This window comes from Mauremys reevesii, unplaced genomic scaffold, assembly GCF_016161935.1.
Source record: "Mauremys reevesii isolate NIE-2019 unplaced genomic scaffold, ASM1616193v1 Contig3, whole genome shotgun sequence".
In the NCBI taxonomy this organism is placed as follows: Eukaryota; Metazoa; Chordata; order Testudines; family Geoemydidae; genus Mauremys; species Mauremys reevesii.
Genome location: NW_024100840.1, coordinates 2,114,237 through 2,186,037, shown reverse-complemented (window position 1 = coordinate 2,186,037; position 71,801 = coordinate 2,114,237). Strand labels below are relative to the sequence as shown.

The 71,801-nt window shown below is 47.7% G+C and overlaps 2 protein-coding genes across 2 annotated transcripts in view; both read left to right on the top strand.

Moving 5' to 3' along the window:
- The window catches only part of LOC120393772 (GTPase IMAP family member 8-like), a 7,395-nt gene extending 7,079 nt beyond the window's left edge, over positions 1–316 (top strand). Inside the window, exon 4 of the mRNA XM_039518267.1 lies at positions 219–316. Within this exon, the coding sequence (XP_039374201.1) occupies positions 219–316 (98 nt within the window). The remainder of the gene's footprint in view (positions 1–218) is intronic.
- Positions 317–21,230: 20,914 nt separating this feature from the next.
- On the top strand, positions 21,231–53,181 carry LOC120393770 (GTPase IMAP family member 1-like). The gene is made up of 3 exons (XM_039518266.1): positions 21,231–21,258; positions 23,065–23,835; positions 52,976–53,181. The coding sequence occupies exons 1-3, from the start codon at positions 21,231–21,233 to the stop codon at positions 53,179–53,181; spliced, it is 1,005 nt and encodes a 334-aa protein (XP_039374200.1).
- The last annotated feature ends 18,620 nt before the right edge of the window (positions 53,182–71,801 follow it).

The following is a 71,801-nucleotide window of genomic DNA, read 5'->3' as shown; positions in this document are numbered from 1 at the left end:
CTACGCTACCACACGGGGTCGATCTAAGATATGCAACTCCAGTGACGTGAATAGCGTAGCTGAAGTCGACATACTCAGATCTCCTTACCACGGTGTCTTCACTGCGGTCATTCGACAGCTGACACTCTCCCATCAACTCCTATTGCACTTTTCGTTCTGGTGGATTACTGGAGTAGACGGGAGAGCACTCAATGGTCATTTTATCGTGTCTATACTAGACGCGATAAATCAACCCCTGGAGGATCTATCACTGCTCACCGACCCCAGCAGGTCGTCCACCAACCCACTGTTCCAGGTGCTTGATGATCAGGATTGAGTTACGTCCATTTTGTAGTTCTTCTGTGTGTTTTCTCCAGATTTCATGTCAATGAAATTAGAGGTGGATGGAAGAGACCTACTAATTGACGTTGAATATATTGGAAAATCATAGAATTATAGAATATCAGGGTTTGAAGGGACCTCAGCAGGTCATCTAGTCCAACCCCCTGCTGAAAGCAGGACCAACCCCCAACTAAATCATCCCAGCCAGGGCTTTGTCAAGCCTGACCTTAACAACCTCCTAGGAAAGAGATTCTATCACCTCCCTAGGTAACCCATTCCAGTGCTTCACCACCCTCCTAGTGAAATAATGTTTCCTAATATCCAACCTAAACCTCCCCCACTTCAACTTGAGACCATTGCTCCTTGTTCTGTCATCAGGTACCACTGAGAACAGCCGAGCTCCATCCTCTTTGGAACCCCCTTTCAGGTAGTTGAAAGCAGCTATCAAATCCCCCCTCATTCTTCTCTTCTGCAGACTAAACAATTCCAGTTCCCTCAGCCTCTCCTCATAAGTCATGTGCTACAGCCCCCTAATCACTTTTGTTGCCCTCCGCTAGACTCTTTCCAATTTTTCCTCATTCTTCTTGAATTGTGTGGCTCAAAACTGGATGCAGTACTCCAGATGAGGCCTCACCAATGTCGAATAGAGGGGAATGATCACGTCCCTCGATCTGCTGGCAATTCCCCTACTTATACAGCCCAAAATGCTGTTAGCCTTCTTGGCAACAAGGGTACACTGTCAAGTCATATCCAGCTTCTAGTCCACTGTAACCCCTAGGTCCTTTTCTGCAGAACTGCTGCCTAGCCATTTGGTCCCTAGTCTGTAACAGTGCATGGGATTCTTCCATCATAAGTGCAGGACCCTTACGCTTATCCTTGTTGAACCTCATCAGGTTTCTTTTGGCCCAATCCTCTAATTTGTCTAGGTCCCTCTGTATCCTATCCTGACTTTCCAGCGTATCTACCACTCCTCCCATTTCAGTGTCATCGGGGTTGTTGGAGGGTTGTTCTCTGTTCTGCATTCTCCATTTTTTTTTCAAATTAGTTTTATGCAAGTTTTTGATGGGGCTTGTATCACTTAAGAGATGGTTCCCTGTGTTAGGAAGGTTTCCTGTTACCTTACATTTTCTTTTGGGTCAGTATTATAGCATTATTCTTAGTTATAAATCCATGAGCCACCCAACAAGTCCATCCTTCCAAAACACCAATCAGTTTTATTGCTGTTCTCTAGAACCCCTATAACTTACCCTGCCTGGTGATGACGTGTTGAAATTTGAATGCAATATTCCAATTGTAATCACTCTCTGAGCTCTAGGGGCTCTCTCACCCATCTGCTCTTGGACGTTATGCCTCTGCTGCCCAAAGCCATACTGGCTTTTTCTGCTGACATGTCAGATTGCAAACATACTCCTAAATTGTTTCCCTAACATGCCCACAGACTAAAAAGTCATGAAAAGAATTGTGCTGCTCTGTCACCCTACAGACTCATAAGCATTTGTTTTCCTGTAGCACCCGGAGACTAAGAGTAAAATTTTTAAAATTCTTTGTCTTAAATCCTGTATCTGAGCCACTTGGCAATCTGCACCTATCTGCCTGTGTCTACACTAGAAATGCTACAGTGGCACAACTAGTAATAATTGGAGATATACCAATCTCCGAGAACTGGAAGGACTTTGAAAGGTCATTTAGTCCAGCCGTCTGCCTTCACTAGCAGGACCAATTTTTGCCCCAGATTCCTAAGTGACCCCCTCAAGGGCTGAATTCACAACCCTGGGTTTAGCAGGCCAATGCTCAAACCACTGAGCTATCCCTGCCTCCCTCCCAACTAGAGCAGTTCAGTGTAGGCATTTACTACACTGACAGGCGAGGTTGTTCCATCACGGTGATAAATCCACCTCTCCAAGTGGTGGTCACTAGGTCAGTGGAGGAATTCTTCTTTCAACTTAGCGCTGTCTACACAGGGGATCAGTCAGCTTAACTACCTCTCTCCAGAGTGTGAATTTTTCATGCCCCTGAACAACGTAGCTGGGTCAACCTAACTTTCTAGTGTAGACCTGCTCTTAGTGCAAAAAATATTATAACGGTCAGTAAATGAAATTAGCAATTGCTCTTTACTGACATCACATACTGACATCAGTTCTTGGTCCTGCTAGTGAAGGCAGGGGGCTGGACTCAATGACCTTTCAGGGTATCTTCCAGTTCTATCAGATAGATATATCTCCGTATATTATATTATACAGGGAAACCTTTACAAGAGAACAACCTAGCAGGAAAAAGGTCTTGAAATTACCTGCAATGTATTCCCAAATGTACTGAATCCAATTCAACTCCACCAGTATTAAATAACTATTTCCATTAAGCAACCAGTTTATCACACTCTTGAGAGGCTTTTAATTGAAGTGTCCCTCACTTTGATGTCACTTATTTGAAGATTTCTGCTTTCAGGCTGCTTTCACTGACTTGCAGAGGTAATTTCATTTCTATTTGGTGGGGAGGAGACAAGAATCTGCACCAATGAAATATTATTGTGAGATGCTGAAGAAAGAACTAGACTGGATGGTCCTACCATTTCCCTGACTCTGTACTCCATTATGTGAAAGCCAGTGTTTAAGGATTGTGATATGTCCTCCTAAACTCATGTAGCTTTTTTATGACCTCCCACCACTTATCTCCAATATTGCAGCAATCATCATTCACAATCCACTGATTTCTCCCCTCATTGAGTCTGCATCATCCTTCTCAGAAACCCCGCCTGAGATCTCCTCTCTTTCACCAGCTACTGCCCACTTTCCACCTTTATTAGTAACATCTCATATGAGTTTAACTCTTCTCACCTACCTAACAAGCTCTGGTCACTCTCAGTGTGGCTTTTCTCCCTCTCTAAACACCCATCAGTAAATTCTTTAAGCACACACTTAAAGTTCAATTCTTTCTATGAACTGAAGCCCTTGTACAGAAATTGTTTTAGAGCACATTTGGCGAGTTGTCATACCCAGGCTCACCCTCCTCGCTTGTTCTTTCCTTCCCCCATTTCACCTTCAAGCCCAATCATAAAAATGAAAAAAACTAGGTCTCTCAAGCGATTATAAAAATTAATCGTGATTAAGCGCGTTGTAAATAATAGAATATTTATTTGAATAGTTTGGATGTTTTCCACATTTTTCAAATATATCAATTGCAATGACAACACAGAATACAAAGTGTACAGTGCTCGCTTTATATTTATTTTTATTACAAATATTTGCACTGTAAAAAAGAAACAAAAAATAATGTTTCAATTCAACAATCCTACAATCACTGTAGTGCAATCTCTTCATTATGAAAGTTGAACTTACACATGTGGAATTATGCACCCAAAACTAAAACAATGCAAAACCTTAGAGTCTACAAGTCCACTTAGTCCTACTTCTTTTTCATACAATTGCTCAGACAAGCAAGTTTGTTTGCATTTGCTGGAGATAATGCTGCCCGCTTCTTGATTACATCATCATCTGAAAGTGAGAACAGATGTTTGCGTGGCACTGTTGTAGCTGGCATCACAAGATCTTTACATGCCAGAGGCGCTATAGATTAATATGTCCCTTCATGCTTCAATCACCATTATAGGGGACATGCATTCATGCTGATGAGGGTTTCTGCTTGATAACAACCCACGCAGTGTGGACTGACACACATTCATTTTCATCTGGGATCTGATTTGGAAATGGTTAGAGACCTCTTTAATGCTTTTAATGAAGTAAATACTAATGGGAATTGTGTGACCACGGGAGACTTTAACTTCCCAGATATAGACTGGAGGACAAGTGCTAGTAATAATAATTGGGCTCAGATTTTCCTGGATGCGATAGCTGATGGATTCCTTCACCAAGTAGTTGCTGAACGAACAAGAGGGGATCCCATTTTAGATTTGGTTTTGGTGAGTAGTGAGGACCTCATAGAAGATATGGTTGTAGGGGAAAACCTTGGTTCGAGGGATCATTAGCTAATTCAATTCAAATTGAATGGAAAGATAAACAAATATAGATCAGCAAAGAGTCCTGTGGCACCTTATAGACTAACAGACATATTGGAGCATGAGCTTTCGTGGGTGAATACCCACTTTTTTGGATGCATGCGCCAATACGTCTGTTAATCTAAAGTACCACAGGACTCTTTGCTGCTTTTACAGATCCAGACTAACACGGCTACCCCTCTGATACTTGACAAATATAGGTCTGCGATTACAGTTTCTGATTTCAAAAGGGCTAACTTAAAATAATTAAGGCAATTAGTTAGAGAAGTGGATTGGACTGAAAAAAACTTGTCGATCTAATGGCAGAGAAGGCCTGGAAGTGAAATTGCAGAAACTATATGAAGCCTGCATCCCAAGAAAGGGGAAAGAATTCATAGGCAGCTGTTGTAGACCAAGCTGGATGAGTAAGCATCTCAGAGAGGTGATTAAGAAAAAGCAGAAAGCCTACAACGAGTGGAAGATGGGAGGGATCAGCGAGAAAAGCTACCTTATTGAGGTCAGAACATGCAGGGATAAAGTGAGAAAGCTAAAAGTTATGTAGAGATGGACCTTGCAAAGGGAATTAAAACCAAATTTAAAAGGTCCTATAGCCATATAAATAAGAAGAAAACAATGAAAGGAAATGCAACCACTAAACACTGAGGATGGAGTGGAGATTAACAATAATCTAGGTATGGCTCAATATCTAAACAATTACTTTGCTGCAGTCTTTAATGAGGCTAATGAGGAGTTTAGAGATAATGACAGGATGACAAATTGGAATTAGGATATGGAGGTAGATATTATCACATCCGAGGGAGAAGCCAAACTCAATAGGTTAATGGGACTAAATTGGGGGGCCCAGATAATCTTCCTCCAAGAATACTAAAGGAAATGGCACATGAAATTGTCAGCCAATTAGCAAGAATTTTTAATGAATCAGTAAACTCAGGAGTTGTACCGTATGACTGGAGAATTGCTAACATAGTTCCTATTTTTAAGAAAAGGAAAAAAGTGACCTGGGTAACTACTGGCCTCTTAGTTTGACATCTGTACTATGCAAGGTCTTTCAAAAAATTTTGAAGGAGAAAGTAGTTAAGGACATTGAGGTCAATGGTAATTGGGACAAAATGATTTTACAAAAGGTAGATCGTGAGCGGTTTGGGGACCTATCATATTTAATAAAATAAAATATAGTATATTCAGATATACCTTTCTGAGAGAGCTGGAAGGGACCCTGAAAGGTCATCAAGTCCAGCCCCCTGCCTTCACTAGCAGGACCAAGTACTGATTTTGCCCCAGATCCCTAAGTCACCCCCTCAAGGATTGAACTCATAACTCCAATACTCAAACCACTGAGCTACCCCTCACTGACCTCAGCACAAAAAGCAGGAATGTGCTAATAAAGTTTGTGGATGACACAAAGCTGGGAGGTATTGCCAATACAGAGAAGGACCGGGATTTCATAGAGGAAGATCTGGATGACCTTGTAAACTGGAGTAAAAGTAATAGTGTAACCCTTCTGCCCCTCTGAGTTGGCAGCAACAAGGGCCGGGTTCAGTATCCAGGGGTTCCGTTTCAATAACACAATGCAAAACCGGCTCGAGCCCCCACCCAGTGACCTGGGACAATTACCTACCACCCCCCCGGGCGCCTCTAGGAGGCAATACTTCCCCACTCGCAAGCACGAAGTCTGAGTGTAGCAAAATCCTTTTAATAAAGGAGGGAAACAATGTGGCATCACGTTGGAGAGACACCACAAACAGGACTATACACAAACCATAAGCAAAAACCCACCTCCAAGTACATTTGGCACTGTCCTTAGGGTCTTAAGTCCAATCACCCCAAAGTCCAACAACCCAAAAGTCTCAGTCTCCGGTCAGTGCCACCCCAGAGTTCAAAAGTTTGTCTGCAGAGTTTTACCCCCCCCCCCAGCCTGGGTGGAAATGGGGGGGGTCACACACACAGGGTGCTAGGGACACCTTACGTGGGCCAGGGCCGACTGCCCCGCTTCTCCGTGAAGTTCTGCTGCAGCCTTCACCACGACTGGCTCCACTCCACCAGCTGTGCCGCTCCTCCAGCAGACCCGTGAACCACGTCAGCCGTCCCCCACAAACCGCTCCACACTGCTCACTGTTCCATGGGCTGCTCCAACATGCTGCAGACTGCTCCGCTCTGCCAGCTGCTTGGTGATAGATCTTCAGGCTCTCCCACTACTTAACACAGCACTCAGTGATCTTAGCTTAGTAAGCTTAGCTCTTTTAGTGATTTCAGCTCCTAGTGATTTCCACTTGTAGTAGGAGAGCCCCACTGCCACATGGCCCAACGTGAATTCAGGTCAGCAGCCTCTAGATGGACTCCTAAAGGATTCAAAATTAGCTCTGTTCTTTAACAGTGGAGAGAGGAGGAAGTGCAATTGGTGTGCCAGGCCCTCAAAAGGGGCCCATACCATCAGGTACACACACCAGTCCCCAGCCTCTCTCCCTTCAGTGGGTTTTGGAACCCCTGTCCCTTGTCTGGCAAGTACTATTTAATGTAGGTTGAGTCATTTCTGTCATAAAGCAGTCTCATAGTTCCTCATTCACATAATTAAGGTAACAGCCCCTTTTTTTCCTTCCTGCCCCAATAACAAAGAAATTGGGGATTCCACAGTGTGAAAATAACCTTCCCATGCTGCTGTGTGTTATGCTAAGTGGAGTGGGTTTACCAATGCAAATGCACATTCCTAAAATTCCTTTGCCCACTCCTCATAATGTACCACCAGATGTCAGGGTAGGGCTCATCCTGACTCTGCTTACATCCTCCTCCCAGCCGAGAATTTGTCGTCCCGACAAATCACATTCCCTACTATACCAACTTACTGGTCCCCTCCAAAGGGCCTCAGATAGCCCACTTTAGCTTTCACAAACCTGTGTGCTAAAGGTATTGCTCCTCACTAATCACCCAGGTGCATCGTAAGTTAGCCGTTTCACTGGTCTTATTACTCTGTCTCGCCTATGAAGAAACTCTGTTGCTGTGGTAGGGGGGACATCCTCTTGAGTGACGGATGGGGAGGTTTCCTGTGAGTTCCCCTCGGATACTGGCATAGGCCCCTGCATTTCTAGTTCTAACCGTGGAGGATCGAAGGTGCTTGGGACATCTTCCATCTGTATGTCGCCACTGTCCAATAATCTGTGTAAGTCATTACATGGGGGTTCCACCAGTGGCTCAGGAGTGTCAGGAATGGGCCTAAATACTTCTGCCATAGGGTTTAGGGCGGAAGAGGAGGTAGTCTCTTTTGATTCAGCTGATCGAGACTGCAATCTTGTCTTCATCCTAGGATACACCATGGTTGTATCTTCCTCCTCAGACTCACTCTCAGATGTGCTGAGTAGGGGTAGGTTAGCTGCAGGAGGCTGGCTGTCCACGTTGGGAAGTGGCTTTGGTACAGCACCTTCGTTCTGCCCAATTGCCCTGTTGTGGCCCATCTCATAAGGGCTGCCTACCAATTCCCCCACCGGGAGCAAAAGGTTTCTATGCACGGTCTTTGTCTGCCCTGGACCCTCTTCAGGTATGATCTTGTAGACCGGCAGGTCTCCTAGCTTTTCCATCACCAAGTAAGGTATTGCCTTCCATCTGTCAGCTATCTTGTGTTTGCCAGCAATACCCAAATTTCGCAGCAGGACTCTGTCCCCTGGCTGGAGCTCTTGCGGACGTACTCTAGCATCATATCGATGTTTGTTACGATCTGCATTCTTCTGAGCTGCAGATGCAGCTAAGTGGTAAGCATCCCGCAGCTTTTCTCGTAGTCGGGATACATATTGCTGATGGGTTTCATAGCTATCGCCATCCTCTGATACACCAAAGCACAGGTCTATGGGTAATCTTGGTTCTCGCCCAAACATCAAGAGATATGGGGTGACTCCCGTAGCATCATTCTTGGTGGCGTTGTAGGCGTGCACCAGAAATGCAACATGTTGGCTCCAGGTTGCCTTCTGCTCTGGCCGCAAAGTCCCTAACATATCTAACAGGGTTCGGTTGAACCTCTCTGGCTGAGGGTCACCCTGCGGATGATAAGGCGTTGTCCTCGACTTTTTAATTCCTGCTATCCTCAGCACCTCCTTCAGAAGGTGACTCTCAAAGTCTCGTCCCTGATCCGAGTGTATCCGTGCTGGGAATCCATAAACTGAGAAATATTTTTCCCAAAGTACCCGAGCGACAGTGGTGGCCCTCTGATCACATGTGGGATATGCCTGCGCATATTGCGTATAATGGTCGGTCACGACCAGAATGTTCCCAATATTCCTCTTGTCCACTTCTAAAGACAAGAAATCAATGCAAACCAGCTCCAGAGGTTTGTTGCTGGTAATGTTCTTCAGATATGCAGCCCTCGTGGGCAGAGTTTTCCTTTGAACACATCGAGCGCAGGTCTCACATTTCCTGCGAACATCTTCAGCCATCCGGGGCCAATAGAACCTACTTCGGATAAGTTCCAGGGTCCTCTCCATCCCTAAATGTCCAAAGTCATCATGCAGGGCCCTCATGGCCAGGCCTCTGTAGTCTTTTGGCAGCACTAGTTGGTTCCGTTGCCTTTGTAGAGGGTCTGTGGTCACACGGTGTAGCACTCCCTGAATCAGTTTTAGCTTGGTCCATTCTCTCAATAGTAGTTTGCCCTCTGGGGTAGGTGGGACAACTGCAGCTGGGCCTCGCCCCTCCCTTTTGGCAAGTAGCGTATCACGAATGTCAATATCTTGCAGCTGGGCTTCCTGCCAGTCAGCCGCATTGAGCACGGGCAAGGGAGATTGGTCCAAAGCAATATAGTTCACTGAAGCAGAAGGCACGCATTCAGGGGGCAGTCCCAAAGCTTCAGCAACGCATCCATGAAGGCTCTCATGGGCCTCTGGCTCTCGGCGACTCACACTGCAAATAGCTCTCACTCCATCCGTGAGTATCACAGCAACTCCTGGTGCTTGTGGATGCCTGGACAATGCATCTGCATCTACATTGCTTCTCCCTGATCGGTATTGAATGCTGAAGTCATAGCTAGCCAAAGCGGCCACCCATCTTTGCCCTGTAGCATCCAGTTTAGCACTTGTTAACACATAAGTCAGTGGGTTGTTGTCTGTCCACACCTGGAACTGAGCACCATACAAGTAGTCTCGAAATTTCTCAGTGATGGCCCATTTCAAGGCCAAGAACTCCAGCTTGTGGGTGGGATAGCGTGTTTCACTATCAGACAGTCCTCGGCTGGCAAAGGCTACAGGTTTACGCGTGCCTTCCGCCTCCTGGTACAGTACTGCTCCCAGACCCTCCAAACTGGCATCTGTATGCAGGATAAATGGTTTGCTTGGGTCAGCAAAGACTAGGACAGGGGCATGAGTTAGGCAAGTAATGATTTCTCGAAAAGCCTTTCAACATCTCTCATTCCACCGTGGCCCAAAGGGTTCGAAGGGGCCATAGTGTCTCTGCACGGAAGGCCTTTTATTCCTGGTCTTAGATTTGTTCTTGCTGGACTGATATCCCCTGGTAAGATCATTGAGGGGTTTTACAATTGTAGCATAGTTTTTTACAAATCTGCGGTAGTAGCCACTAAACCCAAGGAAAGTCTTGAGTTCTCTGTAGTTGCTTGGACGTGGCCATGTAGTGAGTGCTTCTATTTTATCAGGATCAGTACTCACACCCTCTTGGGACACGATGTGGCCCACATACTTCACTGAGGTCCTGCAGAACTGGCATTTGTCAATTGAAAGCTTCAAACCATAATCCTCCAACCTATCAAGCACTTTAAGAAGTCTTTCTTCATGCTCTTCCAAAGTTCTTCCAAACACAATCAGGTCATCCAAATAAACTAACACTTGCAGTAAATTCATGTCTCCCACAACTTTCTCCATAAGACGTTGAAATGTGGCAGGTGCTCCAGAAATCCCTTGGGGCATGCGTTCGAACTGATAAAACCCTAATGGGCAGATGAAGGCTGTCTTCTCCTTATCTTCTTCACCCAGAGGGATCTGGTAGTATCCACTCCGAAGATCCAACACAGAGAACCACTGGCTTCCCAGTAAACAGTCTAAAGCATCTTGGACTCGAGGCATTGTGTACTGATCAACCACTGTACGGCGGTTCAGGGTGCGGTAGTCAATACACATCCGGATTTTCCCATTCTTTTTACGGACCACCACAATGGGCGAGGCGTATGAGCTGCGGGACTCTGTAATGATGCCATTTGCAGCCAGCTCTTGAAGATGTTGTCGCACATCTTCCATCTCGGAGAGCAAGCCTCCTAGATCTCTCTCGAAAGGTCGGGAGTCATGTAGTCTGATGTTGTGCTCTACTCCTTTGCACATCCCACATCCCACTCATGCAGTGAGAACACCTTGGGTCTTTCACAAAGTTTCCTCCTCAGACGATCTTTCCACTCCTCCGACAATGGTGAATCTCCAAAGTCAAACTTTGCTGGGTCTATTGTCGGAACTTGAGTCTCGCACTGGGGTTTCACAATTGATTCAGGCTCGAAGAGGTCTGCTATCTTTTGTCCTTGCTTCACAACAACATCTCGACTTGTTTCATTAGCAATCAGTATAGTCACCTTTTCCTGGGCTTCAGCAGGTAGGGTTATGACTCCACTGGGGACCAGCACTCCTTCCGGGAGCTCTCCTTCAACTGGCTGCTCTATCATTGCTAATGTCCCTTTACTGCCTTTCAGCCTGGTACTCATGACAAGCACCTCTTGCTCTGTCCTTGCGGGCACTACTAAGGGGGTTGTGCCCATGTACTTCAGTGCCCCAATCGGTAGCTCAGATGTCTCCGTTTTAGCACTCTCAATCTTCCTATAGGCTTCAGCACAAAGCGTATGGATCATCAGGGTACTCAGGTACTGGTCCCCAGCCCGTCGTCTGCAGTAATCCGCGAGCACCTTGAAGAGACTGGAGTTGGTCCCTATCAGCACAGACACATCAGAGGTCCCTTTAGGGTCAGGGCATATTAAGGCAGCTGTGTCTACCTCTTCCGTTACCCCAGCAACCTCCTCTGGGAATTCCAGGTGCACTATGACATACCCTTGGTAGGGGTATTCATCCATGCTGAGGCCACACAGACCAATGCCAGTCAGTGGCTGTATAGGCAGGTGCCTAAGCATCTGTTGGTAGAATGACTGAAATATAATAGTCACTTGAGATCCAGTGTCAAGCACGGCTTTACACTCCACCCCTTCAATCCTCACCATGACCTCTGCTCGCGGCCCTATCAGTCCTGCAGGGATCCCAGCTGGATGGTCTCATTTGGGGGAATCTTCAAATCCTGTAGGTCTAGGTGGTCTCTGTCCCCAGACCTTCTGGCCGCTACTGGGTCTCTCCCAACTGCTCCTCAGCTTTTCGTACACTAAGGAGGGGTTCTCTTCCTTATGGCAGTTAGTAGCACTGTGCCCATCCTGACCACACCGATAGCAAAAGAATTGCCCTTTCCCCCTTCGCCGGGGTGGGACAGTGGCTCTAGATACTGACTTCTCCATTGTCACAGTCTGAGGCTCCTTATTCCTGGAAATTTTAGCTCGGTCAACGGTGCTTTGCAGCTCAGCTATCCGTTCTGTCAGGATCTGCATTTGTTGGGCAAGTTCCTCTGTAGTGCTCACCATCAGTACACTGGCCATTTGCAGTGGCGTTGTGCTGGCTGGTTCCAATGTTTGGGCTTCCCAACACTCGCTGGCAGCCTGCCTTTCTTCCTCTTCCCTGACCTCCTTTATCAGCTGGGAGTAACTTGGGGGATGATCCTGCCGTTCTCTTAGTCGGAGATGAAGTAGGATCGGGTTCTGATACCGAGTCCCTCTTACAACTTGAGCCAGTCTGGTCTGATCCATCTGCTCAGCAGTCACTGCTCCCCTCATAACAGCTCTCTGAAGCAGTCTCTCCAGCCTCTGTATATAGGCTGAAATTTTCTCACCCCTTTCCTGTCGGGAATCAAGGAATTTACAGTAACTGTCTTCAGGGCTCTCTACGCTCCCAAAGGTATTATCAAGGGCCTCTAGGCAGTCCTTCACACTGACCTTAGGGTCAATGAGCTTCAGGGTGCGAAGTACCTCTAATGCTGGGCCACTAAGGCTCTCTATTAGACATCTTCGCTTTTCTACATCAGGTATGGCCCACTCCCGCAGCATTTCAGTGGTATGCTCCAACCAGGGTTCAAACTCCTCTTCCCCAGCAAATAACCTTAACTTACTACAAGAGTTTGACGTAGCATAGGCCAACACAATCTTTTCCAATATATGCCCCAGTGCTTGTGCCCAATCATTGGCTGAGGCTGCCGCCCCTGAGCTAGGGGCTGCAGGACTGGGGCCCAACAAATCCGACATATTAGCCATTATACAAACAGTAATTCCCTCAAAATATAAAGACAATTGTTTCCCAATACAGTGGAACACTCAACAGGTGCTTGCGAGGGGTACTGACCCAGGGATCCCAGACGAGCCCCCAAAAATGTAACCCTTCTGCCCCTCTGAGTTGGCAGCAACAAGGGCCGGGTTCAGTATCCAGGGGTTCCGTTTCAATAACACAATGCAAAACCGGCTCGAGCCCCCACCCAGTGACCTGGGACAATTACCTACCACCCCCCCGGGCGCCTCTAGGAGGCAATACTTCCCCACTTGCAAGCACGAAGTCTGAGTGTAGCAAAATCCTTTTAATAAAGGAGGGAAACAATGTGGCATCACGTTGGAGAGACACCACAAACAGGACTATACACAAACCATAAGCAAAAACCCACCTCCAAGTACATTTGGCACTGTCCTTAGAGTCTTAAGTCCAATCACCCCAAAGTCCAACAACCCAAAAGTCTCAGTCTCCGGTCAGTGCCACCCCAGAGTTCAAAAGTTTATCTGCAGAGTTTTACCCCCCCCCCCAGCCTGGGTGGAAATGGGGGGGGGTCACACACACAGGGTGCTAGGGACACCTTACGTGGGCCAGGGCACCTTACGTGCCCCGCTTCTCCGTGGAGTTCTGCTGCAGCCTTCACCACGACTGGCTCCACTCCACCAGCCGTGCCGCTCCTCCAGCAGACCCGTGAACCACGTCAGCCGTCCCCCATACACCGCTCCACACTGCTCACTGTTCCATGGGCTGCTCCAACGTGCTGCAGACTGCTCCGCTCTGCCAGCTGCTTGGTGATAGATCTTCAGGCTCTCCCACTACTTAACACAGCACTCAGTGATCTTAGCTTAGTAAGCTTAGCTCTTTTAGTGATTTCAGCTCCTAGTGATTTCAACTTGTAGTAGGAGAGCCCCACTGCCACATGGCCCAACGTGAATTCAGGTCAGCAGCCTCTAGATGGACTCCTAAAGAATTCAAAATTAGCTCTGCTCTTTAACAGTGGAGAGAGGAGGAAGTGCAATTGGTGTTCCAGGCCCTCAAAAGGGGCCCATACCATCAGGTACACACACCAGTCCCCAGCCTCTCTCCCTTCAGTGGGTTTTGGAACCCCTGTCCCTTGTCTGGCAAGTACTATTTAATGTAGGTTGAGTCATTTCTGTCATAAAGCAGTCTCATAGTTCCTCATTCACATAATTAAGGTAACAGCCCCTTTTTTTCCTTCCTGCCCCAATAACAAAGAAATTGGGGATTCCACAGTGTGAAAATAACCTTCCCATGCTGCTGTGTGTTATGCTAAGTGGAGTGGGTTTACCAATGCAAATGCACATTCCTAAAATTCCTTTGCCCACTCCTCATAATGTACCACCAGATGTCAGGGTAGGGCTCAAAAAGCAGGAATGTGCTAATAAAGTTTGTGGATGACACAAAGCTGGGAGGTATTGCCAATACAGAGAAGGACCGGGATTTCATAGAGGAAGATCTGGATGACCTTGTAAACTGGAGTAAAAGTAATAGGATGAAATTTAATAGTGAAAAGTGAAAGGTCACACATTTGGGGATTAATAACAAGAATTTTTGTTATAAGCTGGGGACGCATCAATTGGAAGTAACAGGAGGAGAAAGACCTCGGAGTATTGGTTGATCACAGGATGACTATGGGCCGCCAATGTGATATGGCCATTAAAAAAGCTAATCCGGTTTTAGGATGCATCAGCCGAGGCATTTCCAGTAGAGAAAAAGAGGAGTCTGTACCGTCATACAAGGCACTGGTGAGACCTCATCTGTAATACTGTGTGCAGTTCTGGTCTCCCATGTTTAAGGAGGATGAATTCAAACTAGAACAGGTTCAGAGAAGGGCTACTAGGATGATCCGAGGAATGGAAAACCTGTCTTATGTAAGGAGACTGAAAGAGCTTGGCTTGTTTAGCCTAACCAAAAGAAGGTTGAGGGGGGATATGATTGCTCTATGTAAATATATCAGAGGGATAAATACCAGGGAGGGAGAGGAATTATTAAAGCTCAGTAGCAATGTGGACACAAGAACAAATGGATATAAACTGGCCATCAGAAAGTTTAGACTTGAAATTAGATGAAGGTTTCTAACCATCAGAGGAGTGAGGTTTTGGAATTGCCTTGCAAGGGGAGCAGTGGAGGGAAAAAGACATATCTGGCTTCAAGATTAAGCTCAATAAGTTTATGGAGGGGATGGTATGATGCGATAGCCTAATTTGGTCTATTAATTGATCTTTGACTATAAGTGGTAAATATACCCACTGGCTGTTATAGGATGTTAGATGGGGTGGGATCTGAGTTACTACAGAGAATTCTTTCCTGGGTGCTGGCGGGTGAGTCTTGCCCACATGCTCAGGGTTTAGTTGATCGCTATATTTGGGGTCGGGCCCTGGGGGTTTTTCACCTTCCTCTGCAGCGTGGGGCACGGGTCACTCGCTGGAGGAGTCTCTGCACCTTGAAGTCTTTAAACCACGATTTGAGGACTTCAATAGCTCAGACATAGGTTAGGGGTGAATTACAGGAGTTGGTCAGGGGCGGCAGCTTATACAGGCTTGAGGTGCTTAAGCACCAGGAATATTCATGGCTGAGGGCTCTGCTCCACCAATATCTGGAGCTGGGTTTCTCCCCTGCCCCCGCCTCGGAGCTTCCCTGCCTGAAAGAAAACAGCCAGTGACTCTCTCTTTTGTTTGTGCTGCAGGGCCGCCCAGAGAATTCAGGGGGCCTGGGGCAAAGAAATTTTGGGGGCCCCTTCTATAAAAAAAATTGCAATGCTGTATTCTCCTGGGGGCCCTTGCGGGGCCCATGGCAAATTGCCCCACTTACTCCCCCTCACGGGCGGCCCTGGGAAAAATAAACCTTCCGCATTTTGGCACAAACCCAGTTTTGAGAAAACTTCTTTACAAGGTGTCACTGGTTCTCAGAATCAGATAGTGCTAAAAGGCACTAAAGTTCATTAAAAGGGATGGACAAATATTTTCCATCAAAACTTTTTCTGGATCAAAAACTAGGGGTTTTTAAAAAGCAGAAAAAAATCACGGACAATGTCTGCTTTCCTTCAAAATTTGTTGTGGTTTTTTTGATTGAAAAGCTGAAATTAGTCTGCCAAAACCTGAACATGGTTTGAGGTTTCAGAAGTGTGTGGCCAAATATTTGCTGCTTACTGTGTTTGATTGTTTAAAGAAACAATAAAAAAATTCTGCTTAAAAAAAATCCAAAACTTTTGAATCACCTCAGCTTGTAACCAAACACCTGAGCCCATCCAGGCAGAGATTTTTCCAGGTTTCTGATACTCTGCTGGCTTCCTTGACTCATATCTATCTCCATAACTTTGGGTTCATTTAGGTTAGAACATAAGAACAGCCATACTGGGTCAAACCAAAGGTCCATCCAGCCCAGTATCCTGTCTACCGACAATGGCCAATGCCAAGTGCCCCAGAGGGAGTAAACCTAACAGGTAATGATCAAGTGATCTCTCTCCTGCCATCCATCTCCACCCTCTGACAAACAGGGGCTAGGGACACCATTCCTTACCCATCCTGGCTAATAGCCAGTAATGGATTTAACCTCCATGCATTTATCTGTTTCCTAGAGACTGGCTCCATGGGGTCCCTCACAAACTGGAGACGGTTACTGTGGGTTTGTCTTTAGTATAGTTTATGTACATACTCCACGAACTGAGCATTTGAGCTTGTTCCAGAATCTGAGATGAGCCTATGTTGTCAAAACTGAAATGCTCAAAATAGCACATGCATGTGAATGGACACAGGGTGCTAAAATTAAATTAACCCAGGGGTTCTCAAACTGGGGGTCGGGACCCCTCAGGGGGTCACAAGGTTATTACTGGGGGTCGTGAGCTGTCAGCCTCCACCTCAAACCCCACTTTGCCTCCAGCATTTATAATAGTGTTAAATATATAAAAAAGTGTTTTCAATTTATAAGGTGGGGGGGGCGGGTCGCACTCACAGGTGAAAGGGTCACCAGGACAAAAGTTTGAGAACCACTGAATTAACCCCTCTGAAGCCTCAGGGAATGTAGCAGGGGAGGTCTTCCTTGGTAGGGTTGGGAAGGATATTGCTCTTCTCATGTGATCCCTCCCCCAGTGGCTAATTTTAAATGAAGCTCCCCTCCCCTGACATGAATCTCCCTATGGCACTGAAATTAAATGTAGACTATAATTTGGCATTTGAGAAGTGAAAGGGGTGGGAGCCCTAATGGAAAAGCTCACAGCTTGGCTCTTCTGCAAGCCCCAAACCGCTGAATGAGCTTCAGGGTGGGGAAGGCTGTGCCTCCCAAACAGCCTGGCCCTGCCCCCTATCCGACCCCCACCCACTTCCTGCCCCCCAACTGCCCACCCCCCTCAGAATCCCCAACCCATCCTGCTCCTTCTACCCTCACCGTTCCCCAGAGACCCCCCCCCACCCTGGGACCCCACCCCTGCTCTCTGTCTGCCCCAACCCCTATCCACCCCACGCTGAGTCCTGAGAGACCCCGAACACCCACAAACCAACCCCATTCCCTGCTCCCTGACCACCTCCTGTGCCCTGACTGTCCCCAGGACTCCCTGCCCCTTAGCCAACCCCCCTGGCACCAACCTCTTACCCCCGGCTCCCCCCTCACCCGGAGCCTCAGCGCCTCGCCCGACAGCTGCAGCGTGTCTCCAGTGGGGCCTGAGCCCCGCCCCGCTCAGAGCCGCGTGGGGAGGGGGTGGGGCTGTGAGCTCCACGCCGAGCGGAGGGAGCTGAGCTCAGCCCGGAGCCCGGAGCTCGCAGCCCCGCCCCCTCCCCACATGGCTCTGAGCGGGCGGGCCTCAGGGGCCCCGCCGGAGACACGCTGCGGCGCTGTCTGAGGTCGCTGCTTGATGCACTAAGGCTCCAGGAGAGGGGCGGAGGCGGGAGCCTCAGCTGTTCTCTTGGGGGCCCCTGCGGAGCCCGGGGCAAATTGCCCCACTTGCCCCCCCCCCTCTGGGCGGCCTTGTTGTGCTGTTCCTGCCTAAGGCTATAGAGATCAGTGGCCAGCAGCCTCTTGGAGCACCGAGGGAGGGGAAGAGGGAGAGAGGAGGAGGAAGGAGGCACACAGGTGCTTGGGAGCTCTCTCCCGCACCTTCCCCGGCACCCAGGGGCAGCAGCAGGGGTGGGGAGGCCACACATGATGGCAACCCCCCGCCCCAGTGTGACAAACTGGGAATGTTCTTAATGTTTTCTCTGAATACGGTGTTGGTGCCTCAGTGTCCCCTATGCAGTTCTTAAGTATCTAGGTGGTGGATCAGGGTGTGTGATTGCTACAGAGCAAGGGGCCAGTGCACCTAAATGCCTGGCACTCTGTCTCCTGGCAACTGATGGCCTGGGCCCTTCCTCTGCAAAGGTGCCAGCTGAAGGTGTTGGAGACAAAGAGATCAGGTGACCTCCTGGCCCGGGAAAGGAACTGAGCAGAGAGGAGGGGCTGGAGGGGGTTTGGGAGTCTGGAGTTGGCTGGGGACGAGGAGTGAAGTGCAGATGGCGGGGGGGTCTGGCTCACTGCGCCCAGAATGGACCCAGCTGAGGGGTCTGGTTCGCTGTTTCTACAAGCTCTGTTTTAGACTCTGTTCCTGTCATCGAATAAACCTCTGTGTTGCCGGCTGGCTGAGAGTCACGTCTGACTGTGAAGTGGGGGTGCAGGACCCTGTGGCTTCCCCAGGACCCCGCCGGGGCAGACTCGCTGTGGGAACCGCATGGAAGGGCAGAGGATGCTGAATGCTCCAAGGAGAGACCCAGGAGGTGAAGCCGTGTGAGCTTCTTGCCCTGAACAAGTCTGCTCCAAGGGAAAGGAGGCTCCCCAGAGTCCTGACTGGCTTTGTGAGGAGCAGTTCCAGAGCAGTGCCCGCGGACTCTGTGACACCCTGTACCCACCATAGGGGAGGCGAGTGGGCTTTCTGGACCTGAGAGAGTCCCTAGGAGCATGTGCAGTGACTGTGGTGCAGAGTGAGTGTGCTGCGGGGAGCGGAGAGGAGGGGTCCCTCCCCTGGATTTTGCTGCTGCCGGTAACGGGGTGGGGGGGGAGTCCTCTCTGGGCCTAGCCCTGGGGCAGACTGTCTGCATCCCAAGTTCCTTATCCCCAGCCCTGCCCCATCCCAGAGCCTGCGCCCCCAGCACCCCAACCCTGAGCACCCTCCTGCACTGTGAACCCCTCATCCCCAGCCCCACCCCAGAGCCCTCACCTGAGGGGAAAAACGTGCAACTTAAATTTGGTGGTCAGTTTGGAGTATCATTGTGTTTAGCACAATACTTGATGATTTTACACCCCTTTAAAGTATATAACTAGTCGTATACAGGTGTTACAAAGTGGGAATGTTCTTCTCTGAATACTGTGTGGGTGCCTCAGTTTCCCCTATCCATTTCTCAAGGATCTAGATGGTGGGATAAGGGGGTGTGATTGTTGTAGAGCCCTAGAGGGCCAGTGTGATGCCATCTGCACAGAGAATGGCCAAAACCCTGTCTCCGGGCAACTGATGGCCTGGGCCGCTCTCCTGCAAGCTGCCAACTGAAGGTGTTGGAGAACAAAGAGATCAGGTGGCCTCCTAATTCCTGGAAAAGAGACAAAGGACAGAGGAGAGAGTGTCAGTGCTTGTGCAGACCCCCGGGAAGCGCATGGTGTGGAAGGGGATGCTGGGATGCTTTGGAACTACTCCATACTAAGCCAGTCAGGACTCTGGGGGAGCCTCCTCTCTCTGAGCATACTGTCTCCAGGGCAAGACGCTTACACCTTCCTGCGTCTGACCTCGGAGCATTCAGCCCTTCCACACCGTGCGCTTTCCACAGCGAGTCTGCCCAGGCAGGTCCTGGGGCAACCAGAGGTCCCTGCACCCCAACTCTGCAGTCAGACGTGACTCTCAGCCAGCCGGTAAAACAGAAGGTTTATTAGACAACAGTATCACAGTCTAAAACAGAGCTTGTAGGTACAGAAAACAGAACCCCTCAGTCAGGTCCATCTTGGAGGGTGGGGAGCCTAGACCCAAGTGCTGGGCCTCTCCCCATTTCCCCAGCCAGCTCCAAACTGACACTCCCTCCTCTAGCCTTTGTGTCTCTTCCCGACAAGGAGGCCACCTGATCTCTTTGTCCCCAACACCTTCAGCTGGCACCTTGCAGGGGAAACTGAGGCACCCACACAATATTCAGAGAAAACATTAAGAACATTCTCACTTTGTCACAACAGGTGCAACAAAATTTAATACCGTATATTGAAGCAGGCAAGTGCTGCTTCTGACTTTCCACTTTCAATTGACCCTTGTAATCTTGTGGAGCCAACGCGTTGTAGCTTCATTTTATATCAGCTTACAGGGCAAGAGTGGGGGGGGGAACCACCATTTTAGGCACCACCAAAAATTATACAAACCTGCCGCCTATGGAGTTGGTGGGTGAGATTCTGTGGCCTGCGTTGTGCTGGAGGTCAGACTAGACGATCATAATGGTCCCTTCTGACATTAAAGTCTATGAGTCCATGAATCATCACCTGAATCAGATGCCACCAGCAGAAGGTAGATTTTCTATTTTGGTGGTTTGAGTTCTGTAGTTTCTGCTTTAGAGTGTTGCTCTTTTAAGACTTACGAAAGCATGTTGCTCACCTCATCCCTCTCATATTTTGGAAGGCATTTCAGATTCTTAAACCATGGGTCAAGTGCTGTAGCTAGCTATAGAAATCTCACATTGGTACCTTCTTTGTGTGTTGTCAAATCTGTAGGGAAAGTGTTCTTAAAATGAACATGTGCTGGATCATCATCTGACATAGCATTAACATGAAATATATGGCAGAATGCAGGCAAACACAGAGCAGGAGACATACAATTCTCCCCCAAGGACTTCAGTCACAAATTTACTGAATGAATTATTTTTTTAATGAGTATCATCAACATGGAAGTTTGTTCTCTGGAATGGTGGCTGAAGCATGAAGAGGCAGACACATTTTTAGCATTCTGGCATGTAATTATCTTGCAATGCCAGCTACAAAAGTCCCATGCGAACGCCTGTTCTAACTTTCAGGTGACATTATAAATAAGAAGTGGGCAGCATTATCTCCCGTAAGTGTAAACAAATTTGTTTGTGTGAGGGATCAGCTGAACAAGAAGTAGGACTGAGTGGACTTGTAGATGCTAAAGTTTTACATTGTTTTATATTTGAGTGCAGTTATATAACAAAAAATAAGTTTAAATTTGTATGTTGCACTTTCACAATTAAGAGGTTGCACTACAGTACTTGTATGAGGAGAACTGAAAAATATTATTGCTTTTCTTTATAATTTTTACAGTGCAAATCTTTGCAAATATTTTAATACATAAAATGAACATTGTACTTTTTGTATTCTATGTTGTATTATCTGAAGACAATATATTTGAAAATGTAGAAAACATGTAAAAATGTTCAATACATTTCAATTGCTATTCTGTTATTATTTAAGAGCGTGATTAAAACTGTGATTAATCGTGATTATTTTTCTGAGTTAATCAGATGAGTTAACTGCAATAAATTGACAACCTTAGGAAAAAAACTCTCCATCTTGGACTCCTGGCGCAGAGTGCTGAAAGCTGGAGTGCACCGTGCATGGCAGACACCCTCTTCTCTCACTACAGTAGGCAAACATCGCCTAGTAAAATCCTGCACTAAAACATAGCCCTGAGTTTTGCTCCTAATTATGCAAGTGCCTCTTCTCTGTGACTGCACTGGCTTTTCTCCACCATTAGAGAGAAATGCAGTTTCCCCTGTCTTGTTTTAATGTTTGTCTTCCTCTTCTGTTCGTCACCCCTTTGGTCATCTCTTTTCTGGATAATACTGGGTGTTATTCCCACAGCATCTTCAGCATTCATCCCCCCCAACCACTGTGTTTTCCACAAAAAATGAAACTTTAACCCACTTTTAATTTGTAGTCACCCCTAGAATGCCAGCACCCTCAGGCACAGTACCTACTGTGCCTCATAGGAAATCTGCTCCTATCACCACCCCGGCCCAGGACCCTGTGTGCAGGGTCTCACCACCTTCCTCATAGGTGTGGCAGCAGATCACACCCCACTGATGTGGGGTGGCAGCAGATCACACTCACAGAACATGCCCCCACCCGACATACAGAGATGGTGTCAGCAGGGACCTCCAGGCCGGAACCCGTGCTCCAGGGGAGTGGGAGCAGCACCCAGCGGTCTCTGTTTTAGTCTGTGTGCAGAATGAGTGTGTGAGCTCAAATCTCAGACCAACAGCCTCCCCTTTGGCTTCCTACTCCTCTTACTGTGTCCCCACTTCCTTCCAATGACCCCTGAAGTCACTGCGACCCCCTCCTCCCTCTCTCCTCGCTCATTCCAGCCCCATGCTCACTGCCACCTCCTCTCCCCCCCCAACCTCTCATTCTCTCTCTTCTACCTGCTCGTTGCTCTCATCAGCTGGAGCTCTGCTTCATGTGCTCCACACCCTCAAGAGGGGAGCTCCTCACAGGGCCCCATTTCCTCCTCCAGCTTCCCCTTCACCCTTTGCTACCGGCGGGAGCTCAGACCACACCCCAGCCCTTCCCATGAGCAATGGCAGCAGGGCTCAGTCTGCCCTGGTGGTGGGACTGGGACCCGGCAGCTCCTCTCAGTCCCGTTCTTCCCACACCCCCTATTTCCTCTGCTCTCCATTCCTGTGAGTCCCCAACCTTCACACCGGTTACCAGCCCAGCTGCCTACCCCTCTGCTTTTCTGCTCAGGCCCCTCCTTCATATCCATCACCCTCCCCTCTGCCTTCTCCCTGCCCTGCCCCACCTCTGGGAGCCAGGCAGCGGGTGCCTGGTAAGGGTGATGCTGAGGAGCAGCAGCTCAGCACACTCCCCATTGGCACACGGAGCTACCAGCATTGAGCCTGGAGACAGCCTGTGCTGTGGTCAGTGACCTCCAACCCCACAGACAAACCCATGTGTCCCCCATTCTGTGCGTGGGAGGAGATCACTGACACTAGCTGTCTCTACTCCATGGCCAGGCCTGATCTCTGGTTGGGAGGAGTCCAGTACACTGGGTGTACACAGCTGTGTCTTGGCTTAGGGATGTTGAAGCTTCACTCTGGGACCGAACACAACTCTATTAACAGGCCTCAGTCCTGAATGCAGCACTCCCCAGTCCTAGGTCTGTCCTCACTAGATGGTGCAAAGTGCTGTGCTGTGAGATGTTTTCCCAGTGTATAAAGGTTCACTGGGATGAGACGTGAGCTCACTTCACTTTCAGCAGGAGTCGTTTGGATCCAAGACCTCTAGGATTTACTGACTTGATCCGTAGCCCCCTTGACTGCCCATTTACCCTCCCATAGAGGTTAAAGCATTAAGCCAAATGTGAGCACAGGGCCACAAACCTTAATTCTCTGCCACCTGTCTGGCACCTGCGCAGTGATGTTCTGAATCTGTCACACTTGTTCCCAACAGGGCCGGGGAGCAGCAACCGACTCACTGAGGAATCAGAATTGAGGCTCATCCTCGTCGGTAAGAGTGGAGGTGGGAAAAGTGCAACAGGAAACACCATCCTTGGGCAGGAGAAGTTTGAGTCGGTACTGAAGGCAACACCCGTTACTCAGACATGTAGTGAAGGCAGCAGGACCTGGAATGGAAGGCAGGTTGTGGTTATCGACACACCTGCTATTTTTGACACCAAGGACGCTGATGAACAAACCACCCATGAGATCAGTCACTGTATGGAGCTCTCCTTCCCAGGCCCCCACGCTCTGGTGCTGGTGACCCAGCTGGGCCGTTTCACTGAGGAAGACCAGCGCGCCGTGAAGAGAGTGCAAAAGATTTTTGGTCCCAAGGCACTGAAGTACACAATCGTCTTATTCACCCGCAGAGAAGACTTGCAGAGTGGAACTCTGGAGGAGTATATCTCCCACCCGGAGAACAAACAGCTTCTGCAGCTGATCAAACAATGTCAGGGCCGATACTGCGCTTTCTACAATAAAGCTACATGGGCGGAACGCGCTGCCCAGGCTGACGAGCTGATGACTAAGATTGCTCGTATGGTGGAGGAGGAGAATAAAGACCAACCTTTCTACACTAATGAGGTGTATGAAAAGGCTGAGAAGCTTCAAAAGGTAAATGATACATTTTGTGAGAAAGATGAAAGACCATGTCAGTCTGAAAAAGGACAGGCTGAGCTGAGAGAATTGATAGAAACGCAGAAATCCTATGAGAAAAAACAAGAATGTAAGCACTGTTCCTGTTGTTGTGTTTCCTAGTGCAATGTGTCTCAAAGCCAAAATGTCCAAAGTGGAGAAGTGATGGTAACTGAGCTATGTCTTTTGTGTGGTTCTCCTGTGGTTTTACCAGGCTTTGTAGAGGCTCAGGAATTAGAGATGGAGGGAAATGAACTTTTAACTCTTCTTAAGTAATATTTTCAAAGCTCCTCAGGGTGTGTCTACATGGCATTTTGGAGTGCGCGAGAGCACGTCTCTCAGCCCAGGTTGATAAAAGCCCAACCAAACCCTCAGGCTCCAGAACCTGAGCTTCAGCTCGAGCTGAAACTTCCCAGAGCTGTCTCTGAAGCTATTTTTAGAGCACTAGTGCAAGACCTGCTAGCCCAGGCTGGGATGCTTGCTCCAAAATGCTGTGCAGACGTACTCCACGTGACTTCAGAGCCTATGTCCCATTTTCTCCAGGTCTTGGGGGATTGAGACTTTGGAGGATTGTTCCCAACAGAATCTACTCCACTGTTCTGTTCCATTCAGTCTTAAACAAATCACTGATGGAAACCAGCTGTTTGTTGATGAAAGCCCCACTATCTGCTAGGAAAATGTCCTGTTACCCTAATTGTTCTTTTCTTCAATGTCACCCAGTTATACCTATGTACAAATCTTTGGTCCATCCTAAACAATTCAGGTCTTCCAAATGCCCAACCCATTTTACTGCTCTTCTCCAGCACCCCTATAATTCACCTTTTCTGGAAGTGAAATGCCAAGATCTGAAAGCAACATTCCAGTTCTAGCCAGTCCTGTCACCTCCCTGCTCTGGGACACGATGGCTCTGCAGCCCAAAGGCAGATTGGCTTTGTCTGCTAACACCTCACATGGCAAACTCACATCTAATATGTGTGTTTCCGCACATCTCATAATCTCTAAAAAGTCATTAAAGGAATTTCACTGTTGCATAACTAGAAATTCCTAAGTCCTGCATCTCGACAATCCATATGTCCCTCAGCCTATATTAGTGCAGAATGTTTATACAGATGCAGAGAATCAGCACCAGGCCAAGGAACCACTTTAAACCACTTAAGTCAAAGCATTAACTAGCATTTGTTCTTTACTAATATTACATACTGAGAAATCTGTACCAAAGACATCTTATTGTGAAGACATGTTTTAGGAGACTGCTGTAGTATAAACCTCTCTGAATTAAACAAGCATTGTTTAGAGATAAGTTGGAATTGTTTTATATTCATGTTTTGATTATGTTGAAAATGAAATTGAGCAGGTAATCTAAGGTTCTGATGTATGAAGAATTAGATAGTTGTAGTGAAAAATATATGAAATAACCAGATTAATGGTAATTTTTACATCCTGGTAGAGTGAAACTTTTTTAAAAAAAGTTATTGATACATTGGTTGCCAAAGACTCAAGAAGATACATGCTCTTTAAAGTGAGAGAACCTAACGAGCATTCTCTTTGTTCTTCTAAAGTATTAGAAAAGTAATAGTTTTCTGGTAACAAATATTAGAGTTGTACATGCAAGATCAGGTCTGGATTCTGCTTTCTGGAACTGGTACTGAATTGTTTTGTCTTTAAAAACTGTGCTTACAGTTTGCACTTGTATTTCAGTGAGTTACGATTAAAATATTTTAATCTCTATTTTATAAATGGTTACCAATATGGGATTCTGTTTTGTTTTGTTCTCTTAGGGTGAAAATAACCCTGTTGCAGAGAATCAGCACCAGGCCAAGGAACCACTTTAAACCACTTAAGTCCTTAAAATATGTCTTTAAGTGGATTTAAATGATGATGTTCTGTGTGCTGCCTCTGTACAGGGGTGAAATTCACCCATAATATATCAGTTACAGGCCCCATATCTAAACATGTTTATATTGACACTTAGATAAAAAAGAATTTAGACTGTTTGAAAATCAGAGAACTCATTAAAATATTTCAATGTGTCTATAAAATTCATAAGCTGAAATTGAACACCATACGTAAGAACATAAGATCGGCCACACCGTATCAGACCAATGGTCCATCTAGCCCAGGATCCCGTCTTTCAACAGTGGCCAGTGGCAGGTACTTAAGAGAGAATGAATAGAACAGGAATCATCGAGTGAACCTCCCGTCTTGTCCACTCCCAGCTTCTGGTGGTCAGAGTTTTAGGACACCCACAGCATGGGGACTGAGTCATTGATCATTTTGGCTAATAGCCATTGATAGACTTATCCTCCATCAACTTCTCTAATTCTGTTTTGAACCCTGTTATATTTTTGGCCTTCACAACATTCCCTGGCAATGAATTCCACAGGTTCACTGTGTGCTGTTTGAAGAATTACTTCCTTTTGGTTGTTTTAAACCTGCTGCCTATTAATTTCATCCAATCACCTCTAGTTCTTATGCTACGTGAAAAGATCAATAACACTGCCCTATTCCCTTTCTTGATACCATTCATAATTCTATAGACTCTATCATAGTCCCCTTAATCATCCCTTTATTAAATTGAACAATCCTAGTCTTTTCAATCACTCCTTGCATGGAAGCTGTTCCATACATTTTTGTTAGCGTCTCTGTGCATTTTCCATTTCTAATATATCCCTTTACAGGTGGGGTGCCCGGAACTGCACAGCATGGATTTCTATAGTGGCAGATATTTTCATTATCAATCCCTTTCCTACTAGTTCCTGTCATTCTGTTAGGTTTTTTTGACTGCCTTGGCACATTGAGCAGATGCTTTCAGAGAACATGACTCCAACATCATCTTCTTGGGTAGTTACAGCCAATTTAGACCCCCTCATTTTGTATATATAGATTGGGATTATGTTTTCCAACATGCATTACTTTGTACTTATTAATACTAAATTTCATCTGGAATTCTGTTGCCTGGTCACCAGTTTTGTGAGATCCCTTTGTAATTCTTTGCAGTCAGTTTTGGACTTAACTACCTTGAGTAATTTTGCATCATCTGCAAACTTTGTCATCTCACACTTACCTATTTTTCTAGGTCATTTATGTATAGGCGGTTCTGCAACGCTTTGTGGACAGTGAAGGGCTTGACGAAGCACGAAAGACGTCAAGGCCATCCACTGCAACTAAAGAAGTTACCAGTCGTGACGATTTTTCGTACCATTGGTGTCTGGCTTTTAAGGTCGAGAGAGTGGGATTGCTCCCGTGCAACGGCTCTACCACTTAAAAAGCTTTCACACACAGGTCCTGTGCAAATCATCAAACATCATCATCATACCACCCAAGTCCTGCGGCGATGGGGGAGGGGCAAAGCGACAGGTGGAGGTTACCACTGGGAGTCGTAGTCCCAATCCTGCACGCAGGCGGCCTGTGGATAGGTGGTCATCCAGCTCTGTACCTGGGGCAGCAGAGTTGCCTGGCAGCATCCCAGGCGACTGAGCAGCCCTCTTCAGGACAGCACTGCTCACCCTACTAAAGGAGGGGCCTAGAAAAGGTGGCCTAAAAATTGCCTGCTCTACAACAACTGGCCAGCAAGCTGTGACTGGCAGTTTAACCCAGACCTTCCAGGGGGTATCAGTGAAAGATTGCTGAAACTACGCTTCCCACTAAATGCCAAACGTCATGCCACCATCATCAGTGCATACGCACCCACTCTAACATGCTCTGACAACTCAAAGGAACAATACTATGAAGATCTTGACAGACTGATCAAGGCCACACCTGTAACAGACAAACTACTCCTAGTTGGAGATTTCAATGCCCGAGTCGGGGCTGACAGCGAGAACTGGAAAGGAGTAACCGGGCCACATGGTGTAGGCAAAATGAACAGCAATGGACTACTCCTTTTGAGCCTTTGTTCTGAAAATGACCTGACCATTACCAACACTCTGTTCTGACAAGCGGACAAATACAAAACGACGTGGATGCACCCTAGGTCCAAACAGTGGCATCTGATAGATTATGCCATTGTCAGAAGGCGAGACATCCGAGACATACTGGTCACCAGAGTAATGCGAGGCGCAGAGTGCTGGACAGATCACAGATTAGTCAGGATGTCTCTTCAACTTCACATCGCTCCCTCTCGGCACAAACGCCCTAAGCATGTGCGACCTGCTTTCAACATAGCCATACTGAAGGATGCTCAGTGTTTCAACAATTTCCAGAGGAGTCTTGATGACAAACTGACATCCCACGGACAATTGATCGGTACTGTAACCGAAAAGTGGGACCAGCTCAAGCAGATAGTGACTGACACAGCAATAATATCTCTTGAACCAAAGAAAAGAACACATCAGGATTGGTTTGATGAGAACCAAGAAGAAATATGCTCAGCACTGGAAGTAAAGAGAAAAGCCTTTATCGAATGGCAGAATGACCCCTCCTCAGTCTCTAAACAGGACCATTTCAAGTACCTTCAGAGCAAAACACAGAAAGACCTCCGTCAGATACAAGACAACTGGTGGGAGAGCAAAGCCAAAGAAATTGAGCACTATGATGAGACTCACAACTCAAAGATGTTCTTCAGTGCTATTAAGACTGTCTATGGACCTTCTAAACCAAAGACCACCCCATTGCTCTCATCAGACAACACAACGCTGATTAAAGACAAAGAAGGCATCAATGAAAGATGGCGAGAACACTAGCAACCTTCTCAATAGACCATCAACCGTGAATAATAATGTCCTCAGTGAAATTCCACAACAACCTGCTCTGATAGATCTTGACTTTCCGCCCACTATAGATGAGATTAAGAAAGCTGTTAGCCAGATGAGTTCAGGAAAATCTCCTGGAAAAGATGGGATACCAGCAGATATATACAAAGCAGCAGGTCCAGCAGCACTAGCAGCATTCCACAGCGTGATCATCAGCATCTGGCAGGATGAAAACATACCACAGGACCTCCGCGATGCTACTATTGTCTCTCTTTTCAAGAACAAAGGCAGCAAAGCAGAATGTGGAAAATATAGAGGCATATCCCTCCTCTCCGTTGGTGGGAAGATCATCGCTCGCATCATCTTGAACCACCTAATAGCCAGTATTTCCGAGGCAAATCTACCTGAAAGTCAATGTGGTTTTCGACCTTGCCAGAGCACAGTCGACATGGTGTTTGCTGTCAGACAAATACAAGAATCATAGCATCTCAGGGTTGGAAGGGACCTCAGGAGGTCATCTAGTCCAACCCCCTGCTCAAAGCAGGACCAAACCCAACTAAATCATCCCAGCCAGGGCTTTGTCAAGCCTCACCTTAAAAACCTCTAAGGCCTGGTCCACACTTATAAGGGGGTTCGAATTAGGGTACGCAAATTCAGCTATGTGAATAATGTAGCTGAATTCGAAGTACCCTAATTCGAACCACTTACCCGTCCAGATGCGGCGGGGTCGAAGTCCGCGGCTCCCCCGTCGAGTCCACCACCGCCGTTTGCAGTGGAGGAGTACTGGAGTCGACCGTGGCGCTTCCAGAGTTCGAACTATCGCGTCTATATCAGACGCGATAGTTCGAACTCCGAGAAGTCAAACTCGCCGCGTCAACGGGGCAGGTAAGTGAAGACCTACCCTAAGGAAGGAGATTCCACCACCTCTCTAGATAACCCATTCCATTCTTCACCACCCTACTAGTGAAAAAGTTTTTCCTAATGTCCAACCAAACCTCCCCCTCTGCAACTTGAGACCATTACTCCTTGTTCTGTCATCTTCTACCACTGAGAACAGTCTAGATCCATCCTCTTTGGAACCCCCTTTCAGGTAGTTGAAAGCAGCTATCAAATTCCCCCTCATTCTTCTCTTCTGCAGACTAAACAATCCCAGTTCCCTCAGCCTCTCCTCATAAGTTATGAGCTCCAGTCCCCTAATTATTTTTGTTGCCCTCTGCTGGACTCTCTCCAATTTATCCACATCCTTCTTGTAGTGTGGGGCTCTGTCATAGGTCTCCTTCCCCACTTGGAGCTTTTGGGTTCCAAGATGGGGACCTGCATGGGCTCCTCTAAACTAATCCTAGTCTAGATCCGGTTCTGCTGCCACGAGTTAAGTTTAAAGTGGGTAACACACTGCCTGTCCCCCAAACTTCCCCTGGGGGACCCAGATTCAAACCCCTTGAATCATACCAGAGAGAGAGAAACAGCCAGTTCCCCTCCCCTCCTTCCCCCTCTCCAGCCTGCTCCGGAGAGATTACACATCGAGTCAAATCCTTGACTCAACACAAAGAGGGACTCACCTCCCCCTCCCCTTCCCTTGAAATGCAACCAAGAGAAGAATCAATCAAGTCCTAAAAAGAAAAGAGTTTATTAAAAGAACAAAAAGAAAGTACACTATCTCTGTAATACCAGGATGGAACAATACACAGGGTCTAACTTATAAACCTGGAGAGATTTCTCCCTCCCCCTTTCTTTCTCAGTAAAAGCAAAGTAACAGCAACAGAAATAAAGATATTCCTTGAGCAAAACACACAATTGCAAATGTAGAAATAACTTATAATACTAGTTCGCCTTGTTAACACTTACTAGCCTGAATAAATGAACAATACTGCAGAAATCTTGGAGGACACGAAAAGGTGTCTGGACTCCCTTAGCTCCAAAGAGAGACTCTTTCAAACAAAAAAAAAAAAAACAGAAAAAAACTTCCCTCCACAGAGATTTGAAATTATCTTGTCCCTGATTGGTCCTCTGGTCAGGTGTTCATCAAGTACTGCTTGTTAACCCTTTACAGGTAAAAGAGACCTTAACCCTTAATTAACTGTTTATGACAGGCCCAAAACTGGACACAGTACTCCAAATGAGGCCTCACCAGTGCTGAGTAGAGGGGAATGATCACATCCCTCGATCTGCTGGAAATGCCCCTACTTATACAACCCAAAATGCCATTAGCCTTCTTGGCAACAAGGGCACACTGTTGACTCATATTCAGCTTTTCGTCCACCATAACCCCTAGGTCCGTTTTCTGCAGAACTGCTGCTCAGCCATTCGGTCCCTAGTCTGTAGCAGTGCAGGGGATTCTTCCGTCCTAAGTGCAGGACTCTGCACTTGTCCTTGTTGAACCTCATCATATTTCTTTTGGCCCAATCCTCTAATTTGTCTAGGTCCCTCTGTATCCTATCCCTACCCTCCAGCGTATCAACCACTCCTCCCAGTTTAGTGTCATCTGCAAACTTGCTAAGGGTGCAGTCCACACCATCCTCCAGATCGTTAATGAAGATATTGAATAAAACCGGCCCCAGCACCGACCCTTGGGGCACTCCACTTGATACCGGCTGCCAACTAGACATGGAACCATTGATCACTACCCGTTGAGCCCGACCATCTAGCCAGTTTTCTATCCACCTTACCGTCCATTGATCCAGCCCATACTTCTTTAAGTTGCTGGCAAGAATACTGTGGGAGACTGTATCAAAAGCTTTGCTAAAGTCCAGAAATAGCACATCCACTGCTTTCCCCTCATCCACAGAGCCGGTTATCTCATCATAGAAGGCAATTAGGTTAGTCAGGCATGACTTGCCCTTGGTGAATCCATGCTGACTGTTCCTGATCACTTTCCCCTCCTTTAAGTGGTTCAGAATTAATTCCTTGAGGACCTGTTCCATGATTTTTCCTGGGACTGAGGTGAGACTGACTGGCCTGTAGTTCCCTGGTTCTTCCTTCTTCCCTTTTTTAAAGATGGGCACTACATTAGCTTTTTTCCAGTCATCCGGGACCTCCCCCGATCGCCATGATTTTTCAAAGATAATGGCCAATGGCTCTGCAATCTCATCGGCCAACTCCTTTAGCACCCTCGGATGCAGTGCATCAGCCCCATGGACTTGTGCTCGTCCAGCTTTTCTAAATAGTCCCAAACTACTTCTTTCTCCACAGAGAGCTGGTCACCTCCTCCCCTTACCGTGCTGCAGAGTGCAGCTGTCTGGGAGCTGACCTTGTCTGTGAAGACAGAGGCAAAAAAAGCATTGAGTACACTAGCTTTCTCCACATCCTCTGTCACTAGGTTCCCTCCCTCATTCAGCAAGAGGCCCATACTTTCCTTGACTTTCTTCTTGTTGCTAACATACCTAGAAACCCTTCTTGTTACTCCTAACATCTCCGGCTAGCTGCAGTTCCAAGTGTGATTTGGCCTTCCTAATTTGACTCCTGCATGCCTGAGCAATACTTTTATACTCCTCCCTGGTTATTTGTCCAATCTTCCACTTCTTGTAAGCTGTTCTTTTGTGTTTAAGACGAGCAAGGATTTCAGTGTTAAGCCAAGCTGGTCGCCTGCCATATTTACTTTTCTTCCTACACATTGGGATGGTTTGTTCCTGCAACCTCAATAAGGTTTCTTTAAAATACAGCCAGCTTTCCTCGACTCCTTTCCCCGTCATGTTATTCTCCCAGGGGACCTTACCCATCAGTTCCCTGAGGGAGTTGAAGTCTGCTTTTCTGAAGTCCAGGGTCTCTGTTCTACTGCTCTCCTTTCTTCCTTGTGTCAGGATCCTGAACTCGACCATCTCATGGTCACTGCCTCCCAGGTTCCCATCTACTATTGCTTCCTGTTCTATTTCTTCCCTGTTTGTGAGCAGCAGGTCAATAAGAGCTTTTCCCTAGTTGGTTCCTCCAGCACTTGCACCAGGAAATTATCCCCTACACTTTCCAGAAACTTCCTGGATTGTCTGTGCACTGCTGTATTGCTCTCCCAGCAGATATCGGGGTGATTAAAGTCACCCATGAGAACCAGGGCCTGTGATCTAGCAACTTCTGTTAGTTGCTGGAAGAAAGCCTCGCCCTTTCATCCCCCTGGTCTGGTGGTCTGTAGCAGACTCCCACCACGACATTACCCTTGTTGTTCATACTTCTAAATTTAATCCAGAGACTCTCAGGTTTATCTGCAGTTTCATACTGGAGCTCTGAGCAGTCATACTGCTCTCTTACATACAACACAACTCCCCCACCTTTTCTGCCCTGCCTATCCTTCCTGAACAGTTTATATCCATCCATGACAGTACTCCAATCATGTGAGTTATCCCACCAAGTCTCTGTTATTCCAATTACATCATAATTCCTTGACTGTGCCAGGACTTCTAGTTCTCCCTGCTTGTTCCCCAGGCTTCTTGCATTTGTGTATAGGCACTTAAGATAACTCGCTGATTGTCCCACTTTCTCGGTCTGAGACAGGAGTCCTCCCCTCTTGCACTCACCTACTTGTGCTTTCTCCCGATATCCCACTTCCCCACTGACCTTGGGGCTTTGGTCTCCTTCCCCCGGTTAACCTAGTTTAAAGCCTCCTCACTAGGTTAGCCAGCCTGCTTGCAAAGATGCTCTTCTCTCTCTTCGTGAGGTGGAGCCCGTCTCTGCCTAGCAATCCTTCTTCTTGGAAGACCATCCCATGGTCAAAGAATCCAAACCCTTCTCTCCGACACCATCTGCATAGCCATTCGTTGATTTCCATGATTAGACGGTCTCTACCCTGGCCTTTTCCTGCCACAGGGAGGATAGACGAGTACACCACTTGCGCCTCAAACTCCTTTATCCTTCTTCCCAGAGCTACGTAGTCTGCAGTGATGCACTCAAGGTCATTCTTGGCAATATCATTGGTGCCCACATGGAGAAGCAGGAAGGGGTAGCGATCCTAGGGCTTGATGAGTCTTGGCAGTCTCTCCGTCACATTGTGAATCCTAGCCCCTGGCAAGCAGCACACCTCTCGGTTTTCCCGGTCAGGGCGGCAGATAGATGACTCAGTCCCCCTGAGGAGAGAGTCCCCGACCATCACCACCCTCCTCCTCCTCCTCTTGGGAGTGGTGGTCATAGAACCCCCATCCCTAGGACGGCGCATCTCACGCCTTCCAATCAGTGGAGTCTCCTTCTGCTCTGTTCCCTCAGATGTACCATCCACTCCACTCTCTGCACTAGTACCTGTTAGGCCTGAATAAAGATGTAGCACAAATCCAGTTATGCCAACCTGACCGAAGTCAGGCTAACAGAGGTTTCTGGGTAATCCCAGAGTGGAAAAATACTGAGAAGCAGCATTGTCTCACAAAGTCCTGGAAAAAGTGAGATAAGCCAGGGGTTGCATTCCTGGCATAATACCAGCTGTGCTGTGTTAGGAACAGTGTTTGAAGAACTGATAAGAAACCCTAGAATCCCACAGTTTAGATTCTTACTCCCTGGTTTAGTTATCGGCTTGTTTAAAACTCCCCTGCATTCCTAACTTTTGGTGCTTGTTAAGATATTATTAATAATTTAATGTTGTAGACATAAAGTCTAGGCATGTGTGTATATTAAAAGTGTCTAGTTTCAAGTTGTTAGACAAAGGGGGGTGGGTTGTTTAAGTGAATGATGTATGACGTAATAAAACTGTCTATATAGGCTAATACTAAGCTGTAAAGAGTGGCTGTTTCTCTCTGGAAACGAGCTGCTCTCTATTGATGCGTGCACTTGTCAATAAAGAGCTTTTGATCGGACCTTGCTGGTGTTGCCTGTCTCTCTGCGGTCAGACAACGAACTTCGCTGTCGGGGTTAGAGTCCCTGACATATCTGCGGAGAGAACATGAAAACGGTTGCTCACCTGCATCTGTGTTTCTGGTACATGGACGTTTCTGGTACTCTTTCCTATTCTGGAAGTCACATGCTACCAATTATCCTCGCTGGCCTTCTGTCCCCGCTGCGTAGCCTGCTCTGAATCTTCAGAACATTGTGCCCGCTGAAGCTGATCCCGACGTCTCTCCAGGAAATCCTCATTTTCTTTTATGGAATGCAGGGTTGATATTCGTTTCTCCAGACCTTGAATCTTTTCTTCCAATATGGAGATCAGCTTGCACTTTGTACAGACAAAGTCGCTTCTATCCTGTGGAAGGAAGACAAACATGGCGCATCCTGTGCAGGTCACAACAGCGGATCGCTCAGCATCCATAGTTTCTTCCTTCTAAGAGCTTCCTTACTTGTGGCAGAAGCTACTCAGAGAAAACTGCGACGGGGAGCCTCAGTAGGCTCTCTCCAGGCGAACTCCCAGGCAAACTCCTTCTGTTTGCCTCTCTGCTATTCGCTGCTCAGCTGGTTCGCAGCTGACTGCCTTTTTATAACAGTCAGGCCCAGCTGGAACAAAGCACTCCCAAATCACACTGGTCAAACAAGCAATCAAACAATCAAGCACATGGTCAAACTGCCAAACTGTCCCCTCAACAGACACTCAGATGCTCATCAGCGCAGTCCCCCTAATGCATCACTTAGCGTACCTCTGCTCAGTCAGCTCCCAGGCAAACTCCTTCCGTTTGCCTCTCTGCTATTCGAGAGAGAAGTGCATTGAACAGAATATGCACCTGTATGCTGTCTTCATAGATCTGACAAAGGCGTTTGATACCATCAACAGGGAAGCCCTTTGGACCATTCTAACATGACTTGGCTGCCCAAGAAAATTTGTCCAGATTATACGTCTTTTTCATGACAGACAAAGTATTTTCTGCTGGAGCCACATCAGCCCCCTTCAACATCACCAATGGCGTGAAACAAGGATGTGTTCTCGCTCCTGTCCTATTTAACCTGTTCTTTGCATGCGTCCTTAACCATGCAATGAAAGATCTGGACTGAGGTATATACTTGAAATACCGGCACGATGGTTCACTTTTTGACCTCCGTCGCCTGAATGCAAAGACTAAGACAGTGCAGAAACTCCTTCTTGAGGCACTCTTTGCCGACGACTGTGCCCTCATGGCTCACACTGAAAATGATCTTCAGCACATTGTCAACAAGTTTGCTGAGGCCTCGCAACTCTTCGGACACACAATCAGCCTCGGAAAGACAGAAGTTCTTCATCAGCCTGCACCTGTATCAAATGCTTCTGTCCCGAGTATCTCCATTGATGGCACTCAGCTTAAATTAGTGGAGAACTTTAAATACCTGGGTAGTGTCGTATCTATTGATGGATCACTGGATAATGAGATCAATGCACAAATATCCAAAGCAAGCCAGGCACGTGGCTGTCTGCGTGTCAAAGTTTTAAACCACCACAACATCCGGATGTCAACAAAACTGCTTGTGTACAGAGCTGTTGTTCTCTCATTTCTTTTCTACCGGTGTGAAACATGGACACTATATAGGCATCACATCAAGCAGCTCGAAGCATTCCACATGCCTCCGCAACATCATGAAGATCCGCTGGCAAGACAAAGTGCCCAATCTCGAGGTCCTCAAGAGAGCCCAGATGACAAGCATCGAAATGATGATCATGAAGTCACAGCTACGTTGGACTGGTCATGTCAGCCGCATGGATGCCAACAGAATCCCCTGCCATCTTCTCTATGGCACCCTAGAGATCTCCCTATGGCACTCTATGAGATCTCCCAGGGCACCGGGCATAAAGGTTGTCCACGGAAACGTTACAAGGACACCATCAAAGCCAATCTGCAGTATAGCAGTATCAAACCCAGGGACCTTGAGGACACAGCCAGCGACAGAACACAGTGGTGTGCAACAGTTAGAAATACCTGCATCGCCTTCGAGGAAGACCGCTGCCGGCGTCTACAAGAGGCACGCGAATGACGTCACAGAGCATCAGCAGCGCACAATCCACTGACCGCGAACTTCCCATGCACCATCTGCAGCAAAATGTGCACCTCTAGAATTGGCTTGTACAATCATCAGAGGGCACACCATGAGACCAACAATAGATGATCTGCACAGATTTGTCATCATCGGATTGATAGACTACCAAGAAAGAGCACAGGTCCCAGTACAGATTGTCGGGGGACTCCACTATTTACCACTTTCTATTGTGAAAACTGACCATTTATTCCTACCCTTTGTTACCAGTTAAATGATCCATGAAAGAAAGGACCTGCCCTCTTATCCCATAACTGATTACTTTGCTTAGGAGCCTTTGATGTGAGACCTTGTCAAAGGCTTTTTGAAAGTCCAAGTACTCTATATCCACTGGATTCCTCTTGTCCACATGCTTGTTGACACCCTCAGAGAATTCTAATTGATTGGTGAAGCATGATTTCCCTTTACAAAAAACATGTTGGTTCTTCCCCAACAAATTGTGTTCATCTATGTGTCTGATAATTCTGCTCTTCACTATGGCAATTTTCCTGATACTGAAGTCAGGCTTACTGGCATGTCATTGCCAGGATCTCCTCTGGAGCCTTTTTAAAATATTAGTGTCACCTTAGCTACCCTCCAGTTATCTGGTATAGAGGCTGCTTTAAGCAATAGTTTACATACCACAGTTAGTAGTTCTGCAGTTTCATATTTCATATTTGAGTTTCTCCAAAATGCTTGGGTGATGCCATCTGGTCCTGGTGACTTCTTATTTGTTTAATTTATCAATGTGTTCCCCAACCACCTCTACTGACACCTCAGATTTGTCACCTAAAAAGAATGGCTTGGATGCAAGGATCACCTTCACATCCTCTGTAGTGAAGACTGATGCATATAATTCATTAAGCCTCTCTGTAACACCCGTGAGTGCTTCTTTAACACCTTGATTCTTCAGCGGTCCACTGAATGTTTGCCAAGGCTTCCTGCTTCTGATGTACTTTAAAGGGTTTTCTCCAGTCTCTCTTCTCCTGGGGTGGGGGCGGGGTTGGCTGTTGTGTGTGATGGAGGCATCTGTGGGGGGCAAACAGCCCAGACACTCTGCCTCTTTCAGCCTGCAGCCTGGGCTGTATCTCCTGCTGCTACACTGGTATCATGTGCTCTCCAGGCCTGGCATGTGGGGGAGGAGGGAGATCTTGGGCATTGGGGCTGGTTTCCTCATTTTGGTCCTTGTGAGGAAACCAGCCCCAATGCCCAAGGGCTGGGTGAGCCCTGACTGACTGTCCCCTGCCTCAGGAGGCCCCACATCCCCTCTAGAGGATTTGTCCGGCTCAAGGAGAAGCAGGAGGTTAGAGTCTGTTTCAAGAGGTGACACTAAATTTCTGTTGATTGTGGCTGGCGGGTGGGATAGCCAGAGAGCCCCCCACTAGGGGCCTTAAATAGCCAGAAATGGACAGTTCAACAGTTGCTGTAGGATGAACAGTGGGCAAGGAACCAATGGTCTACGGGGCTTTGTGTACAGGGGTTCCACCAAAGGAGAAGATTACCCAGGTGGAGATGTTCCGCACATGCATTACGTAATCTGTTGGTGAGCCCAGCACCAAAGCACGGTCTCCTGCTGACATTTCTGGCTCGTAGCATTTCCTTGCACTGCAGGCAGGTGGCTGCATTTCCCGCCTTTCTTTTCCCTCGCTGGTTTGGGCCATGGGTTGTGCTAGCACCACAGCAGCCAAGGCTGCGGGTCTCTGGCAGACTTGGCTTCTCTCTCCATATCAGTGATGTTCCCTTCTGTCCCCAACATCGCTATGGTAACCACATCCCTGGGCGGTCTCCCCTGGGAGGTGAAAGATGCCAGTCAGGGTTACAGTCACAGCAGCCCACGCTTGGCTCTGCCCCAGAGCCATTCTGCTGGGTGGGAGGGAGAGAGCTGCTCTGGCTGGATTTATTCCCCTCATACCAGCAGGGCTGGAGGTCCATGGAATCACACAGGCTAGAGCTGGAAAAGCCGCATTAGCTCCCAGCTAGTCCAGCCCCAGGGGTCACAGCAGGGTTGCCCCTTGCTTTGTCCTCAGTTCCTTCCTGCAGTGGCTCAGTGGTGGGATTAGAAACATTCAGCTGGAGAAATCTGTCCCCTCCCGTCCCAGGGAGCAGGCCCCAGGGGAGGGAGCACAGGAGAAGTTCTTGGCTGGTCTCCCCTCCGGGGCCAATGAACCCATCCAAACAACACAGAACGAGGGCTCAGAGTGTAAAGGGGGGAACAAACACCCCAGACCAGGCTTGTTAAAGGGCTGACTCTGACCCAGGCATGGGGAGCAGAGTGACAAACAGCCCAGACATTCACCCGTACACTGCCGCTGGCCTGGGCTGTTCTCAATCATTCCCTACCATGCCATGTTCCTTCCATACCTCCTTGGAGGCAATGGGGTTGTGTCAGGGGAGAATTTGCCCCTTGCTGTTTGGCTTTGGTTTGGTTCCAGTGTGTCACCGTCGGGGGCAGGAATGGGTGTCACCTGCGTTGAGTGGTGCTGGCCCAGCTTCAGGTGCGATGAGAGAATAAGCAAGTAATGGGGTTTTTTTCACTGAACTGCCTGGGGCCCGAGGGCAGGTAAAGCCTGCCAGATGCCAGTGACAGCTCCGGGTCATACGGCAGGTCGGCCCAAATAAATCCTTTGGTGGAGAGACACTAGCCATGACTCTGGGCCCTGCTGCGTGCAGTACGACCACAACTCCTCTGGTTTTACTGCAACTTTCACAATTTTATCATGACTCTAGCGAGTTCTGGGGGGGTTGCTTTATTATCTGTCTCAAGAAAACATGGCCACAGACATTTATTCAAAATGTCTGCTATCTCCGATTACTGTCTGTGGGGCTGAAGCAGCAATTTGGTTGCAGTGGCCCTATGGTCTATATCTACATGGGAGTTGTGAGTCTGCCCTTAGTAAAGATGGCTGCTACCTCCATCTGTTTTCAATGGGATTGAAGCCCTGACCACAGGCACGCTGGCTGCCACTGCAGGGTTCAGGGGGCTGGTCAGTGTACAGGGACTGTGAGGAGCAGCAGAGACCCGGTGAAAGGGGGATGGGGAGAGTGAGGGGCAGCAGGGCACTGGGCGAGCAAGAGGCAGATTTTGGGGTGCAGGGAACAGGGATCACGGGGATGTGGAGGCAGGATGGAGGATGAAGGGGGTGCAGAGCATAATGATGGGGTGGATGCTGGAGGAGATCAGCTGGCGGCTCTCCCAGCCTGAGGCAGTGCTGAGCGAGGGAGTCCCCTCCGTGCAGCCAGGGGAAGGCCGTATTGCAGTGTTGCTAATTCACATGAAATGATTGCAAATCCTGGGGATTTTGGTGCTGCAGAAGGAGCTGCTGTGATAATGGGAGAAGTTCCTCTAGGCCCGTGATTGTCAGGGCTGGGCAGAGCTCTGTGCAAGAGCTGCCGGGCTGACCACACAGAACTAGCCTGCCACTGAGCCCTGCCTTCCACACATGGCCCTAGAGCAGAGAGGGTGCTGGGGCAGTGGGAGACAGGTAGGTTGCCAACTTGGTCAGACCGGAAGGAGCAGACACCATTGTCAGCAATGGAGTCTGGTCCGACTCAGTTGGCAACCACTGAAAGGGGAGGGGAGAGTCGGGGAAGCAATGCGGCTGGGCCCCAGGCAGAGACTATATGCTGCTGAGTCTAGGAAATGTCTGGCAGTTCCCCTATCTTAGGGGTGAGGAGAAGGTCAGTGGTGTCTCTGTCTGAGCAGCGGGGAGGGGGGGGCATCTGTGTGCATTATGGATTAATTGTTCAACCTGAGCTTATCACCCACGCATCAGCAGGGGAGTGAAAAAGTCAAAAGACACAGACTGAAAACCCCAAAATCTCTCCTACTGGGGGGTTGGACAAAGCACATCACCCCCTCCCCCATTCCCCTGCTGCCCTGCTACCTGAAGCCCAGCCCTGCTGAGCACTGGCTAGGAGGGGCCAGTTTCATCCCTGGTGTAATTCCACTGACATCAGTGACTGAGGCCGAATCCCAGACTTGTCTCCTTCCTTGACTGGGCCAAAATCCTCCCCATCCTGCATTGCTCTGTGTCACACTGTCTGTCTGTCTGGGTCACATCACACTGTCTGTCCAGTTCTTATACCAGTGCCCATCCCTGCGGTAGCTGGGTACCAGCCCGGTGTCTAACTAGTGGTGAATTGGACCCCAGCAAATGAGGGGCCCCAGATTCCATCACCCCTCAGCCCCATGTCAGATGCCCCGAATGGAGGAAACCCCCACAGCACCCTCTGACCCCATCCCTGGCAGAAGCCATGGGACTGGGGAAAGTCCCGCAGCACCCCACCCCATCTCCGGCAGAAGCCCTGGGCCAGGGAAAGACCCTCCCATTGGCCCCATCCCAACCCGTCCCTATGCCCAACCCCGACCCTGACCCAGAAGAAGCCACACCAGCACCTGGCGCCCCCAGCCACTGGCCGCACCAGCACCCGGCGCCCCCAGCCTCCACAGGCTCCACTCCCTCTGCAGGTTAGCAACAGACACGCTCCAGTCCCTGGGCTTCAGAGCATCCCTGGCGGTGTCCAGCCCTGGAGCCACTGGACACGCACAGAATTACAGACCTGCTGTTCCCAAAGGTTCAGTACAGCACTGCTTACTAGTTACCCTGGGAACACAGCTCCGCGTAGCACTCGGCGCTGAGATTCGGATTTAGAGAAGGCGAATGTATCAGCATTTAACAAAGATCGGAGAGTCCGATAGCAGCCGGCAGCAGCACTGGAAACAAAGGGTAAAATAAAGCAATAGGCCACATACAAAAGCCTCAACTTAAGTCATGGCACATTATGATGTCATCGGAGCAGAAGCTCACCAGAAATCCTCCCCGTGTGTTCCAGCCTGGCATGGCTGTGAGCTTCCATTCATGAAGAAAGCCCCCCCCTCCCCCATCAGCTCACTTCTAGGTGAAAGATCCTATGTGTCTCTCTGGGTACGTCTACACTACAGGAGTAGTTCGATTTAAGGTAGGTCGAATTTGTGGATTCGACCTTACGAAGTCGAATTTGTGTATCCACACTAAATACACTAATTAGACCGTTTGAGTCCACAGTAGCGGAGCCAGCGTCGACTTTGGAAGCGGTGCACTGTGGGAAGCTATCCCACAGTTCCCGCAGTCCCCGCTGCCCATTGGAATGCTGGGTAGAGCCCCCAATGCCTGCTGGGGGAAAAAATGTGTCGAGGGTGGTTTTGGGTAACTGTCATCATTGAACCGTCAATCACGCCCTCCCTCCCTCCCTCCCTCCCTGAAAGCGCCTGCGGGCAATCTGTTCGTGCACTTTTCTGGTCAGTGACAGCGCGGACGCCACAGCACTGCGAGCATGGAGCCCGCTGCGGTCATCGCAGTTTTCACCTCCTCGCACTTTATCATCCACCTCTTCCACAGTCAGCTGCTGAGAAATTGGGCTACTTTTCAATGGTGCTGCAAGCACTGGGGGACCATAGGGGACGTTTTACCAACATCAACGTCGGGTGGCCAGGCAAGCTTCATGACGCGTGTGTTTTCAGGAACTGTGGTCTGTTTAGACACCTGCAGGAAGGTAGTTTCTTCCCGGACCACAAAATAACTGGTGGGGATGTGCAGATGCCTATAGTCATCCTCGGGGACCTAGCCTACCCGCTAATGCCCTGGCTCATGAAGCCCTATACAGGCGCCTGGGACAGCGACAAGGAACTCTTCAAATACCAGCGAGCAGCGTGACCTGTGACTGTTCAGTTTCTTTACAGAGAAGCTGAACCTGCCCCTGTTTCTTTACCCAGTTACTGTTGACTCTCCTCTGCGGTTACATACCCCGTTCACCCCGTTTCCCCCACTTCCAACACACGTGTAAAAATAAAATACATGTTCCATTGTTACTTAACAAAGGTTTCTTTATTAATGACTTTGCGTTAAAGGGTTGAAACTGGGACACAGACTGTGCTGGGTAGGGTGTGCGGTGATGTAAAGACCGCCTCTAAACTCAAGGAATGACAGGGTCCTGCTCCTAGAGCGGCCCGCAGTGCCAGACTGGGGTTGTTTCAACGGAGCCTGCCATCCCTCCTTTTTGGGATTCTGTGTGCGGGGGGCTTTGTGACCTTGTTGCGGAGGAGGACGGATACAGATTCCTCTGTTGCGTGACTCAGCGGTCCAGGACAAGGACCGTTGCATAAGATCTGTAACCGCCCTTCCCCGCTACAAAGTCACGTCCCCCCCACCCACACAGAACCTGGAGAACAACCTCCCATACCGACAAGGGTGCCTACTGACTGCACTGTGTGTGTGACCTGCTGCTGATCCTGCCCCCGTGTCTGTACCCTGGTAAAGGTGACTGTCCTATGCAATTAACAACCCCCTTCCCCACGCCCCCCTTCAAACACAGTCTTCTGTGAAAAAACATGACGGAAACAGTAATTAACAGCAAAGTATTTTTAATAATTAAGTAGACAGTTAGGGGATGAAACTAGGATTGGGACTTGTGTGAGTCCGGAAGGGAAGGACTTCTCCAAATTTAGGGTATGAGGGCTTTTGGGTACTTGAGCACTCTGCTGGGGTGCAGTGACAGTTTTCACGGCCCCTGGCAACCCTCCTCCTGGTTATTTTAGGTGAGGGGGGTATGGGACTTTGTGGCAGGGGAGGGCGGTTGCTGATACACTGCAGGGGGGCTCTGTCCTCCTGCGGTCCTGCAGAACATCCACAAGGCACCTGAGCGTGTCCGTTTGCTCCCTCACTAGTCCAAGCATTGTTTGAGTCACCTGCTTGTCTTCCTCACGCCACCTCTCCTCCCGTTCGCTGTGTGAGCGCTGGTACAGAGAGAGGGTCTCCCTCCACTGGCTCTGCTGGCCCGCCTCGGCTAGGGAGCAGCCCATACGTTCAGCGAACATCTTGTCCCTTGTCTTTTTCTTTCGTCGCCTAATCTTTGCCAGCCTCTGCGAGGGGGATGCTGTGCCAGGTCTGGAGACAGTCGAAGCTGTGAGATGGGAAACAGGTAGTGAATTCCTTGCAAAGATACATTTTTGCGAACAATTAACAGTCTAGGCTGTCTCTGTGAATTCTGGGTTGAGATCCCGGTGCCTGATGGGGCAAAAAACATTTTTGCGGTGGATTCTGGGTAAATGTCGTCGGTCATTCCTTCCTCTGGGAAAGCAACGGCAGACAAGCGTTTCACGCCTTTTTTCACTGGATTGCCCTGGCAGATGCCATAGCATAGCAATCATGGTGCCTGTTTTGCCTTTTGTGAACTGTCACCGTATGTGTATTAGATGCCGCTCACAGAGGCGATTCAGCAGCGCTACACAGCAGCATGCTTTTGCTTTTGCATGACAGCAGAGATGGTTACCAGCCATACTGCACCATCTACCATACCATGATTTGGTAATAAGATGGGCATGGTTACCAGTCCTTTTGCACTGCACCATTTGGTGCTGTCATAAGTGCCCCTGGCCGACCAGCCAGGGGCGCAAAAGCCAAAATTGGGAATGACTCCCTGAGTCAATCCCTCCTTTTTGGTATCTAAAAATAGAATCAGTCCTGCCTAGAATATGGGCAAGTGTACTAGAGAACCACTGTATCATAGAACCAGAGAGCACAGCCACTCTGTGTCCGATCCTGCAGAAATTATGAGCTGTATGCTATTCACAGGGGGTGCTCCTGCAACAACACCACCTGTTCATTCCGATCTTCCCCCGGCCTTCCTGGGCTACCATACCATTGTCCCCCCACTTGTGTGATGAAGTAATAAAGAATGCAGGAATAAGACACAGTGACTTGTTTGTGAGAAATGAGTGGAAGGAAGCCTCCATCTGCAATGATAGTCCAGACAGGACATTAAGGACTGTGTGGAGGAAGGAGCCCAGCATCCCTCTGCTAGTCCAGGGGCAATTGAATCTTTTCTTTACAATGAAGGGTGGGGGCTGATGGAGCTCAGCCCCCTGTTGCTATTATGAGGACGGTTACCAGCCATACTGTACCATCTACCAAGAAAAATTAGGGCCAGGCACCCTTGATCAAATGCTAGTTGGCATGGTTACCAGTCCTTTTGCACTGTCCCATGTGCCAATAGGCTGATGATGAGAATGGGTACCAGTCATTTTGCACTGCCCCATGTGCCAATAGGCTGAGGATGAGGACGGGTATCAGTCATTCTGCACACCATCAGCCACCCATGGCGGGGGGGGAGCAAGGATGTTGGTGTTGAGTGCTGCAGCATCGCGTCTATCTGCAGCATTCAGTAAAGATAGGGTGACGTGTAAAAGAGTCAAGAGAGGACTGTTTTCCCTTTCACTTCTGGGGGTGGGGGGGTGCGTAAATTGCTGAGCTATGCCCTGACCCACCGCGGACACCGTGTTTGACCCTAGAAGCATTTGGAGCTCAGCCAAGAATGCAAATGCTTTTCGGAGACAGCAGGAACTGTGGGATACCTTGCGTCCTCATTCCCGCCTCCCTCCATGAGCGTTCATTTGATTCTTTGGCTTTCCGTTACGCTCGTCACGCAGCAGCGTGCTGAGTCTCTGCTATGCCGTCTGTCCGGAGATTTTTTAAAAATACTTCGGACCAGGTGTAACATTACAGTAATTCCCCTAATTAGATGCAGGAGTCTCCGAGCGAGATCACCCTGAGGACGGTCACTGAAGGAGCTAGAGAGCGCATGCTGCGTGAAAGCCAGCACAAACCAGGGCCCTATGCAGCCATGCTCGGGGAGGCAATGCTCCCTGAGTACCTCATGAAAGCCTGGCACGGAAACGTGTGCTACCACGGAGCACCCAATAAGGCAGCTCTCCCCAGGAACCTCCTGCGGAGGCTTTTCGATTACCTCCAGGAGAGCTTTGTGGAGATCTCCCAGGAGGATTTCTGTTCTATCCCCATATATAGAGAGACCTCCTTTTCACATACTTCAGATTCCTGTTATATTAAGCATACAAGTTTACATGGTTAAAGCACTTACCGACTGCTCCTTCCCCTGATTCAGGGTCCGGGTTAATGGCTGGGGAGGGTTGTTGGGGGATCTCCGTGACGGTGCTGAATAGATCCTGGCTGTCGGGGAAACCAGCGTTGTAAGCGCTCTCGCCTGCCTCATCCTCCACAAACCCTTCCTCATCTTCCCCGTCCGCGAACATCGCCGAGGAACTGGCCGTCGACACTGTCCCATCGTCAGAGTCCATGGTCACTGGTGGGGCAGTAGTGGCAGGCTCCGTAGCGTCCATTTGCCGCTTTGATTTTTTGGTTGCCTTGTCTGGGGTCCTTGATTTTCACGCGGCGCTGCGTTGCATCCCGGCTGTATCCTCTGTCTGTATCATGGCTTTGGAGACCTTCTTGTAGGTCTTTGCATTCCGTTTTTTGGAGCACAGCTCTGAAAGCACAGGCTCCTCGCCCCACACACCGATCAGATCCAAGAGTTCCCGGTCAGTCTATGCTGGGTCCCTCTTTCTATTCAGAGATTACATGAACTCCTCTGCTGGAGAGCTCTGCATTACTGCCAGTGCTGCTGAGCTCGCCCCGATGTTCAACCACGAAATGAGATTCTAACTGTCCAGACAGGAAAAGGAATTCAAATTTTCCCGGGTCGTTTCCTGTGTGGCTGGTCAGAGCATCCAAGCTCGGACTGCTGTCCAGAGCATCAACAGAGTGGTGCACTGTGGGATAGCTCCCGGAGCTACTAAGTTCGATTTGCATCCACACCTAGCCTAATTCGACATAGCCATGTCGAATTTAGCGCTACTCCCCTCGTCGGGGTGGAGTACCGAAGTCGAACTAAAGAGCCCTCTATGTCGAATTAAATGGCTTCCTGGTGTGGACGGGTGCACGGTTAGGTCGAATTAACGCTGCTAAATTCGAATTAAAGTCCTAGTGTAGACCAGGCCTCTGTGTTCTCCTGATAGACCTGACTAATTCCTTGATCTTAGTCCTAAACCGGACCCCCTCCTGCTGCACGTTCCTTCCTTTTTGTGATGTGTGATTGACTTTGCAATCTTGATTAGCTGGTGATTCCATGTGCACTTTGACTTCCACGGTCAGACACACAATACGCAGCGGTCAGCCAGGCATTGTCTCCTCTCCCTCATTTGAACAGAACCTGTCACTTTCTGGTGACCTGTCTTACCGACCTTGTACATTCTCAGTCTGTGTATACACACACACACACACAATCTCCTTACATATTGTCTGTACATACAGCTCACGATGATTATGATGACACGCATGACACAGGCTCGCAGTAGAGAACTTGCACGGCACTCTGCCAAATGAGTATGTAGCTACCAGACCCAGGGGGTTCCTGTAACTCCTATGCACCCGTCTGCCCCCTGCCAGTTGGCACCAAGAGGTCCCTCACAGCCCCCATCCTATGTATGGTTAATTGTCTGTATTGTGGTAGTACCGCGGGATCCCAGGGCCCCATTGTGCCAGGTGAGGTACAAACACAGAGCAGGAAAAGGGGTCCTGCTCAGGTGGCCTCGCGCTCTAAGAGGAGACAGCAGGGACAGGCATGGACCCAAGGTGCTGCTGTGACAGTTATAAGCAGCATAAGCAGCAGTTGCACCCACCAGCTGACCAACCAGGCACCTCAGCCAGCCTTTGGAAATGACTAATGGCTGAACCATCCCCAGAGGAGAGTTGGCTGCTGGGAGATTTATCCATTCAGCGCTTTCTGCTCCATACGAAGGTCTCTCTGGCTTCCTTTCCTCCTCCCCCTCCCTCTCCACTGTAACCCTGCTCCACACGGTACAAACCCCGTTCTCCCAATAGCCTCCTCACACTCCACTTGCTAATGTCCCATCTCCTGCAATCCCAGTCACGTAAGACCCAGTCATGTAACAGCTGATGTTATTTCCCAGGGTCGGTTCCCAACATCAGCTGCGAACTGTTGGGGAGGAGGCTGCACTTAGCTGAGGGTCATTAGCTCCAGGCAGCTGTAGTAAGTAGAGGCCCTGAGATAGAAACTTTGGTATCAAAGGCCTGGTATGAGGTCTGAGGCTTGAACTAAAGTAATGGTCAAGACTTTGCTAATATAAAGCAAAGTTAAGCTGTGAGCTAGAGGCAGGCCCCTGCTCACAGAAGTTGGCAAGAAAAGGGCTGATGTTGCATAAACATATATCCACATAGTATATTGAAGCATAAACATGGTACTAAGACACACCAATACTGAACATTCCACACAGATAACAAGGAACAGACTGACCCATCTCAATGACAGGGCCAAAAGGGTAATGTGATGGATAAAGTTGTTTTGTTCAAACCAACATGTACAAGGTGAGAGGTGGCACCTTACTATGTAGAGGGGTTGTATCTTGCTACGTAGAGGGGTTGCACCTCAATACGTCAGGTGTGATGTGTAACTTGTTTGTACCTGTGTAGAAGAATATATCCCTGGGGTGGTGTCTTTGTCCGGCCGAGGGGGCAGTGGAAAGTCCCGCCACTGACTGAGCCGAGTCCATTGACCATGGGCACATATTAGTAGTATGCCTGGTAGACTAAGTAATCTACGGGGAACTATTGTTGTATCCATATGGCAATAAACCTGGCCGATGTGCCTTCGTACCTTACTAGACTCTGTGGTCTTGGGGGTTCTCTTCGGGTCTGCTGTGTCAGCTATCTGCGCAGAGCTGGGACGGCACACAGAGGGAACACACTCACGCAGCCGAGTGATATCAACACCAAACAGAGCAGAGCACCACGCTGGTAGTGTCTGACAACACTGGTGACCCCGACCACTGATCTGGTGAGTAAGTGAACCTGCCCATGTAGGAATCATGATCTAACATGGCAGAAAACCTCTAGCTAGGCAACCCCCTGATCCCCTCCCTTATGATCCCCACGGAGTTTGATAACTCTTGGACCCACTGGATTGCCAGTAAGGGGGGGTCCATATGAATTGAAGAATGGGGAAACATGGACTGGCCTATGTAGAGCAATGTTAGAAACCGAGGCTCTGAGAAATAGTAATACAAGTAAAAAAGCAAGAATTCTGCGACTAATGTCTATGGCAGTGAGATGGTTGAAACAGCACACCACAAATGTGGCAGGGCAAGTAACAGTAACAAAGAAAGAGTTAAAAAAATCAAAAGAAGCTACAGGTGTGGTGCTCTGCTCTGTTCAATATTGGTATCACTCGGCTGCGTGCGTGTGTTCCCTCTGTGTGCCGTCCCAGCTCTGCACAGACAGCTGACACAGCAGACCCCGAGAGAACCCCCAGGACCACAGAGTCTAGTAAGGTACGAAGGCACATCGGCCAGGTTTATTGCCGTATCGGGCACAGTAGTAGTTCCCTGTAGATTTCTTAGTCTAATTCAGAGCCTATTCAGAGCAGACCCGATATTTCGGTAACAGTTTCTGGCGACTCCAGACGGGACTCTCCTAGCTCAGACATTGGACTCCGGATGGCTGCGGTGAACTGGGAACAGCGCCAACGGGGTGTTTAGCCCCTCTTCCTCGCTTCACCATGGCCCCTGGGGTTCGTGTTCCGATAAGGTGAGACCTAATAGGATAAGGAAACACTATCTGGTTCTGGTTCTGTTCTGTTTAACCGGTTACTGTTTTTCTGCTCTGTTCATTTGGGCGTTAGGTGTGTGGGCGGAACTGAACTTCTCATTCGTAATTCCTCAGGGTGGAAGCCATGTGTGCTATGAAGCTCTGAGGTTGTATTGAGATCCTTCTGTCCCATCCCCTGTAACGGACAGTGTAATAGAAGTAGGAAAACCTGGATTAGACCGTAATTCCCACTGATCTCTGAGTAATTCTCTTTTCAGGTTGAGTGTCAGCATATAGATGGGTGGGTCTCTGGATAAACCTTCTAAGGATAGCCCTTTAGGGTATATGTTAAGTAAATGGCCTTTATCCGGTGTTCAGAAAAGTATATCAAGGAAGAGCTTTGTACAACTTTGCACCCAGGACTGGCCAGCCCTGGGGACTGCATGGCCCGAATTTGGCTCCTTTGATATTCCAACTTATTTAACTCCTTTGCACCTGATATTAGAGAATCAAGCGCCTGGTCAAATGGACTATTGGTTTTTGTGGGACGATGAGGCTCATCGTCGCTTAAAGAAGATAAAAGTCCAGGCCCCTCTATTCCCGAAAGCTTCTGCCCCAAGTGAAGTCGATTGTTGGGAAGATAACCCCCTCTGTATTGTCCTAGACCGCGGCCACTCTCAGCAGCAATATCATAGATTGTGGCGGACCAGGTTTCCTTGTCTATGGGGCGCAAGACAGTGGCCCCCCCACCGAAGACTGAGGCAACCACAATTCAAGTTAATGAATCAACTAGTGGAGCGATGGGTAGTGGGTACACTTCTGTTCTGTCTACCGCCATTAGTCCATCTCATACGAGACAGGGAGTAGTCTAGAGGGAGGATGCGGTTAAAACCCAGGTATCCCTTCGGACCATCCCGGTACCCACTATGGCTGGAGAGGTTGTAGACCATTATGTACATGTCCCTTTTACTACAGCAGAACTTATGAACGGGCAAAACACTACGCCTCACCTCAGAGACGACCCGGACGTCATTCACAGGCGATTCCGTGCTATTTTTCAGTCTCATAATCCTGATTGGCAAGATGTGGGCCAACTTTTAGATTGCCTACTGTGCACGGAGGAGAAAGAGCGGGTCCTAAGTGGGGCCCGGGAGGCAGCGGAGGCTGCCGGTGACGGGCGTGATTTGATAGCTCTCACTAACCCTACCCAATGGAATCCGAATGATTCAACCCACCAGACAAACTTAAAGAAATTCCTAACCCATGTTTTGACAGGTATAAAACAAGCAGGAGAAAGAACTCTAGATTGGTCAAAAGTCCATAATACTGCGCAAGGGAAAGAAGAACACCCTTCTGACTTTGATGAGAGACTTTGTAAAGCATTTTGTACTTTTACTAATATAGACCCTAAGGCTGCAGATACACAGTCCACGGTCAGGCTTATTTTTATCTCTCAGTCAGCTCTGGACATTAAGAAGCGATTGCAGCAGCTCGAAGGCGCTGAGGGAAAATCCCTGGAGGAACTGGTAAGCGTAGAAACCCGTGTGTATCACATAAGAGATAAAATTCAAGAGACCAAACAGGTGAGAATGCTAGCAGCCCTTGTGAACGCGGGGAGCGAAAGACAAGGAGGGAGGTGGGGACCCCCCAAGTGGTAACCGAAGGCAGATAATGGGGGGGGGCAAGCCATGCAAATGATATATGCCATTACTGTAAGCAACTTGGTCACTGGAAAAGAGAGTGCCCAAACCGACATACCGGACAACAGCCCCGACCTCGATATCAGATGGAAGTGGAAAGAACAGATGCTGTCAATAGTGAGGAATGATGGCAACCCGGGGGTCCACTTGTTACCTACTCAAATTACTTTACCACTTATGTTTGTTCCTCCACAGACCCCCAGGTCCGTTTAACTCTGGGAGGAACCGCTTATTCTTGTCTTTTGGACTCGGGGGCTGCCCTTTCCACTGTTATTGCCAAGCCAAAGGAAGGAAACATGGGGGGAGGGATAGCTCAGTGGTTTGAGCAGTGGCCTGCTAAACCCAGGGTTGTGAGTTCACTCCTTGAGGAGGCCACTTAGAAATCTGGGGCAAAAATTGGTCCTGCTAGTGAAGGCAGGGGGCTGGACTCAATGTCCTTTCAAGGTCCCTTCCAGTTCTAGGAGATTGGTATATCTCCAATTATTACCTTTAAACCTCACAGATAAAAGCATTCCAGTAATGGGTATAGGCAGAAAGCATTTTTGTTAGCTCCTGACAGCCCAGTTAATCTTCTAGGTAGAGACTTGCTGTGTAAATTACATGCTCAGATTTTCTTTTCAGCTGATAAAATCATTCTTTGGTTGCCTCAGAATCAACTCCCCCAGCTATGTGCCGCATTAACCCAGGCTACCGAGTACCCAATCCTGCCTGCGAGCCCAATGAACCTGCCTGAATGACTCAGATGAGAGGTACACGCCTCCCTATGGGGCACTTCCAAAACAAACCTTGGCATTCTCCAGACAGAGCCTGTGCAAATAACCCTGAAGCCAGACATTGACATTCCTCGAATCAGGCAATATCCCATCCCCCTAGAAGCTCTGCTGGGCCTCTGGAATCTTATCAACACATTCCTACGGTTGGGAGTGCTTATTTGTACTTCATCGCCTTTCAACACCCCCATTCTGCCTGTTAGAAAACCTGACCTGGATCCAGAAGGAAAACTGGTATACCAATTTGTGCAGGACTTGCGTGCAGTGAATAAAGTTGTTCAGGCTGGACACAATGTGATACCTAATCCTCACACAATTCTGACTGCCATTCCAGCAGGTACTGCTTGTTATTCAGTAATAGATCTGTGTAATGCCTTTTTTAGTATTCCTCTAGATCAAGACAGCTGGGATATCTTTGCATTTACATGGACGGACCCAGAGACCGGGAGAGCAGAACAACTGACCTGGACTCGGCTACCACAGGCATATGTTGAGTCCCCAACTATTTTTTCCTCCATCCTGGCACGTGATTTGGCTGATATCAACTTACTGGGTGGGTCTACGTATCTATTGTATGTGGATGATGTCCTGGTTTGTTCCCCGGATCAGGTAACATGTGAAACGGACACTATTTGCCTGTTAAATTGCTTAGCAGAGAAGGGACATAAAGTATCTCCCTCTAAACTTCAGTTTGCTAAGGATAAGGTCACTTATCTTGGCCATGTGCTCACTCCAGGGCATTGGGTGTTATCCAGCTTCTGTGTCCAGTCAATCCTCAATATCCTCTGACCAGAGACAAAACGTGAAATGCGGGGATTTCTAGGCCTTGCAGGATTTTGCCGTTCCTGGATTCCAGGTTTTGGGGAGATGGCAAAACCCCTTTTTGAACTGATCACTCATGATGCCGAGGAACCCCTATATTGGGACTCTGAAGCTATAAAAGCCTTCCAGGGGATTAAAACAGCTTTGGTCTCAGCCCCAGCCCTAGGACTCCCTGATTATCGAAAGCCTTTTGTTCTCTATGTACATGAGCGGCTAGGGGTGGCCTCTGGTGTTCTTACACAGACCTTTGGGCCTAAGGAATGACCTGTGGCTTATTATTCCCAGAAATTGGATGCTGTAGCACAAGGTTTTCCTGGCTGTCTCCAAGCAGTGGTTGCAGCTGGTCTCCTGGTACCCCAAGCAGAAAAGATTACCTTGGGCCATCCGATGACCCTACGGACCCCTCATGCAGCCAAACAACTGTTAGTCCAAAAAGGCACTCAGCATTTAACCAGTCAGAGACTAACGCACTTGGAAGTTTCTTTGTTATCTAGGACCAACTTGAAAATTGAACAGTGCCATAACTTGAATCAGACTCTGAAACTTAAACTCTCTAAACTGTGCGCTCAGACTAGGCTGAAATGGCTTCAGGCCCTGCCTCTAGTTCTTCTGGCAGTTCTGCCCCCAGAGGCCGGCTCTGTCTCTCACCCTTCGAACTTTTGTTTGGCAGGCCATACACCGGATTTGCTGATCCAGGACCTGTGTCTGATTTAGCCACTTGGGGTGACGAGGAACTAACCAGATATGTTGTTTCCCTCCAAACTACTCTCACTTCTCTCCACGGGTACGCAGCTCAATTTCAGTCCCTACCCGCTGATGTCCCTGCCCATTGGATTGCTCCAGGAGACTGGGTCTATGTGAAAGAGTGGAAACACGAGCCTCTCCAACCCCGGTGAGCGGGCCCTTTCCAAGTCCTCCTTACTTCTCACACTGCAGTTCGAGTGCGAGAACGTAACACTTGGATTCATCACACCCGAGTCAAGCTAGCCCCTAGGCCGGGGCCAGAAGCAGACGACTCCGGATCTCAAGGGAGCCCCGCCAGCTCTTCCCACCGCGACCCGGAAGAGCCTGAAGCAGATGATACCTGGAAGGCTGAGCCTCTCGAGGCAGTAAAGCTCCTGTTCCGATGGAACAAGCCCTGAAACTTTTACTGTCTATGAATTTCTGGGTGGTGGGACAATGGTTACTCGGTTTCAGTTTGCCCTTTGTACATGCCAACCCCCACCCAGTGACTGGCCACATTGGGACACCTGTCTGATTGCTGGCTGTGCCACCAAACTCGTTCTGAAGAAGGAATAGGGTTGTGGGCTGTTCCTGTGAATCTTTCCGAGGTACTCTCCTTGCAGGTAGTACGAAAAACCGAATGGTCATGGGTAGGGGAATATCAGTATAATAAATTCGGGATGGTATCTGAAGTTTGGCATTATTACTGGGCAGCTAAGGGGGTCCCTCTTTTTGATATCCTTGGGATTGGATATAGTCTGCCCCTTTGCTTGGAAAATGCTAAAGGGATTGGGAAAGAAGTAGGCTACCTTCCCCTTGCGGCCTATGACCAAACCCTTCAGTTTGATATTGGGACTGGGATGTTTCCCCCTTTAAATACTTCTGAGAATGCCCAGAGACTCTCTTGCCTCCTAGACAGGGCCTTTACTGTAAGAGAAACAGGCATTCTTCACCAAGGGAAATGGATCCCTTCATTCCTCCCGCTGGGCCCCATAAATAGTACTCATACATTTTATATGGATATTTACTCTGGCATTGTGTTGCCTCACCCATCCCTTGAAAAAAATGTTTGGATGCCCACAGCCCATGGGATCGCTTGCAAGTTTTACAGCTAATTTGTTTGCTGTTATGTATTGTGGGGGCATCTTAAATGCTACCCATGCCCTGGGGCATTTAAATGTCTCCCATTGGAGGTGCCAGGACCACATGGTATGTACCCCCAAGCAGTGGGACGTATTAGTGACCTGGCACCACCGAGTCGCGGGTAATACCCTTACCCTCTATTTGGAGACCCCTGGCTTATATTTCATCTGTGGCCATAACGCCTACAAAGCTCTCCCTTCTGGTTGGCAAGGTCGGTGTGGTGTGGCCTGGGTGTTGTCTGATGTCCAAATTAACAGCACGTTTGATTCTAGTCAGATTCTCAACCTAGGAAGCTATTCTCACATGCTTTTTACCACCCCACCCCCCCGTAAGGACTAGAACCAAGCGGGCCGAGAATCCCTTAGTTGTCAGGCAGACAGGGTTCCATTCCTTTGTTTGTGTGCTCATTCCTGGGATGGGGGTAGCTGAACTAGAGAGAACAATTGTAAATATTTCTGCAGAGCTTGAGAAACCAGCCAATGCATCAATAGACGCTTTCCAGAAACTGCAACGGGAGATTGATGAAGTAGCAGAAGTGGCTTTGCAAAATAGACGTGTGTTAGATGCCATGAATGCTGAAATGGGGGGGGCTTGTGCTCGCATTGGAGAAAAATGTTGCTTATATGTTAATCACTCTGGCTTAATTGAAAAGGATTTACAAGCTATTCAGAATGCTGCTGTTGTATTTCATGCTGTATCTCTTGATCACAGCTTTAGTTTTGAGGACCTCCTCCCAGACCTTTTCCGTCCAATTGTTAAATGGATTGTTTTCTGTCTATTTTTCCTGTGTGTTATGTGGATAATGATTCAATGTGCAAAATGTCTGTGTAATACTGTAACCAAAGGCTCTGCTGTCCTGTCTCTTCAGTTTGATCGTAAATTACGTAACGGGCCTGACAATCTGAGCTTATCAGGCCTGAAGGGGGGACTGTGAAAGCTATTCAGTGCCCCCCCCGCCCTTTTAATAGTTTTGCAAACGGCCAGTAGGTGGAGGTAGAAGCCTCCAAAAACCTCTCGTACACAGTACCCTGAACTTTTCAACGAACCTTCCTTTTCTGCTGCAAAGCAGAAAAAATCTTGCTCCAAGCCAGTTTTCCCTGACCAGATAACATTTTCACGGGGTCCGGTAACCACCAATGAACCAATGAAGTGTTAACACGGCATGGTCTTTGTCTGAAAGTGTATAAAAAGCTTGTGAAACTTGTGTACAGTAGAGTCTTCTGTATCTATTACAGAGTTCTCCTTTCTTCTGCAGAATAAAGCATTTTTCCTTATCCCTATCAGGCTGTTATTGGCTCTCAGCTAGGCAGAACCGATATTTCGGTAACACAAGCACAGAGTCTGAGGGTACGTTTACACTTACCGGGACGGTCAACGCGGCGAGTTCGACTGCTCGTAGTTCGAACTATCGTGTCTGATCTAGACGCGATAGTTCGAACCCCGGAAGCGCTAGTTCGAACTCCGGTACTCCACCGCGGCAGGAGGAGTTGCCGGAGTCGACCTTGGAACCACGGAGTTCACTTCCGCGGCGTCTGGACAGTAAGGAAGTCGAACTAGGGTAGTTCGAATTCAGCTACGTTATTCACGTAGCTGAATTCGCGTACCCTAGTTCGACCCCCGAGCTTAGTGTAGACCAGGGCTGAGTGTAGAAAGAAACTTTTAATAAAAGAGAGGAAGTAACAGCATTAATTTGGGAAAACACCACAAATAGGGTTCATAAACCATGAGTAAAAAACCCACCTTCAAGTAGGTTGGGCTGTGTCCTTTCCCCCTCAGGTTCTTAAGTCCAGCAGCACAAAAGTCCCTTCTCTGCACCCCACTCACAATTGCTGCCCTTGGTCAGTGCAGACCCAGAGTTCAGAGGGGCACCTGCAGAGTTCACCTCCCCCTGGGTGGAGTAAAGAGGCACCTTACTCACTCCGCTGCTTGGGCACTCGCTCACTGCCCCTCTCTGCCAGCCACCTTGCTGGCCACTCACTGGCTGCTCCTGCTGACCACCCTGTCACTGCTCTCACCAGCCACCCGCTCACCACCTCTCTCCACCGCAGCCCTGCTGGCAGCTCACTGCACCTCTCCACCGCCACCCTGATCAGGGCTGGCTCTGGGTTTTTTGCTGCCCCAACCAAAAAAAAATAAAAAGAAGAAGATGGAGTGCCTCCCCCAGCGTTTAAATGCTGCCTCTTGAAAAATACCAGCCCCAAGCATGTGCTTGGGGCACTGATTCCTAGAGCCAGCCCTGACCTTGCTGGCCAATTATTGTGCCCCCACCTCACCAGCTGACTTTTACTGGCCCTCTGGTGCTACTTGCCTCACTCTCTGCACATCAGTCTCTTAGTAATCTTAAACTCTTTGCAGGCTGGGCAGAAACACTGCCCAATCTGAAGCAAATTCAGCTCTCAGTGATTTCTAGCTCTGGGCAGTCAGTGCAGAGCCACAGTCCTACCACACCTGGTTCCAGTTCTGACTGAGCAATTAAAATAACAAAAAGACTTCTAATGAAGTCTACTTAGCTCTTCTTTTTGATCAGTGGGGGGAAAAAAGGTTGAGGAAGTCCCTTCAGTAGGGACTATACAACCTAACAGCTATGATATCTCTTCCCCCTTTCACTATCACAGGGCTCTGACATTTGAGCACCTGGCTTAACGAGGATCTTTCAATTGAGGGTGACCCCCTCATTTGGGACAGGTTAAGCATAGCCAGGGGTGAGCTGCATCCGGTTCGCACGGGTTCGCACAAACCGGTTGTTAAATTTAGAAGCGGTTTTAGAACCGCTTGTTAACTGGCTTCCCTGCCAGGGAAGCTTTGATGGACTCTGAACGGGAAGCCTGTAATTCCTCCTCCTGGCTACTGGGCAGCGCGAGCTGAGGGGGCCATGTGAGCTGCCGCCTGGCCCTGTTGCTGCTGCTGCTCCTCGAACCTCTGGCCCTGGGGCTCCTGCTGCTACATGGTGGGTTCCCAGCTGCTCCCAGCCGCTCCCCCCCGTGTGAGTGTCTGCACCCCTCCCCCTCCTTCCCTGCCTGCACCTCCTGTCCACAGCCAGCCCCTGTCCGCACCCCCTGCCCGCAGCCAGCCCCTGCCCACAGCCAGCTTCTGTCTCCACCCCCTGCTCACAGCCAGCTCCTGCCTGCACCCCCTGTCCACAGCCAGCCCCTGCCTGCACCCCCTGCCTGCAGACAGCCCCTGCCTGCAACCCCTGCCCACACAAAGCCCCTTCCCACAGCCAGCCCCTGCCTGCACCCCCTGCTCACAGCCAGCTCCTGCCTGCACCCCCTGCTCACAGCCAGCCCCTGCCTGCACCCCCTGCCTGCAGACAGCCCCTGCCTGCAACCCCTGCCCACACAAAGCCCCTTCCCACAGCCAGCCCCTGCCTGCACCCCCTGCCCACAACAAGCCCCTGCTGAAGCCCCTGCCCGCAGCCAGCCCCTGCCAGCAGCCTGCCCCTGCCTGCACCCCCTGCCCACAGCCTGCCCCTGCCTGCACCCCCTGCCCACAGACAGCCCCTGCCTGCACACCCTGCCCACAGCCAGCCCCTGCCTGCAGCCAACCCGTGCCCACAGCCTGCCCCTGCGTTCACCCCCTGCCCATAGCCAGCCCCTGGCCTCATTCTTCCCCTGCCTGCACCTCCTGTCCGCAGCCAGCCCCGGCCCACAACCAGCCCCTGCCCACAGCCAGCCCCTGCCTGCACCCTCTGCCCACAGTCAGCCCCTATCCGCAGCCAGCTCCTGCCCCCACCCCCTGCCCCCACCCAGCTCCTGCCTCCACCCCCTGTCCACAGCCAGCCCCTGTCCACAGCCAGCCCCTGGCCACAGCCAGACCCTGCTGCACCCCCTTCCCACAGCCAGCCCTTGCTGCACCCCCTGCCCACAGGCAGCCCCTGCCTGCTGCCAGCCTCTGCTTCACCCCTACCCTCAGCCAGCCCCTGCCTGCACCCCCTGTCCACAGCCAGCTCCTGCCTGTTGTGTATTTGGTTGTCATGGTTTTTGTTCCTATGGCAACTGACTTAGATTATTAGGGGATAGTTCAGCCAGCTTCAGCTGGCTGAGTGAGCTCTCTGTGTCTGTAAATAAAATGGTAGTTTTGTTAGCTGTCTGCTCTCTGGCCTCAAGTGATTTCTTCCTAAACCGGCTGCCCCCAAGGATATAACAAGTGGCGACAATGGATGGGATCCTGGTGCTGCTCCAGTAACAGAAGGAAGTAGAAGACAAGGTAAAGAACAAACAAAGAAAAATACTGCTTGTTTGCACTGACCCTGAAAGTGAAACTAAAATCATGGCTACTCTGACCAGGCCACTGGAACCTTTAGATGTGAATATAGAGCAGTGGCATGTGTATACTGAGCGTTTTGAGCTTTTTGTTATTGCAAATGACATTACAGAAGCGAAGAAGGTGCCAATATTCTTAAGTGTTGTAGGGGCTAAAACCTACTCCCTGCTACGCAGCTTCCTACACCCTGTTAAGCCTGAGACTAAATCTTACGGTGACATTGTGGAAATCCTGGGGTCCCATTTTTCCCCAAAACCACTGGTATTTGCTGAAAGATATAGGTTCCACAAAAGAGACCAAAAGGAAGATGAAACAGTTGTACAATTTGTAGCAATTTAAAAAAAGCTAGCAGAACACTGTGAATTTAAAGAGATGTTAAATGATGCCCTGCGTGACAGGTTAGTGTGTGGCCTCTACAGTGAAGCTATACGGAAGCGCCTACTGACAGAGGCTCAGCTTACATTACAGAAGGCTGTTGATATTGCTGTCTCCATGGAACTGGCTACAAGGGAGGCGCAATACATCAGTGCATCTCCTAGGGTGCAAAAAGTGTCACAAGAACCGACCCACAAAACGGTGCAGAGTCAAGAATGTTACTGCTGTGGTAAGCTGGGTCACCAGGCATCAGAATGCAGGTGTAAAGACCTGGTGTGTCGACACTGTGGCAAAAAGGGACACATTGAGTGTGCCTGTAAACAAAAGAAGAAGAGGCCTGTGGTCTGGCCGACAAAAAGAGGAAACCTGCATACCCTATAGCAGACCCAGGATGATCAAGGTGACACCTCATCACAAGAGGAAGTGCCATTGCATGTTTTGTCTTTGGCAGTGGGCTCACATGAATACTGGGTAACCCCGTTGTTGGACGGCAAACCTATACGCATGGAACTGGACACCGGTGCAGCCGTCTCGCTGGTCTCCGAGACTGTGTATAAAGAAAAGCTACAGCATCTTCCGCTTAAGGCAACAAAACCTGTTCTGAAGACGTATACGGGAAAAGCTGTGCCCATGTTGGGCACTATTGATGTTAAGGTGGATCTTAATGGACAGGCTGCTAAATTGCCACTGTTTGTGGTGAGAGCCAGGAGAGAGATCACTTGATCATTGCCTGTTAGGTTCACTCCCTCAGGGGCACCTGGCATTGGCAGAGATAAAATTTCTCGATACTTTAAATGACTGCTTCATGGAGCAGCTGGTACGGGAACCCACAAGGGGAGAGGCAACTCTAGATTTAATCCTGAGTGGAGCGCAGGAGCTGGTCCAAGAGGTAACTATAGCAGGACCACTTGGAAATAGTGACCATAATACAATAGCATTCAACATCCCTGTGGTGGGAAGAACATCTCAACTGCCCAACACTGTGGCCTTTAATTTCAAAAGGGGGAACTATACAGAAATGAGGGGGTTAGTTAGACAAAAGTTAAAAGGTACAGTGACTAAAGTGAAATCCCTGCAAGTTGCATGGGCCCTTTTTAAAGACACCATAATAGAGGCCCAACTTCAATGTATACCCCAAATTAAGAAAAACAGTAAAAGAACTAAAAAAGAGCCACCGTGGCTTAAAAACCATGTAAAAGAAGCAGTGAGAGATAAAAAGACTTCCTTTAAAAAGTGGAAGTCAAATCCCAGTGAGGCAAATAGAAAGGAGCACAAACACTGCCAACTTAAGTGCAAGAGTGTAATAAGAAAAGCCAAAGAGGAGTTTGAAGAACGGCTAGCCAAAAACTCAAAAGGTAATAACAAAATGTTTTTTAAGTACATCAGAAGCAGGAAGCCTGCTAAACAACCAGTGGGGCCCCTTGACGATGAAAATACAAAAGGAGCGCTTAAAGATGATAAAGTCATTGCGGAGAAACTAAATGGATTCTTTGCTTCAGTCTTCACGGCTGAGGATGTGAGGTAGATTCCCAAACCTGAGCTGGCTTTTGTAGGTGACAAATCTGAGGAACTGTCACAGATTGAAGTGTCACTAGAGGAGGTTTTGGAATTAATTGATAAACTCAACATTAACAAGTCACCAGGACCAGATGGCATTCACCCAAGAGTTCTGAAAGAACTCAAATGTGAAGTTGTGGAACTATTAACCAAGGTTTGTAACCTGTCCTTTAAATCGGCTTCGGTACCCAATGACTGGAAGTTAGCTAATGTAACGCCAATATTTAAAAAGGGCTCTAGGGGTGATCCTGGCAATTACAGACCGGTAAGTCTAACGTCGGTACCGGGCAAATTAGTTGAAACAATAGTAAAGAATAAAATTGTCAGACACATAGAAAAACATAAACTCTTGAGCAATAGTCAACATGGTTTCTGTAAAGGGAAATCGTGTCTTACTAATCTATTAGAGTTCTTTGAAGAGGTCAACAAACATGTGGACAAGGGGGATCCGGTAGACATAGTGTACTTAGATTTCCAGGAAGCCTTTGACAAGGTCCCTCACCAAAGGCTCTTACGTAAATTAAGCTGTCAGGGGATAAAAGGTCCTTTCATGGATTGAGAACTGGTTAAAGGACAGGGAACAAAGGGTAGGAATTAATGGTAAATTCTCAGAATGGAGAGGGGTAACTAGTGGTGTTCCCCAAGGGTCAGTCCTAGGACCAACCCTATTCAATTTATTCATAAATGATCTGGAGAAAGGGGTAAACAGTGAGGTGGCAAAGTTTGCAGATGACACTAAACTACTCAAATTAGTTAAGACCAAAGCAGATTGTGAAGAACTTCAAAAAGATCTCACAAAACTAAGTGATTGGGCAACAAAATGGCAAATGAAATTTAATGTGGATAAATGTAAAGTAATGCACATTGGAAAAAATAACCCCAACTATACATACAACATGATGGGGGCTAATTTAGCTACAACGAGTCAGGAAAAAAGATCTTGGAGTTATCGTGGATAGTTCTCTGAAGATGTCCACGCAGTGTGCAGAGGCGGTCAAAAAAGCAAACAGGATGTTAGGAATAATTAAAAGGGGATAGAGAATAAGACTGAGAATATATTATTGCCCTTATATAAATCCATGGTACGCCCACATCTCGAATACTGTGTACAGATGTGGTCTCCTCACCTCAAAAAGATATTCTAGCACTAGAAAAGGTTCAGAAAAGAGCAACTAAAATGATTAGGGGTTTAGAGAGGGTCCCATATGAGGAAAGATTAAAGAGGCTAGGACTCTTCAGTTTGGAAAAGAGGAGACTAAGGGGACATGATAGAGGTATATAAAATCATGAGTGATGTTGAGAAAGTGGATAAGGAAAAGTTATTTACTTATTCCCATAATACAAGAACTAGGGTCACCAAATGAAATTAATAGGCAGCAGGTTTAAAACAAATAAAAGGAAGTTCTTCTTCACGCAGCGCACAGTCAACTTGTGGAACTCCTTACCTGAGGAGGTTGTGAAGGCTAGGACTATAACAATGTTTAAAAGGGGACTGGATAAATTCATGGTGGCTAAGTCCATAAGTGGCTATTAGCCAGGATGGGTAAGAATGGTGTCCCTAGCCTCTGTTCGTCAGAGGATGGAGATGGATGGCAGGAGAGAGATCACTTGATCATTGCCTGTTAGGTTCACTCCCTCAGGGGCACCTGGCATTGGCCACTGTCGGTAGACAGATACTGGGCTAGATGGACCTTTGGTCTTACCCGGTACGGCCTTTCTTATGTTCTTATGTTCTTATGAGGTAACTACCCAGCCTTAATGGGTAGGTCTTGGCTTGGGAAGATTCAACTGAACTGGGCAGAAGTGCACCGGATGACTAAAGAAGAAACCAGTCTAACCCCGATACTAAGGAAACATGCTGCTGTTTTTGGAGATGATTTGGGAAGTATGAAGGGAATCACTGTGACATTGAACATTAAACCTGACAGTCCACCAAAATATCTGAAAGCCCGAACTGTGCCATATGCCATCAGGCCAAAAGTTGAAGCAGACCTGGAGCGCCTGGTCACCAATGGAGTCCTAATACCAGTTACCCATAGCTCATGGGCCACTCCTATCGTTCCAATAGTGAAGAAAGATGGCTCTCTCCGGATTTGCGGTGATTTTAAAGTCATTGCCAACCCAGTGTTGTGTGCAGAGCAATACCCGCTTCCCCGCATCGATGACCTCTTCGCAGGCCTGGCTGGGGGACAAAAGTTCAGTAAGATTGATCTGAGTCAAGCATATTTACAGATGCACGTCAATGGAAAGTCCCAAGAGCTGTTGACTATTGTGACTCATAAGGGGCTTTATCGATACTGTCGCCTACCCTTCGAAATAACATCTGCTCCTGCCCTGTTCCAGAGGGCTATGGACCAGATCTTGTGTTGCTTGTCAGGAGTTCAGTGCTATATGGATGATATCCTGGTCACTGGAAGAAATGAAGAGGATCATTTAAAGAATTTAGAGGCTACCCTACAAAGACTGAAGAGTATGGCCTACTAGTTCGCAAAGACAAGTGTGAATTCTTCAAGCCATCTGTTGAATATTTGGGACACATCATTGATTCTGCAGGTCTTCATAAGGCCCCTGCAAAAGTTAAAGCTATTGTGGAGGCTCCCCCACCTCGAAATGTAAGCCAGCTGTGCTTGTTTCTAGGACTCCTGAACTATTATGGAAAGTTCATCTCACAGTTAGCCACATTGCTAACACCACTTCATGAGCTCCTTGGGCAGAACAAGGCCTGGAAGTGAACTGAAGCCTGTGACGTTGCATTTAACAAAGCTAAGGATGCATTGCTAAATTCTGAAGTTCTAACGCACTTTGATCCATCCTTACCCCTGCAATTGGCCTGCGATGCCTCCCCTTACGGAGTGGGAGCAGTCGTGTCATATATTATGCCTTCAGGACAAGAGAGACCGATTGCTTTTGCTTCATGCACTCTAAGCAAAGCAGAAACTAACTATGCCCAAATCAAATGTGAGGCATTAGGAATTGTTTTTGGAATTCGGAAGTTTCATCAGTACCTGTTTGGGCGAAAGTTTACTCTTCTCACAGACCATCGACCTCTGACGTCAATTTTTGGACCCTACACAGGCATTCCCCCATTAGCTGCTAGTCGTATGCAACGTTGTGTGTTTTACTTAGGGGATGTTCTTATTAGAGGGGGAGGAATATGTTGTGTATTTGGTTGTCATGGTTTTTGTTCCTATGGCAACTGAGTTAGATTATTAGGGGATAGCCCGGCCGGCTTCAGCTGGTTGGGTGAGCTCTATGTCTGTAAATAAAACGGTAGTTTTGTTAGCTGTCTGCTCTCTGGCCTCAAGTGATTTCTTCCTAAACCGGCTGCCCCCAAGGATATAACACTTCCCACATCCTAACTCCTGGCCAGACCCTGCACCCCAACGTTTTTTTAAATAAAGGGCTCTTATCCTTTAAGCGCTTTACAATAGTTAGCTAACGGTACAGACAATATTTGGAAAGATCATGAAGTGGTCTGCTGAGACCCTCAGCAATTTTCAAGCGGTCTGTGGAAAAATAAGTTAGACTACAAAAACAACCAAGGTACCTCACTTTATTTTCATTTGCTTGCAATTACTTATAGGAGGAGCATAAAGAAAAACAGAATGAAAAGCAGGCAGGGGGAGGGAGAGATAAGAGAGAGTGTTCTTTTTCTTGACTGGGTCCCAATGGGGTGCCCAAAAATGAAGCTGAGAACAGGGCCTCACTAATTCTAAATTTGGTACTGCTTCTGCCCCCACAGCTGCCCGGCCCTGGGGCCCCCTGTCATTGGGGGGCCCTGTGCCAGGGCACCCTGTGCTTTACTGCAAATCCGCCTCTGCAAAATGCAGTACATGAAACACAGAAGATTTCTCCCTGCTTCTACATTTTATTAGCAATTTGTGCTTTCACTTTTCTATTCTCAAATTCTGTTATATTTAATCTTTATGCATTAAGAACAATAACAAACTTCAATCTATATAACTTTATTTCTGATGAAGAAAAAACAGTGAAGAAAAAATATAAAGTTTCTATGTGAGTAACAGCCCAGCTTCAGTCTCTGTAACATCCTTCACCTTGAACTGCCTCACAGCACTTCCATTGCAGGCAGGCTATGGAAACCCGTTTATACTTAAAGAAGCAGAACTGTGCATCAAAAAAAGAGTGACACCTTTTGTTTGCAGATTTATATACCCCACAGTCCTGAAAAATCACTGAGGTTGCAGAGCCTGGAAACAGAAATCTCTGCAAAAAATTGCATTCCCTGAATCAGCACTGCCAAATGTTCTATTATATGGATTTCAGCTGCAGAAAAGTTTTTGGTGTTCTCATGATTTGTTCACACAAGGCACTGGACAAATGCTGATCGCTATATTCAGGGGAAATTGCCATTGTATTTGGCAGTTCTAACTGAGAAAGAAACTGAAGTTTATTTTTTTTTAAGTAACAATTCCGTATATTACCATATTTCATACGCATATCACTGGTGATTTTACATTCTTTGCTTTCAAAATATCTAATAAAAGTACACTTAATGGGCCATATTAATTCCTTGTGTAACTAAAGCCAATGGAGTTTCCATCTTCTCACAGGTCTAAGTTTGGCCGTCTAAATGTTCAAGATTTAATTTTTAGTAGAAACTTTACAATGTTCAATGTCTCAGAGTTGGAACTACTGTACATTTACATAATAACTGAAGATATTTGACACCTCTGTTCAGAGGGCTATGTTGTAGTCTGTTGCATAACTGTAAATTCAGACTAACATGGCTACCACGCAGAAACCTGTAAATTCACAGTACTCCACTAAAATTAATAGAGCTACCCAGGGGCGGCTCCAGGCCCCAGCATGCCAAGCGCATGCTTGGGGCGGCAAGCCACCGGGGGCGCTCTGCCGATCGCTGCGAGGGCGGCAGCCTGCCTGCTGTGCTTGGGGTGGCAAAATGCCTAGAGCTGCCCCTGGAGCTACCCCATTGCAACTCCAGAGTAACTGGGAGCAGTTACATGGCCACAATCCAGATTACCTCACTGAAATTAATGGAATCAAACTACTGCAAATGCAGGGTAAGTGAGGGCAGAGTTTGGTCCAGAATCTTTAAAGCAACCTAGTATTGAGGCCTCATGGTTGGACCACTGGACTATTCTCTATTCTGTCACTTGCCTGTGGGTGACTATGGGCAAATCATGTCACCTCTCCTCTCTGAGCCTTAGTTTCCCCATCTGTAAAATGGGGAGAATGATACCAACCTCCTTTGTAAAGCAGTTTGAGATCTACTTATGAAAAGCTCTCTATAAGAACTCAATATTATTATAATACATAATGGTAATAAGGAAGAAATATTAATATTATTACTTGTATTTTGTATGATACAAAATACAAGTAATATAAAATACAAGTAACTAGCATAAGAGTGAGGTGCCGGAGAAGCTGAGATGCAGGGTTTGAGGAACAGCAGGCTTAGGGTTGCAATGAAACTTTATTAATCGCTGTTAATGAGGGAGATAAACCAGGAGAAGTACAACAACAACAAAACAAACTGCAGCAACCCCTAAACACAAAATATACTTTGTAAAACCTGCTTTCACAGTCTTCACTGTGGCTGCTTTATTTATTCCCATAGAACATCTCATGTTTTATTAATTAAATATATCTCACTGATATATCTGCCCCCATTCTCTTGAACCATTTTCTGGATCATTTCAATCAGCTCAGAAACCTGTTCAGCCTGTTCTGCTCCAGTTGCTGTGTTATTGTAGTGTTCTGGTCACTACAGGATCTTTCTTGCTCATCCCATACAAAATGACCCCTGCTGTGGAGAGGAAGTAACAAGAGATGCTTCCACCTCCAGGAATCACGTCTCCAATGAGGTGGAGGTCATGATCAAAAGACACTTCTTGACACAAGGAGTTTACAATGTAAATTTAATACAGAGACTACAAGTGAATAGAAGAAACAGGTGGAAGGAGCACAAGATAATTGTGAGACTGTTATCCCTGATTACAGCACATCAGCTGCCTCATGTGTTTTGTAGGCAGCACGGCCTAGGTGGGTTTAGGGAGAAATGTAAAGGAGGATAATGTTGTGCAGTTTTACAGGGAGCTCCTGACATGTGCAGGTGGTGGCATGGGAGACTTTGCAAAAGTGCCTTTCCAAAAATCAGACAGTGATGAAGGCTAGCATCACTGGCAGAGTGGAGGTGCAAGTCCACTTCCCTGTACTGTATGAGAGATGATAGGCAGGGCAGACATAGACTATGAAGTGACTTAAAATTAAAGACAGTGGAAGGGGTGTAAAACGGGGAGCCAGTGGAAGAAAGCAAAGAGGAAAGGTGATATAGTTGAAGCAATGAGCCAGGAAGATGTTTTATGCAATACTATATTTATTGGATAGACTTGAAGCAAGACTGCAATTGTTGAGACCAGAGAGGAGGAGGCTGAGAGATAAACAGGGCCTGGAGGAGAGTTTTATCAGGGCAGACAGAAAGGAAAGGCTGAATTGGAGAAATGCTGTACAGGAGGGAGCAGGAAGATGTAGACATGACCTGGAGATAAGGGTCTAAAGAAATGGTGGTGTTAAAGATGATGCCCAGGTCCTAGGCCTGAGGGACACAAAGGATGGTGGTACTGGGCACTGTAACTAAGAAAGAGAATAAAAGTGGAGAGTTTTATTGAGAAAGATTAAAGGCTCTGTTATGGCCATTTTGAAATAGCTTTGAAGGCTGCACATCAACAATGACATGTCAGAAAGATAGGCTGAGACTTTAGTTTGGGGAGAAGGAGATAGGTCAGAAATGGAGATTTTTGAGTTGTCAACACAGAGGTAAAACAATATTTATGTGCTAAATAGATCGAGTTGGGGGAAAATAGGAGGGATCCCAGAACAGAGCTCTCTGGAATCCCCACTGAAAGTTGGAGCAGAGGAGAGGAAGGTCCTCTGAATGAAGCACTGAAATGTGGCCAGAACAAGGCTCTTGGTGTAACTTTCTCACCATAGGTTGTCATCTCCTTTGTTCTTCCTCTCTTTCATCTCTATCTGAAATAGATTAAAATGTATTATTTATTTAAAATATCCTTTTTCCTCCAAGCTCAGAATTTAGAAAGTATGATATTAGAAATACTCTGCTCTCTGCCTGGAAATCTTGATTATGGCCTGAATAGTGATGACACTGATTCTTAATATTTAATGTCCATCATTCTTCTTCCTCAAATTTTCCCAGTTTAGAAATAAAGACCCTGATTGAGCAAGGTACTTAAGTATGTGCTTAAGTTTAATCACAATTAGTACTATTGACTTGTGACTTTGATGGAACTACTCATCTGCTTAGAGTTAGGCATATGTGTAAGTACCAAGCTGTACTGTGGCCATAGGCACTGATCCTGCAAACACGTATTGTCTTGTTTAAGAATGTGGCTTGTCCCGGTGAAGGCAATTGGTATACTCACAAACACATGTGAAAGTGTTTGCAGAATTGGGGCCATATCAATTTTCCTAACTGCCAGTAACTCAAGCTGTAGTGGATATATGAAAATCAGTCTCTGGTATGGAGGATGGGTCCATCAATGGCTATAAGCCAAAATACTCAGGGATGCAACCGTGTGCTCTGGGTGTACCTAAGCCTCTGCCTGCCAGAAGCTGGGAGTGTATGGATCACTTAATAAACTGTCCTGTCCTATCCTATGCATTCCCTCTGAAGCACCTGACATTGGCCACTGTCAGGAGACAGGATAATGGGCTAGATGGACCATTGGTCTGAAACAGTCTGACTGTTTTTATGTACTGCTCAATGTATACAAATACATTTTCATCAGGAATCAGAATTTACCTGTCAAGTATCAGAGGGGTAGCCGTGTTAGTCTGGTTCTGTAGAAGCAGCAAAGAATCCTGTGGCACCTTATAGACTAACAGACATTTTGCAGCATGAGCTTTCGTGGGTGAATACCCACTTCTTCGGATGCAAGTAGTGGAAATTTCCAGGGGCAGGTATATATAAGCAAGCAAGAAGCAAGCTAGAGATAACGAGGTTAGATCAATCAGGGAGGAGATCTGCCCCCTGATTTTAACCATTCTTACAACTGAGTCCTCAGTTTTGTGGGGAGGTGTCGACTTGGGTCTCTGCAGATGCGAATTGTTCTGTGTGGCATCTGAAAAGACAGGAACATGGTTCTGGGCCCCTACATAAGATCTAAACGCATAACCCTGTCGAGGGGCATGCCCACTCAAAGGTCTAGGATTATTACGTGAGTTAGGGTTATTTTGCCAACACTGGTATCTAGGGAATTTAGGAGCCCCTTGACCTAACTCTGGTTGAGGTTGAGTATTGTTTTAGAGAGATATGGTAGGTGACATAATATCTTTTATTGGACCTACTTCTGTAGGTGAGAAAGACACGCTTTTGAGCTTATTCAGAGCTTTCCTTCAGGTCTAGGAAACTTACAGAGTGTCACAGGTAAATCTGAGGTGGAAGAGATTGTTTAGCATAAGTAGTTAACACATTTCAAGGGACCATTCAAAGTGCAGTAGCCTGTTCACAACCTCCTATCATAGGAGGGGAAAGTAAGATGGGGGAAGGCTGCTGGGGGGAGTTAGTGGATTATATCTTGTTGTAATAAGCAAGAAATTGCAGTGTCTCTGTTCAGTCCTTGATTCTTAGTGTCAGGCAAAGTTATGAATTTAAGCTCCCAAGCTTGTGTTTTGAAAGTGTCATGTGAGTTTCCTTTCAGGATGAGGACTGAGAGGTCAGATATAGCGTGATTGCTCTGTGACCAGTGTTCACCCTTGCCATTTAAGAGTGTAGTCATTGTCTGGTTTCACCCACACAGTTGTTGTTGGGGCATTTAGGGCACTGGATGAGACACACCACATATTGTGGTAAGCATGTGCAGGACCCATGGCTCTTGAAACATATGTTGTGGAGGGTGTTGATCATTGTAGCAGTGGAGATATGTATGCAGGTTTTGCACCTGTTGCTCTTGCAGGGTGTGAGGCTGCTTTAAGTTGGTGTGTCGTGGTCCGTGAGGAGCTTGCTTCTGATGATGAGCATGGAGAGTTTGAGGGTCTGTTTGGATGCCAAAAGTGGGGGTTCAGGAAAGATTTATTTAAGGACGGGTCCCCATGAAGTATGGGTTGTAGTTGTTTGATGATACCCCATATGAATTCCAGAGTAGGGTGGTAGGTGACAACTAGGGGTGTGCGGTTGGAGGGGGTTTTATTTCTGTACTGAAGCAGGTTCTCTTGGGGTATTTTGGGGGCCCATTCCATGATGAAAGAACAGGTTAAGGACTATTTAGAAAAGCTGGACATGCACAAGACCATGGGTCCAGATCTAATGCATCCGAGGGTGCTGAGGGAGTCGTCTGATGTGATTGCAGAGCCATTGGCCATTATCTTTGAAACTTGTGGCAATCGGGGAAGGCCCTAGATGATTGGAAAAAAAGCAAATATAGTGTCCATCTTTAAAAAAGGGAAGAAAGAGAACCCAGGGAACTACAGTCTCCCACAAAATCATGGAGCAGGTTGTCAAGGAATCAATTCTAAAGCACTTAAAGGAGAGGAAAGTGATCAGGAATCCATGCTGAATGTTCCTGATCACTTGGGGGGGGGGGGGGGGATGAATATGTTGTGTATTTGGTTGTCATGTTTTTTGTTGCTATGGCAACTGAGTTAGATTATTAGGGGATAGCCCAGCCTGTTTCGGCCAGTTGGGTGAGCTCTGTGTCTGTAAATAAAATGGAAGTTTTGTTAGCTGTCTGCTCTCTGGCCTCATAAGAACATAAGAACATAAGAAAGGCCGTACCGGGTCAGACCAAAGGTCCATCTAGCCCAGTATCTGTCTACCGACAATGGCCAATGCCAGGTGCCCCAGAGGGAGTGAACCTAACAGGCAATGATCAAGTGATCTCTCTCCTGCCATCCATCTCCATCCTCTGATGAACAGAGGCTAGGGACACCATTCTTACCCATCCTGGCTAATAGCCATTTATGGACTTAGCCACCATGAAGTTATCCAGTCCCCTTTTAAACATTGTTATAGTCCTAGCCTTCACAACCTCCTCAGGTAAGGAGTTCCACAAGTTGACTGTGCGCTGCGTGAAGAAGAACTTCCTTTTATTTGTTTTAAACCTGCTGCCTATTAATTTCATTTGGTGACCCCTAGTTCTTGTATTATGGGAATAAGTAAATAACTTTTCCTTATCCACTTTCTCAACATCACTCATGATTTTATATACCTCTATCATGTCCCCCCTTAGTCTTCTCTTTTCCAAGCTGAAGAGTCCTAGCCTCTTTAATCTTTCCTCGTATGGCACCCTCTCTAGACCCCTAATCATTTTAGTTGCCCTTTTCTGAACCTTTTCTAGTGCTAGAATATCTTTTTTGAGGTGAGGAGACCACATCTGTACACAGTATTCGAGATGTGGGCATACCATGGATTTATATAAGGGCAATAATATATTCTCAGTCTTATTCTCTATCCCCTTTTTAATGATTCCTAACATCCTGTTTGCTTTTTTGACCGCCTCTGCACACTGCGTGGACATCTTTAGAGAACTATCTACGATGATGCCAAGATCTTTTTCCTGACTCGTTGTAGCTAAATTAGCCCCCATCATGTTGTATGTATAGTTGGGGTTATTTTTTCCAATGTGCATTACTTTACATTTATCCACATTAAATTTCATTTGCCATTTTGTTGCCCAATCACTTAGTTTTGTGAGATCTTTTTGAAGTTCTTCACAATCTGCTTTGGTCTTAACTATCTTGAGTAGTTTAGTATCATCTGCAAACTTTGCCACCTCACTGTTTACCCCTTTCTCCAGATCATTTATGAATAAATTGAATAGGATTGGTCCTAGGACTGAGCCTTGGGGAACACCACTAGTTACCCCTCTCCATTCTGAGAATTTATCATTAATTCCTACCCTTTGTTCCCTGTCCTTTAACCAGTTCTCAATCCATGAAAGGACCTTCCCTTTTATCCCATGACAGCTTAATTTACGTAAGAGCCTTTGGTGAGGGACCTTGTCAAAGGCTTTCTGGAAATCTAAGTACACTATGTCCACCGGATCCCCCTTGTCCACATGTTTGTTGACCCCTTCAAAGAACTCTAATAGATTAGTAAAACACGATTTCCCTTTACAGAAACCATGTTGACTATTGCTCAAGAGTTTATGTTTTTCTAAGTGTCTGACAATTTTATTCTTTACTATTGTTTCAACTAATTTGCCCGGTACCGACGTTAGACTTACCAGTCTGTAATTGCCGGGATCACCCCTAGAGCCCTTTTTAAATATTGGCGTTACATTAGCTAACTTCCAGTCATTGGGTACCGAAGCTGATTTAAAGGACAGGTTACAAACCTTAGTTAATAGTTCCGCAACTTCACATTTGAGTTCTTTCAGAACTCTTGGGTGAATGCCATCTGGTCCCGGTGACTTGTTAATGTTGAGTTTATCAATTCCAAAACCTCCTCTAGTGATACTTCAATCTGTGACAGTTCCTCAGATTTGTCACCTACAAAAGCCAGCTCAGGTTTGGGAATCTTCCTAACATCCTCAGCCGTGAAGACTGAAGCAAAGAATCCATTTAGTTTCTCCGCAATGACTTTATCATCTTTAAGCGCTCCTTTTGTATTTTCATCGTCAAGGGGCCCCACTGGTTGTTTAGCAGGCTTCCTACTTCTGATGTACTTAAAAACATTTTGTTATTACCTTTGGAGTTTTTGGCT

Coding starts and splice junctions, on each gene's coding strand:
- LOC120393770 (XM_039518266.1), top strand. CDS start 21,231: ATGGCAGACACCCTCTTCTCTCACTACA. Junction 21,259..23,064: donor CACCCTCTTCTCTCACTACA/GTAGGCAAACAT, acceptor TGTTCCCAACAG/GGCCGGGGAGCAGCAACCGA. Junction 23,836..52,975: donor CTATGAGAAAAAACAAGAAT/GTAAGCACTGTT, acceptor CTCACACTGCAG/TTCGAGTGCGAGAACGTAAC.